The 72,089-nt window shown below is 39.8% G+C and overlaps 1 protein-coding gene across 1 annotated transcript; it reads right to left on the bottom strand.

The window, feature by feature from the left end:
- Positions 1–14,478: 14,478 nt before the first annotated feature.
- LOC124710846 (splicing factor 1-like) lies at positions 14,479–62,705 on the bottom strand. Its single transcript, XM_047240958.1, has 9 exons — positions 62,386–62,705; positions 57,334–57,465; positions 56,399–56,474; positions 35,289–35,441; positions 35,103–35,209; positions 34,856–35,022; positions 34,432–34,590; positions 31,752–31,892; positions 14,479–16,418 (listed from the first exon to the last, which is right to left on the bottom strand). Exons 1-9 carry the CDS (start codon positions 62,501–62,503, stop codon positions 15,597–15,599), a joined length of 1,875 nt encoding a protein of 624 aa, XP_047096914.1. The 5' UTR covers positions 62,504–62,705; the 3' UTR covers positions 14,479–15,596.
- Positions 62,706–72,089: the final 9,384 nt, after the last annotated feature.

The raw sequence follows: 72,089 nt of genomic DNA, 5'->3' as shown, positions 1-72,089 counted from the left end.
AGCTATCCAGTGATCGGATCTTTGTTGACCGAGTTATAGACTTATTTGTGGAAAGAAAAGACAGCAGCATTACACTTGTGTACAAGAAAATATAAGTGCTTCTTCTCTTGCTGCTGGAGTACTACAAATTTATCATCGTTTCTTGAACAAGTTAGTTATTATTATTATTATTATTATTATTATTATTATTATTATTATTATTGGATGGCAATCGTCATAAATCATTTAAAATCTTGTAGCCTTATGGACAAAATAACGCTCATGAGGGTTCAAATGAAAGAAAGCATTACAAATAATACAAAATTGAAGCAACATGAGGAATGGAAAAAATGAATGCAATAACGGGCGAAAATATAAAATGATATAACGGAAGAAATGAAAGCTCAGTTAATACGTGGAAATATTTAAAATCACATGGACAAAGATTTCAAATGAAAGACGAATGATACAAAGAAAAATAGGAGCAAATAACAAGCCATGATAATTAAAATGACAGTGAAGGATTAGAAATGAAAAAATGAAACCAGCTAATGGAAAGAAAATAATAATCAGGTATTGTAATTAATCTAGATCCATCAGCATATTAAAATTGTTACTGAAGCACATGTTATAATGTTACATTGGATAACATCAACTTTAGCATACCAAAGCAAAAATTTAAATACACTATGTAATGAAAGGTATCTGGACACCTGGCTGAAAATGACTTAAAAGTTCATGGCATCGTCCATTGGTAATGCTAGAATTCAGTATGGTGTTGGCCCACCCTTAGCCTTAATGATAGCTTCCTCTCTCGCAGGCAAATGTTCAATCAAGTGCTAGAAGGTTTCTTGGGGAAAGGCAGCCCATTATTCACAGAGTGCTGCACTGGGGTCAGTCGGTGAGACCTGGCATAAGTCAGTGTTCCAAAACATCCCAAAGGTGTTCTATAGGATTCAGGTCAGGACTCTCTGCAGGCCAGTCCATTACAGGGATGTTATTGTCGCGTAACCACATTGCCACAGGCTGCATTATGAGAAGGTGCTCAATCATGTTGAAAGATGCAATCACCATCCCCGAATTGCTCTTCAATAATGGGAAGCAATGTAGGCCTGTGCTGTGGTAGTGCCACACAAACCAACAAGGGGTGCAAGCACCATCCATGAGAAACAGGCCCACACAGTAACACCACAGCCTCTAAATTTTAACGTTGGCACCACACGCTGGCAGATAATGTTCACCAAACATTTGCCATACCCACACCCTGCCATTGGATCGTCACATTACAAATAGGAGCAAATAACAAGCCATGATGATTAAAATGACACAATGAAGGATTAGAAATGAAAAAAATGAAACCAGTTAATTGAAAGAAAATAATAATCAGATATTGTGATTAAGATCTAAAAATTAAAACTTTTAAGCACTTCACAAGACTCCAATCTAGGACCATCAGCATATTAAAATTGTTTCTGAAGCATTATGTTATAATGTTACATTGGATAGCATCACTACATGCAACGTTTTTCCACTGTTCATTCGTCCAATGTTTACGCTCCTTACTCCAAGCGAGGCGTCATTCGGCATTTACCAGAGGGATGCGTGGCTTATGAGCAGCCGCTCAGCCATGAAATCCAAGTTTTCTCACCTCCCGCGTAACTGTCATAGTACTTGCAGTGGATCCTGATGCAGTTTGGAATTCCTGTGTGATGGTCTGGATAGATGTATGCGTGTTACACATTATGACCCTCTTCAATGTCAAAGGTCTCTGTTAGTCAACAAACAAGGTCAGCCTGTACGCTTTGTGCTGCAAGTGTCCCTTCACATTTCCAATTCACTATCACATCGGAAATAGTGGGCCTAGGGATGTTTTGGAGTGTGGAAATCTCACGTACAGACGTGTGACACAAGTGACACCCAATCACCTGACCATGTTCGAAGTCCATGAGTTCTGTGGAGCTCCCCATTCTGCTCTCTCACGATGTCTAATGACTACTGAGGTTGCCGATATGGAGTACCTGGCAGCACAATGTACCTAATATTAAAAACGTATGTTTTAGGGCATGTCCAGATACTTTTGATCACATAGTGTACATGTCTCATTAGCTGTGCTTGCCACAATGATATAAATGTTTGTGTCAGTAATGTTCTGACATTACCAAGCGAAAACTGAAAACTGATGTCAATTCTAAAGAACAATGAGAACTCACTGGAATCAAGAACTTGTGGTTCTCGCTTTGCCCCTTATTGCCTCGCATATGTATCCATGTTGCATTGTGTTGCAAATTAATACATCCACTAATGAATTACAAGGCAGCTCCTGGCCCATCACAGCACCACATTTATTTTCCTCAAGTGGTAGTACAGTCAATCAAGGTCACTTTTTACCAGTCAGGGTATCTTATACTGTGTATTATTATTATTTCAAATGGTTGGTATTCCATGTACTGGCATTATTTTATTCTAGGAATAAAGCTATTACATTTCAAATAATATAAAGCCAGGACTTGGAACTCAACCCATCTGAAAGAAAAACACTAATTGGTACGATACCCTGACCAGTAAAAAGTTACCCTGATTGTATTTCATGGGCTGGAACCAGAAAAATAATAATGTCAATCAATGCTGCAAGCAGGAGAGTTTCTCTCTCTCAGTGATGAGACAAACAGTAATGCACATACGAACAAGCTATGTCAATGTGGGAAGGTAATCCTGAGAAATCGCTACCAACTCTGCCTGTCTTCCCTTTTCTCTGAATTACTGTACTCTAAAACGGCAATTTTGTCTGTGTGTAGAAGCATCGTTACTGATTGTATGAATTCCTGCCGCTCTTTCCCATACAAGCCGACTGAAGCGTATGCAGCTGTGTAGGTTAGGATCCCAGATATTATCACATCAAGCAATCGTTTACTGTGGTGGAGTCTTGTTTATGAGTAATCAATAAAAAAATAATTTTCTGTGGTCTATTACACGACTAAAGCCTCAAGAACAACGGCACTGATCAAAACCCCTCTGCAGCAGAATGTTCACTATCTACCCACTGGTAGGGAACCACCCACACTGAGTTATACACTATGTCGGCTCAATCTTGATTGATCAGAGATTCAGAGTATGGAGGTAAGGTTATTGCATCACTTCAACCAGCAAACAATTGTGCTATCAACAATGAGCTGTGTACCCAAATCAATATAACACATTTGTACAATGTTGCCAAAAAGTAAATCAGAACTGTGGATACAGTGTCAAAAGTTACGTTGCATATTCTTAAACAATGGAAAATCCAGGATGGAATGTAACAACACCAGAGAAGGAAAGTTGCTACTCACCATATAGCGGAGATGCTGAGTTGTGATAGGCACAATAAAAAGATTCACACACTCATAGCTTTCAGCCATTAAGCCTTTGTCAGCACTAGACACACATACACACACACACACACACACACACACACACACACACACACACACACACACACACACAACTTGCACACACGTCTGCAGACTCAGAGCTGAAACTACACTGCATATTCTTAATATTATGTGTGTTGTAGTGGTTAGTTGGTTGATTTGTGGGAGGGGACCAAACAGCAATGTCATTGGTCCCATAGGATTAGGGAAGGAAAGCGGCCATGCCCTTTCAAGGGAACCACCCCGGCATTTGCCTCAAGCAATTTAAGGAAATAATGGAAAACCTAAATCAGGATGGCCAGACACATGTGTTATAGTGGGGTGGGCTTTGAAAGCAGTGAAAAAAGATCAAGTCTGTGTAATACATATCTACATTCACTATTCCAGTCAAACACTCCACTGGTTTTGTACAACAGTGCAGACCAGACACAAATTACCAATCCAGTGCTGATACTGCAGAGCTTGTACAGGAGTTTCTATTCTACATCTCACTCCCAGTCTCATGAGACTACAGCATAAATAAATTAAGAATTTCATATGGACAATTTTGCATAGAAAATTTTTATGTAAACTTCGCTAAGGTCTAGTGAGAAGCCATAATTAAAAATGGAACTCGTCCCATTCACTTCTTAAAATCAAATGTACAGATAGCAACTCAGCATAATATACAAGAGCAATCTGTACAGAACACCTGGAAATAATCAGAGTCAATGTTGTTAAGTCAACGGAACTACTTTTCATAACAATGTTACTTTGCATCTCACTGCAATATGTATCCCAAAAAAACAACTACTTCAGGCATGTCTCCTAACAATACGGAACACAGACAATATCTGAGCCAATTTAAGATTTATATCAATGCCTACAGTTCCGTTTCTAACCCATGCAAGTACTTCTCTGTTGTTCTAGCGTGTATCAAAAATACAGGTGTCAGCATATTGACCAAATTTTTAAATTATCTTCCTACTCTTCATTCAGAACTACAGTGTTGCGGAAACTACTGTTTGAACTCTTAACAAAAATGGTGTTCAATTAACTAGAATGCTTCCTTTATCAGTCCCTGGTGTAGCCCCAATTAGAGAACATCACAATCTTATCTTTTGGCATCTAGTTCACAGAACATGAAATTGTAAAAATATGGTACTGCACAGTTACAGTCTGCAGTGGAGTAAAGCCTTCAACATTGATCAATGCTTTGCTCTTGGAAGAAGCTAAAATATCTCTGCATGTCCAGTGCCAGTACTGGTTGGACAAATTTATGATGCAAGAATCCAAATCTGGAGCCTACAATCACTCAAATTTCCAGGGTTACACAAGCCGCTTCAAACAAATTAACATCTATCTACTGAAACAAACGGCATGTTGCTAAATAGTAATCCCTATGTAACAGAAATACTTCCTTATTGCCCCTTTCATCGTGTGAACCAGCACTTCAAAACTGTTTTCTTTCTTCAGCAACTTCATTCCTGCAACATCCGTCTTCACTGCAAATATGAAACATTACACATATTCAAGATATTAAATCACCACATAGCCAGATGCAATCAAAATATTCACTGGTGGATCAAAAATACTGATCAGCCACATGTGTAAATTCCGCCTCCTTTTAGCCTGATCTCTAAGCACAATGATTGTACTACCTCCGTTATATTAATCACGAGAAGTTGCTTTTTGCAGTCACTAGCAGTAGGCTCAATCCTTTGCAGACAGTAATGGGTGATGCCTCAGCTAACGAAAATTCAAACTTATATGTATTGAAGCCGATGCTTCCTAGCACTCTCAATCACAAATTTGAGTAACAAAATGCCGAGGTAGCTATCTCACTCAGTCAGGCCTTAGACGTGCAAAACCTTTTGTTAAATACGAACATAAAAGCTGAAGACCAGATGTTGGACAAAATGTTGCTGGAAAATTACTAGACCCTAAGAAATTCAAATAGTAGGTTTGACAGTTTTAATGGGCAAGTGACGGGGTAGATGAGCAGACAGGTATCCTTGAAACGTTGGATAGATGGATATGCTAAGTTCAGGTTCAAATCTCTATGCAAACATTACAGATTATTACAGATTATGACTATGAAATCTAAGACTGAAGGAACATAGGAAAAGTTATAGTCGATCATAGGTTCTGTAGGAGAAGTTGTGAATGGAAAGGTCCAAAGCCATGTCAATCACTGAGTGAGGATTTACTCATTCGAAAGTGGTGAGGTGCAAAACTTGAATACAGCAATAAATAATAGGATCTACAGGCAAGAGAGCAAACTTTCATAACCACAAGAATCCAACTGCTGCCACTCCCCAGTATGAGGGCTATGCTGAAAGTTTTTAGCAGCCCGTAAACCGTAAGGCAGAGGCCAATGGGGTTGTTTTCATTCGAAAGAGCGATGTTTTTCGACCTTGGGATGTGCGCGCGCAGCCCTTGGCTAGTGGTGATCCCCCACAGCGCAGTAAGAAACCACAGGCAGTGCTGAGTCAGAGATGGTGCAGGATGGAGCTGTCATGCCGCAACTTTTGCGCCATGATTTTTTACGATTACAAAAAGGGTTTAAGTGCCGAAGAATGCCATTCTTCTCTGCTGCGTGTTTTTGGTGAAGCTTCCCCTTCTAGGGCCACATTTGGAAATTGGTTTCACGAGTTTTCGAGGGGTCGACAGTCAATTGAAGATGAACCTTGTTCCGGTCGGCCAGCAACAGCTGTGACTCCTGAAAACATTGATGCGGTGGGAAAATGATCAAAGAAGATCCACATTTTACATTTTGCAACATTGAAGGGACCCTAAATATTGGATCAACAGCAGCACAGACCATCGTTCATAGTCACTTAGGCCTTACTAAGAGATGTTCCCATTGGGTGCCACATTCCCTGACGCCAAAGGACGTGAGAGTGGACTGATGTCGTTTCTTGCTCGAAAAATTCAATGGAGGGAAGTCCCAAGACACCTACAATATTGTCACAGGTGATGAAACGTGGGTCTACCATTATGACTCTGAAACGAAGAGACAGTCTTCTGTGTGGTGCTTTCCAGGGGAGGAACCACCCACAAAAGTTTGACGAAGTCGGAGCTCTGGAGAAAAGATGGTGGCAACTTTTTTCACAAAGATCAGGCATCTCACCTCTGTGACCTTGGACACACGTCCTACAGTCAATGCTGAATGGTACGTGAACAATTGTCTTCCAAAAGTCATCGCCACATGGAAGTCACAGCATCCAAAGTCCAAGAGTGGGCACCTTCTGCTGCATCACGACAATGCGTCTGCGCACAGGGCTGCCAGAACGATGGACTTTCTGGAGAAGGAAAAAGTGCGAGTGTTACCCCATCCCCCCTATTCACCTGACCTGGCCCCCTGTGACTTCTTTCTGTTCCCTAAGACTAAGGAAAAATTTGAGGGCAGCAGTTTTCATCAGATGAAGAGGCTATTGCAGTGTACGAGAGTGCACTAAGTGACATCCCAAAAGAACCTTGGACTGACACATTTTCTAAATGGTTTCAGAGAACAGAAAAATGTATACATGCTAATGGAGAGTATTTTGAAAAGTTGTAAATGTTTTTTGCAAATAAATTTTTTTCATACATCCTGCTAAAAACTTTCGGCATAGCCCTCGTAACTTACAGAACCCAGACGAGCTCCAGTGCCACTTGGCTTAATATCGAACATTTTTAAAAGCTGAGAAAATGAGTTTGTATAAAATTTCTTTGTATTACAAAGTCATACTTGTTACTCACAGAAAGGTTTAAATGCCATTCTATCAGTGAACCACTATTAGATATAAATCACTTCGCTTTCTGTTCTACAAAGGTGAAAATCTTCACGTCTGCTTCTGGTAATTTCTAAGTGCTAAGGTTCTGCTCAAACATCTTGGAGGATGTTGGTTAATTTTAGAGACATAAGACTAAGTTACAATAAGCAGTAAGAAGGAAAGAAAGAAACAAAGAAGCAGTAGACCATCTCAAGTTCCAATAAGACTGGAGCTTATTCCTACTCTTACAATGTGTTTAAATACATTTTCTAAATGGTCCCAAACATCATATTTGTCAGTCACTTAATGTGACTAGAAATTCAATAGACAAGAATTCCTTGGAAGCTAGACTGTAGTATTTACTAGTGGCACAAGTGTATATTATTGTGTGAAACTAAGAGTGGTTATTTTATTTAGGTTATGAACAGTAAAATATCCTGCTCTTGAAGTGTTCATAAATCAGCCAGCAAGCCACCATTACCTGTGTTGGTTTGAGCTACATCACAATAGATTAAATAAAGACATTGGTCATTTCGGACTTGAGAGGAATGACAATGCTCGCCACTAACAGATTTTGAGCAAACTGAGGTGGCTCACTTCATCCAAGGCAGAGTTCTAGGACAGAATGCTTTTTGCCTGTCTGCCAAAAAGAAGAGGGTAGTCCTACAAGTGGAGAGCAAATCCATCTCAGTCTCTGAAAGGGGGACTACCTGCCACCACTGCCACCCTACATGATTGGCAAGCTCCCACGAGACAGCAGGGAGTGGTAAGACGTGAACAGCCCGATTGACACCCGCTATGCCTATTTCCATTTGTCGGCATAGTGCTGAGCCAGGCACGTATGTAAGCCACAGTACCCCATCTAAGCGAGCACAGAAAGTATTTTCCATTCCCCCCCCCACCCCACACACACACACACACACACACACACACACACACACACACACACACACACACACACACTCTTTCTTAATAATACTTTGAATTAATTCTTGTTGGAAATATTGTATATTGTAGAAGAAAATGTTTACTGTCTTTACACCGGGGTAGCCTTGAAACAGTATCTAATGATCGTTATCACCACCATCACCATGCTCTTGCCCACAAGCCCAAATAAAAAGGACTAATTTCTGATTCCTTGTCTATGCATGACCTTTTTTATAGTGGAAGAGATGAATTTAACTATAGTCAATGCACCTGTCTCAGACATTTTGAAAGTGCAGTTTTAACACATTATGAACACTCCTAAGATGACCACGTGCCGGGACACGTGACCATACAAGACGAAAAACAAAGGTTGAGTTGAATAGAAAAATAAGTAACAAATCACGTGGCATATTCAGGATCCTTTGATGAAACAACCCTCTGGTGTATTCATAATTTGCTTATCAATTTTATTTTGAAGTACTTAAAAAATGCAATCACAAATTAACTACTGAATAAATTTCAGAGAGGAAAGAAGCTTAATTATAATAATCCCCGACATACAGTGAAGCCAAAATCTGGAAAGAGATTTCGGCTGCCGTCGTTTTTAGGAATTTCTGACTTACAACAGTGTCAATTGCTAAAAATGATTCAAGTTTGAAAGTAGTGTCTTCTTACTCGTGAGATGCATAGGAATACATAAAAGTCCGCCATTCTGATAGTTGAGGCTGCATCAGGGTAGGGAACCATAAGGGCAAAACGGAAGTGGCTAGCTAGACAATCATACTGTTTTCCGACATTGTACGACCACAAATTATACATTCAAAACAAACGTTTGAGTTTTCATCCTTTGTGCTCACCCAGAAAAAGCAAAAATTGATTAACACATTGAATTAACACTTTCCACACCACTATGTATGCACCTCGACTGTGCAGGTGTACTGGCGATTTTCAAGCAACTTTAATGAGTAAGTGTACACAAACCAAGCGCCTCAAAGGCACATTTCTAGCATCATTTGAAACTCCATTGTAAGCTTTATATATAGGGAAACATTCCACGTGGGGAAAATATCTCTTTCCTGATGAAGCAACCGTGGGTTGCAAAAGCTTGAATATTTATGTGCGTGTTTTATTTTATTGTGTATATCAACATACCAGCGCTTTCTGGTTTGGTATATATATGTTTGCATCGGTAGAGGTGAACCAGCATTCCCAAAAATATGAAAAACCTTCACCCAGAAAAAATATTTACATTTCCTAACATGATTTTTACTTAATATTTTATGATATAAAATGATCACATATACTTTATACATAATTCACTTTCAAGTGGTAATCCTGGAAGCACTGAGGTAGGCAGAGCCCTACATTGCAGTCTTTGCACCACCATCTGTTTTCTTTCCTTATCCACTTGAGGGTCCCTTTGTCAGAGCAAACTTTGCAATAACGCATAGTATTTACTTCGTTGACAGTGGGAGGTACTTTTTCTGGAAAGCGACGACCAAAATTTCTGTCCAGGCTAGTGCCTCGTGTTGGTTCTGAAGATCGAAAGTCTCCTCCTGTTGCTACAAATTTCAAGCTAACATTTTCTTATGCAGTCCACAAGAGATTTCCATTTACTGACATCGCAGTACAAAATAAAACTGTTCATGACAGACATTGCAAAAACATGAAAGAAAAGTTTTTTCCCCCACTTCATTGTTTTTCATGCAAATAGATAGTAACTGTACAGCTGATCCACATCAGTCTTGTTCAAATTATAGTCAATCACAACGTCTGGTTTCATTACTGTTGTAATACCATCTTTTGAATGGACGGGAACGTCTTTGGTGGTAGCCTGGTGTTCTATTTCATTCTGCTCCAGTTTCTTTGTTTTGAAACTTCTCTGTTTTTCTTTACAGTTTAAACAGCTAATATATTTTTCTCCACCATCTCCAGTAGAGGAACACTAGTGTAATATCCGTCCATGTAAATACAGTGGTCTTTACCATAATATGGAGACGTCCGTCTATTAACACTGGAATACGGTTGTCCGTCCTCCCTGCTGATCCTGTGCGAACATCGCTGTTCACGATGTAGCCTGTTGCATCATCACAAAGCGCATAAAGCTTTATGCCACATTTGTCTCTTTTTTTTTTTCCCCCCCTTCATGTAAACCCTAAAGCCAACACGTCCATGAAACTGGCAAATATTTTTTCACCTGTAGTCAAATTTTCGTATGGCATGAAACGGGATCTACATTTGCTGACAAAAAAGTCCCACACAGATCCAATTTTATGAAGAGGATCGTCATTTTCCTCTCATTTTTTATGAACGTTATCATTGGCACGCAGCATGAACATAAAAATACAAAAAAGTTCATGTAGTTTTACTGGATCCATCTGTGCCACATAGAGTTCCTTTTTATTTCATTTCACTGTTTCATTGCTGCATATCTGTTTTGTCTCAGTCTTTATGTTTAGGATAACACCACCACTAAAAAAGTTCAAAGAATACTGGAAGCTGAGGCTGTGGTCCTACCGGTCGTCAGCACTGTGTTGAGTAAGGTCTACAGTCACATTTGCTGATTGTTGCAACTCCTCATTTAATGGAAAACCATAATTCAAATTAGTTACAAATTCTCTGTATCATTAGCAACAAAATTGAGAAAAAATAAAAACTATTAACTGATTCGTCACTTGGAACACTTTCTCACTCGTAATTACTGGTTGCCTATCTTTATAATCAATGTGCTATCACAAAACCATTTTTCTATTTTCATGTGACATCTCTGTCATAGCATATCATCTGCACGAAAAGCATATTTTCAGCACTTCACAAAATGCTTTCACCCCTATTGAAGGGCCACTACTCCTCTCCAGACACCCAAGAGGCGAGCTCATTTTACATGGGTTAGTGTGGTGTGGTGGCTACTGGGTGATTTGACAAGTCACCAACCAATAATAGTTCACTAGCTGGAAACGTGAGACATTTCCTCGATTATAACCGAGCACATTCTACGAGACTCAGTGTTTGAATTTAAAAGGTTAATGATTGGTATTGTTGCTGAATACAGTACATTGGATGAGACTGAGAAGTGCCACAAGAAAAGGGTGTGGTTGGGTCCCTTCGTCATGTACTGGTTCAGTTCGGAACACTTCACATCGACTGTCTTGTTTTCTCCATTACCGCTGCAACCTAGCAGTAGCTATGTAAAAACAAGTTGTGTTGGCAACACCAATCGTAGATTACTTTATTTCCTCTCTCTCGTCTCCCTCTCTACAATGGTGTAAAATATTCCCAAAACTCCACCACCACTCGTGGTGCAAACAATCTGTCTTGTGCCATATATAACTCATTCAGTCATATCAAATGTCAGAAAGAAGAAAGTCAAGTGGGATGTTGAGTGATACAGGTTTTTCACAGGAGCTACAAATTTGTGATTTAGAATTGCAACAACGTAAAATCTGAAAATGTAGAATCGAAGTTCCACAGTAAATAAATTATACGATTTATTTAAAAATCTACGTTAGCTTAGTCTGTTGTGATAATAGCAGAAGACACTCATTGACTGTAACCTCTGTCTTCAAAAAACTGATGAGTTGTAGTTAAGCAAACATTTTAAACTGAACAAATTACTACCCAAGTAGTTGCTTAAAAGATTTTAACGCGAAAATGCTGCATGGCTTTCTTCACTCTAGACGGTGAAATATACTTTGCATTCATCTGAAATTTACAACCAAAACTTTAAAAATGAGCTACGAGGCAATCCATCTTAAGTTTCTAATATCAATAAAGTTTTGTAGTTTAAAATGTATAAAGACATTCACCATATAGCGGAGATGCTGAGTCGCGATAGGTACAGCAAAGAGAGTCACACAATTATAGCTTTCAGCCATTAAGGCCTTTGTCAGCAGTAGAAACACACACGCACACACACACGCACGCACGCACGCACACACACGTCTGCAGTCTCAGAGAGCTGAAACCACACTGCGAGTAGCAGCATCAGTGCATGATAGTAGTGGCGATTGGGTGGGGGTAAGGAGGAGGCTGGGGCAGGGAGGGGGGAGGGGGGAGGGATAGTATGGTGGGAGTGGCGGAAGTGAAGTGTTGCTGTTTAGACGGAGGGCAGGAGAGAAGGTGCGGAGGGGGTAAGTAGCAGAAAGGAGAGAAATAAAAATAGAAGGAAATTAAAAGACTGGGTGTGGCGGTGAAATGATGGCTGTGTAGTGCTGGAATGAGAACAGGGAGGGGGCTGGATGTGTGAGGACAGTGACTAACGAAGGTTGAGGTCAGGAGGCTTATGGGAATGTAGGATGTATTGCAGGGAAACTTCTCACCTGCGCAATTCAGAAAAGCTGGTGTTGGTGGGAAGGATCGTATGGCACAGGCTGTGAAGCAGTCATTGAGGTGAGGGATATCATATGTTTGGCAGTGCATTCAGCAACAGGGTGGTCCACTTGTTATTTGGCCACAGTTTGTCGGTAGCCGTTCATGCGGACAGACAGCTCGTTGGTTGTCATGCCCACATAAAATGAAGCACAGTGGTTGCAGCTTAGCTTGTAAATCACGACTGGTTTCACAGGTAGCCCTGCCTTTGATGGGATAGGTGATGTTAGTGAGCAAACTGGAGTAGGTGGTGGTAGGAGGATGTATGGGACAGGTCATGCATCTAGGTCTATTACAGGGGTATGAGCCATGAGGTAAGGGATTGGGAGCGGGAGCTTTGTAAGGATGGACGAGTATATTGTGTAGGTTTGGTGGACAGCGGAATACCATGGTAGGAGGGGTGGGAAGGATAGTTGGCAGGACATTTCTCATTTCAGGGCACGGCAAGAGGTAATCGAAACCCTGGCGGAGAATGTAATTCAGTTGCTCCAGTTCCGGATGGTACTGAGTTACGAGGGGAATGCTCCTCTGTGGCCGGACTGTGAGACTTCGGGAGATGGTGGGAGACTGGAAAGATAAGGCACGGGAGATTTGTTTTTGTACAAGGATGGGAGGATAATTACGGCCAGTGAAAGCTTCAGTGAGATCCTCTGTTTATTTTGAGAGGGACTGCTTGTCACTGCAGATGCGACGACCATGGGCGGCTGGGCTGTACGGAAGAGACTTCTTGGTACGGAATGGGTGGCAGCTGTCGAAGTGGAGGTATTCCTGGTGGTTAGTAGGTTTGATATGGACAGAGGTACTGATGTAGCCATCTCCTTCCCACTAACACCAGCTTTTCTGAATTGCGCAGGTGGGAAGTTTCCCTGCAATACATCCTACATTCCCGTAACCCTCCTGACCTCAACCTTCATTAGTCACTGTCCTCACCCATCCAGCCCCCTCCCTGTTTCCATTCCAGCAATACACAGCCGTCATTTCACCGCCACACCCAGTCTTTTAATTTCTCTCCTTTCTACTGCTCACCACCTTCTCTCCTGCCCTCTGTCAAAACTGCAACACTTCACTGTCTGCCACTCCCACCATACTATCCCTCCCCCTCCCTGCCCCAGCCTCCTCTTTACCCCCATCCAGTCGCCACTCCCATCATGCACTGGTGCTGCTGCTCGCAGTGTGGTTTCAGCTCTCTGAGACTGCAGACATGTGTGCTAGATGAGTTAGAGTGTGTGTGTGTGTGGTTGTGTGTGTGTGTGTGTGTGTGTGTGTGTGTGTGTGTGTCTACTACTGACAAAGGCCTTAAATGGCCGAAAGCTATAACTGTGCGAATCTTTTTGTTGCGCCTGTCGCGACTCAGCATCTCCGCTATATGGGTGAATAGCAACTTCCCTCTCTGGTATTGTTACACTCCATCATGGATTTTCCGTTGTTTGAATAAAGACATTCCACATTCTAACACCCGAGTACATGTTTCATTACAAGAAGGGATACTTTCAAATTCAAATCATGCTGACTACATTGACGATTATGTTACTGTGATGATTTCATTTTGTATTATTAATCAGTCACCTAATTCATTGCAATAAAACATGTAAGATTTAAAAGAATGGGATTAAGGTCTGGTGCAGTTACCCAATTCCTTTCAACACAACCGGTTTGATTTAAAATATCATTAAACAATAGAAACTCCAAGTTGGAAAATCACCAATATTCAGAAAAGGATAGATTGCCACTAACTGTAAAGATGGCACACTGACTTGCAAACAGGCATAACAAAACAACTGTTAGACATTTAGCTTTCAGACAAAGCCTTCTTCAAAAGGTCCAGTCCCAGCTGCTTGAAATGGTGGTCCTCTGTGTGATATGTGCTTGCTTGTGTGAATGTATTCATATTTTATTTTCCGGAAAAAAAGGGGTCTTTGGGCGAAAGCTAAATTGTAACAGTGTTTTTGTTGTGCCTGTCTACAACTCAACATGTCATCTTTATGGTGAGTAGCATTCTATTGTTAGAACAACATCACACATTTAGATTATCACTAAGCAATTGCCTCACTGTGCATAGTGTCATTAGTAAGAAACTCCTTCAAAGACAATTATGGTGTTTGCAGTTAAGCGTAAACTTACAGAAAGCTAAATAGTCCACAACATAAAAAGTGCAATATAAAGTTAAATGACCCACTACAACAATAATACAGAATAGATTTTTACAGTTTATTGGCTATTTAAACCAATAGTTTCCAAAAACAAAACAAAAAATAATACAGGCCACAGTAAATACACATTCTTTGTACATCACTTGTAATAAAGAATATACACCACCTCAATGTTAGGTGAAATATTAAGACTTACTATCCAAATGATTTAGAATTATGTCACTCTAAAACATTATGAATGCTATTATATAAACATTTACAAGGCAGCATGATTTTCCACTAAACCAGTGGGCTATTCTTATTGAAGTATCATAGTTCACAATAAAAATATTCAATGCAAAAATTAACTTAATGGCAGGTGAGGTGCTGTTTGGTATTATAATGGTCATACCAATTACATGGTTCATTAAAAGTTCCCATTTGTTTCTATATAATCATTAAGATAAAAAATGGTGATTCAAGCAAACTATTCCACAGGATGGGGATTCTAGCACCCCATGTAGCCATCCTAAATAACCATCTACAAAATCTAGTGCTGAATGGCAATTTTGGCCAGTCCACTGAAGCATTTTGCCTCTACATGCTTTTCACACGACTCCAACATACTGCACTAAATGTACTACACTACAGAGATCATACGAGTTACAGAAAAGACAGAAAGAGTTATGTAAACTGTGTGAACATACACGAACTTGTGATACAATAGTGATATATCTAATCGAAGACCATGACATTTTGTTTACTCTATACACAAAGTACAAGAAAGTGACAATTGTCACTACAAGACACTTAAGTGGAAATTATTTTAAGGAAGGCTGCTGTCCGAAATATTCTCTCTACATTGCTGAAATGATTAGCTAGCACCCAGCAATACAGACAGCACAAAGTGTAAAGCAATATCATCTTCCTAACAAGATTCTTGTCCCCAGAGCAGAAAACTGCAAACAAAATAATGAATCAAATTCTTCGAAATCAGAATTTCTCAGTGGACTTCATTGTATGACATTTCATATAAATAAATCAATATGTTAACTTGGAGGTGGTGGAGGAGGAGCTGCCAATAAATTGGGAAGCCCTGCAATTGTATTGATATCGACACTGCCTTGTTGCTGCTGCTGTTGCTGCGGTTGCTGCTGCTGCGGTGGTGGCTGTGGCTGAGGTTGTGCTTGAGGTTGTGGCTGTGGCTGCTGCTGTGGTGGTGGAGGTGGTTGGACGGGCTGAGGTTGTGGCGGAGGAACACCAATATAACCCTGATGCCAGGGGAAAACAGCAGGTGGGGGAGGTGGAGGTGCACGTGCAGGAGGTGGTACTGGCCCTGGTGGCACAGCAGCAACAGGTGGTGGTGGTTGCTGCCAAGGTGGTAGACCAGGAGGTGGAACATTTGCTGGCGGAGGCTGAGCTCCTGGTGGTGGTGGTTGTGTCCATGGAGCTAAAGTGGCAATAGCAGAAGTGACAGGAGGAGGCTGGACAGCTGGTGGTGGAGGTGGAGGTACCTGAAGCATATTGGGTGGCGGTACTGCAGCAGCTTGCCATGGTGGTGGAATGGGAACTGCTGTGGAGACTGGTGGAGGAATGTGTGTCATAGGAGGCATTGCTTCTGGTTTCGTTGCTGGAGGTATGCCTGGTGTCCAGGGTGGCGGCGGTAATGTGTTAGGAATCAATTGAGGTGGTGTAGGCATTGCTGGTTGCTCTGCTCGTGGTGGTGGTGCCATTATTGCCCGTGGCGCCATCTGACGCTCAAATAAATTGTTTGTGGCACGGCGATTGTTATTGAAACGATTGTTGGCATTGTTGTCTCCATCTCGATTGGGAGGTGGACCTTCTCCCAATTCAGCCATCAGCGACATATACTGAAAGTAAGGAAATGTTTACAATAATAGTAAATTTTCACACACACAAATCCTACAAATTTTGTCACTATATATTTATGCACAAATAATAAACAGTACAAAAGCTGGCATTGGGTTAAATTTGAATTTACTGTCATGTTACACAGGAACAGTTGCATTACAGTGTGTAAAATACTGCTCATAAATGTTACAACTATAATTAGCATTCTGGCCTGAGCTGCCTGTCATGTGTGTGAGATGTGCTTGCTTGTGTGTGGGAATGGTGTGTATTTCTCTGTTTCTGTTACTCTTTTGCTGATTAAGGCTGTGACCAGAAACCCTGTGTCTTAATTGCGCCTGTTTGCAACTTAATGTGTCTTCTTTACAGTAAGTAGCAATCTATCTTTTCATGCATTGTAGGCTTGTAATAGTGATGTGGTGGTATGCCACGTAACGTGTAAAAATAATACTGAACTTCACAAATATAACAAAACTGACGTCGTAACCGAATGAATATTATCGCAGAAAAATCGAAAAGGTTATGTGATCATCTAATACGATCTGTGATTGTTATTGTAATCTCTTCTCCCTTTGATAAAGGATCACACACACTTCCCTTTTGTTTCTTCGTAGCGCAAGAAGCCATTTTGTGACAAGGCATGAAAACGTGTAACTTTCATGTGACATTTAGACTAATTATAATCAAACATTACTTAAAAGTGTCACTAATGTTTTACTGTAACACATCCTATATTCACGAAGTGAATGGCGTAAATAATTTAGGTAAATTTTAGAGAGGAACATTGGTGCAGAGATGAACGCCATTGTTCTGAATGATAACGGCCAGAGTCGTAATAAATATTTTAATATTTGCTAATTTTGGCAAAAAATTAAAAATAAATGTAAATGTAGGAAATTTCTCTTGATTGGCGGTTCTTCTTTTGAAACAGTAATACTAGTTTTTTCTAATATTGAACAATATTGATGTAACGTGATTTCAGTTAGCTTTTTGATACCCACTTAACGGATATTGCGAGAATCTCCTCACAAAAGTAAAAACAACAACTAACAAAAGTAAACTGCAGCTATATATCTGGAATATTGTGTTGGTGGTGACTTGATATAAAAACAGCTTGTTGGGCAAACAAACTGCGAGAAGTACTGTAACTTAGTCCATGGCATAAATAACTTTCCAGTTGTGAAGCAGGCAGAATAATACTAACTCCAACTTTACATAACAAACAAAAACCAACAATGGCGTTCACCTCTGCTCCAATGTTCCCCAATAAAATTTGCATAAAATTTTTACGTCATTCACTTCATGAATATAGGATGTGTTACAGTAAAACATTAGCGACACTTAAGTAATATTTGATTATATTCAGTTTAAATATTACATGAAACTTACATGTTTTCATGCCTCATCACAAAATGGCTTCTTACACTACGAAGAAACGAAAGGGAAGAGTGAGTGAGTGTGTTTGTTTGTGTGTGTGTGTGATCCTTTATCAAAGGGAACAGGGATTCCAATAACAACCACAGACCATATTAGTTGATCACATAGTCTTTTTGATTTTTCTGCAATAATATTCATTTGGTTGCGACGTCAGTTTTGAATATATTTGCGAAGTTCTTCAATATTACTTTTTCACGTTACGTGGTGTACCGCCACAGTGAGCGTAATAGAATTTATTCCTTGTTAGCATTCAGCACAAAGCACATATCATCTAAAAACACATGGAAATTTGCTCCATGCTATTGGCTCTGAGCACTATGGGACTCAACTTCTGAGGTCATTAGTCCCCTAGAACTTAGAACTAGTTAAACCTAACTAACCTAAGGACATCACAAACATCCATGCCCGAGGCAGGATTCGAACCTGCGACCGTAGCGGTCTTGCGGTTCCAGGCTGCAGCGCCTTTAACCGCACGGCCACTTCGGCCGGCGCTCCATGCTATTCCTACAGCTTATGAGGTGGGGGAAAAAAAACACTGAGTTGTGAGGTGGTGATCAAGTGCAGAAAAAACAGTGTAGATAATTATTGCAACACAGAATAGGGACTTCTTAGCTTGATGGTAGAGCTGACATTCTGATACGCAACTGCAAGGCAGCAGAATTTGGATCCCCAATTTTGGAAACTATTGTTTTGTTTTAGTGTGTCAATTTGTTTAATCTTATTCTGACTGTGACACTATTTTCAGAGTTTGGCACTACAAAGTTGGTGAAGGTCTTTCCCTATTGGCAGCATGGGCAGAGAGGATTTGTTGCCTCTGAGGGAGAGTGCATGTGCAGAGGTGAGAATAAGGAGTTGCTTGTGAGAGATTAGCCAGGAGAGATGTGGCCCGGCAATGTTGACGACTGGATACTGTAGCTATAGCATGGCCAGGAAACACAAGACAAATGCTCACCTTTGCTCTGTGTGGAACCCAAAGCAGTAAATATCATGGTAGCTTCTCAAGAATCGTTGGAACGGTCCTGTACCCTGTTTGAATGCAAGAACAAGAAAGGCGAACTGCCGAATTGAGATATAAGCAGCAGTTGTGAGACAGGTGCCTGGCTATTAGACTTGGCAACAAAAGAGAAATGGTAGTAAGCAATTAAAGTGCCTAGGTTGTTTAATAACTGTTCTAAAGTGTGTCAATGAATTGCTCAGTCTGAAATAACAGTTTGTGATAATTATCTTATTTGGAAGATCATTTTATTTGCTGATTTTAACACTGTTCTGGGATGCTCCAGTTAATGGTAATAACTTGCTTTCTTGAGCACAAATGTAGAATGTTATAAAGATGTGTAGTGAGAATGACCACACCATAAGGTACTTAAGAACGTCAGTGGTGTGAGGAACTATGAGTAAGTCATCAGAATGAATCCCACACAGAAATTCTGAACAACAGACACACCAACGTTTAGGCAAGAAAGTAAGATTTTTCTTTATCAAATGTTAATTTTAAGAGTCCAGTTTTGGCATATTAATCGTCAGGGGGAGACTAAGTATCAGTAACACTTTGCTACTATAGTAACGGTATGCAGTGAACTACGCAGTAAAACCCTATTTTTACATTCCCGCATTTACTGTTCATTTTTATCGGTCCCAACAGAAGTCCTATCCTCTCAATATAATGCCTCCCATCATTAACAATGCCATTTTACAACATCTCCTGCATTTTAAGTTTTCTTTGATGTTATCATGAGCTTAAACACTGATTTTCCTAATGATTTATGCAAAAAGTACATTCCATTCCAGCTCAAAGTCAGTCTTAGAACAAAGCAGAAAACACAGACTATACGCAAAGTTATTGATCATTTAATGTAGTATTAGTATGGTAAGCAAGATTTTCATTGTTGGCTTGTTGGGTCACAGCTGCCTCTATTACAGGTTTGCAGTGTCTGGAAGAATGGGAAAGTATGCTGATTCACTGCCTTAATGATAGTCACACTCACAATAGTGACTTGTAGCCACCTTTCTTTGCTCACTGTGTCTTATTCCAACACTAACTTAATTTCTCAGTCATTTATAGAAATAAACACTGCTTTTGAAGACAGCCATTTCTATAATGGGCTTTCAATTACTTCTGCATAAAACATACTAATTCATAGTAGGTGTGCAATCTCAGTAGACAACCTGATGTCAGACGTAAATATTCCTCCTCAAGATGCTCCATAACATACAGTAACAACAATTTCCACCCTCTTTCTCACCCATGACATTCCTGAACCAAGTGCTGACCTTGTTGTCAACAAACAGTAGATTTCGTGCCCATTGTTGTCTTTTTACAAAGGCTGCCAACTTTAGTGTTTTAACCAATATTGTAATATAAGTTTGATTTATCGTAATTTTATAATGATTATCATTAAAACGTCTCACTTAGAACACAAATATTTTTTAATATAGTTTCATGAAAGACTTTTGCTTCCACTGAACATGAATGGAACAAAGAGCGAAACCCACACTAACAACCTTGTGTGTCAGCACTCAGCCACTGCCTTTGTGATTCATGCTTTGTATACTATAAAGAGAGAAGTACGACTAATTGCTGTCAGAAAGAAAAACAATTATTTCACATTTTTTAAACAGGCAAAATTTAAATTTGTTTTATATTTTGAACAATAAAGAGAATGGTCAGTAATTCATTCATTTTAATTTTTTGTGTTTCCTATGCTTGCCTGTATTTTACACTTTCCTGCATTTTCCACTTCTTTAGGTCAGTGCATTCAAGAGCATAAACGGGTTTTTTTACTATATTTATAAGAGGGAACAAAGTACAATTATTATTCTGACAATGACATATAAATAGTTCAGTAGTTATATGATGTGTGCTAAAGATTTCTGTCACACTCTTCAGCCAGCATCAGGGTGCAATTCACATACACAATCTGTGCAAACCACGTTCTCAGTTTTCTGCAATGTTGTTGTTATTTGTGTCTGTGACATTGTTAATGGTTTTGCTGTATTTGTCAATTACTTAACCATAGCAGCATCCGAACATTTATTTAAATTAGATTAGCTACTCGCACTTCCATTTATAGTTACATAGACAGCTTGTTTCCATCTCTGAACAAATCCAATGTGCTACAAGAAATACTTCAATAGACTACATCAGCAAGACTAAGACCAGAACAAGTATGGAAGATTTCTTAAGTGTTGATTCACTAAGCTGACAAGCTCTACTGAATCATGGCTCAACTGAGAAATATTTATGGTGGTTTAGTACTATGTGGGATCTTGCCAGTTGTACTGTGGGTTGTCTTTATTCAGCTAAGTGTTACTTTATCACTGTCAAAGGATTAATTGATGAAACGATATTCTAAAGTATTGTCCAATTTAAAGGAGGGTGTTAAGGTATTGGTTCTGCTGAGTCAACTATGGCTAACACTGATTAACATATAATAGCCAAGGTTATTATTACCTTTCTTATAAAGTTAGTAGAATATTTTATTCTAGCATATCAGTTTTGAAATGTGCAAATATGCAGTAGTAGGTTACAATTGCACCATGCTCAAAAGAGGATTTTGTCATTGTGTGTTTACAAGTTCATTATCCGGGACTAGTGGTGTTACACACCAATGTCTAGTTCTCACACCTTATCTATACATCACTGTACAGTGCACTCAGGAACACCACACTGTGCCCCTGCCTATGATGCCACAAATTCCCTTCCTTCACAAGACCAGTGATGTGGTAATGAATAACCTGTTGACAATGAGGCGTGGTTCATATATAAAGTGACTGGACTCTAAGCAATATGATGGAGCTTTAATCGTGTACTGTCAGTGAACGAACTGTTTCCACATAAAATAATCAATGCAGCAGATTGCTGCCATCACATGTGGGGGTAACATCTAACGTGATTAATTACTCCACAATAACGTTCCCCTCAGAGAGATAAACATACAAGGCATGCCTTCGAAGACACACGTCAGAATGCTTCAATTCTGTCTGCGACTCCTTCAATGTCCAGTTTTCACAGCCATAAAGAGAAAGTCCACATGAAGGATTTTCTTTATTCCAACACCAATTGCTTTTCTTGAGCAATTTATCTTTTTTTTTCCTTGTCAAATTATCAGTCAGCACGCTCCCCAAATATCTACTATGCAACCTGTTTGATTTGATCTTATGTTGTTTTCCCCACATTTAAATCTTATTTTTCACATGTATAATTAAAAGCATTTAATAAAATTTATGTTTAACTTTACTCTGTGCAATAAAAACAAGAAAATATAACAACACATAGAAGAGAAATACAATCTGCATTCAGGCTGCCTCTTAGCATTGACTATTTATGCATAGACACATTTTAATGAACATAATTAAGGTTTCCCCTATGGTGATAATTCCTCCTCAGGGGACACCGCCTTACAGTAGCATTGCCTGTACGGGTGAGGAGGTTTCCAAGCTATGGATCCTGAGGGCTATGCCTGACACCAGCAGGGTCACCCATGCCGGATTGGCCGAGGGAAGGATGAAGTGTGTCAAACAACGGCCCACTGGTCCTTTTCACCTATCCCAAGCCTGTCCTTTTCCTGCCATCTCAAATCGTAATAAAGGGTAGGGGAGACTCTTAGCGAGGGGAAGCCAGCTGCCCTAGGGGAGTAAACCCTTAAAAGAAAATCGGGCAAGTCTGGAGGCTCTTAGGTGGCAGCCCCACCACCAGACTAGGGAGCTGTGGGCCAATCACTGGCACTCCCAAAAACAAATGATTAAAGAAACAGCAGAAAAGAACAGCCGGACAGACTCAAATATGACAACCTTTGGCATGAAAAGGACAACGAAAATAGGTTTCTAGAATATTAGAACACAGAGAAGCCAGCAGATTGAAACAGGTTACGAAGGAGATGACGAGTTACAGGTTGGACATTCTCAGACTTAGTGAGGTGAGATGGCTAGATTTTGGAGAAATCCAAACATAAGATGGATACACTTTCTTATACTCTGGACCCACTGGAGAGGATGCAGAGCACAGAAATGGAGTTGGACTTTTGTTAACCAAAGGAGCGAAAAAGAGCCTTATGGAATGGAAACCGGTTTCAGAAAGACTACTGACAGCACATTTTAAGACAAACATTCGAAATGTCAGTCGCCCAATGCTATGCTCCTACAGAAACCTCACGATAGTGAACAGAAAAAATGTGTTTTACCTCTCCTTAAGTGACACCATTAAAAGTACCAGTAAGAGAGACACCTTGATTATTATGGGAGACCTAAATGCCAAAGTTGGAAAGAACAATGAAGGCCTAAAGCACGTAAGGGGAGTCCATGGTATCGGAGAAATGAATGAAAATGGGCACATGTTTTCAACTTTCTATGCCAGTCACGACTTGGTGATTGGAGGTACATTATTCCCACACAAGAATTATCATGACATTACATGGGTATCCCCTGATCACAGAACGGAAAACCAAACTGATCGTATAGAAGGTCGCTGGTGAAAGTGAGAAACAAATGTGGGGCTGACGTTTGCAGTGATCACCACCTTATTGCTGCCAATTTTAGATTAAAAATCATGGCTACAAACAGAATGTTTGAACAATGGAACAAAAAATATTATGTGCGAAAACTTAGAATAACAGCAAAACAAGAAGCTTTCTGTATTTAGCTAAGGAACAACTACGAGGCACTCCAAGAAGCACAAGAAAATGATGAAAATAGTGTTGTTGATACATGGACTAAGGATAAGGATGTCTATTGCAATGTGAGCAAACAGGTCCTTGGCTTTAAAAACATTTTGAAGAAAGATTGGATGTCTGAGCGTACATGGAATTTGATCAGCTGTAGGAAGGAGATTAAGGCAAAATTAAATATGAGTAAAACAAGACAGCAGAAAACTAATGCAAGCTGAGTATGCAGCTACTGACTCAAAGAGGAGTGTGAGGAATGATGAGAGAAAGTGGATGGATGAGCAAGCTCTGAGAACAGAGACAGCTGCAACAAGGGGTGATGCAAAAGAACTGTACCGCATCACTAGAATGTAGTCCAAAAAAGGTTTCAACAAGAACAGACCTATGAAAAGCAAGGAGGGTCGACTGTTGACGACAGAAGACCAACTTAGAAGATGGAGAGAACATTTTTCTGAAGTCCAAACAGAGAGAAACCTGAAGAGAGGGAGTGGAAATGGAATTTTCCAGATGCCAGTGACAGAATCAAAGTAAACACACCAACTAAGACTGAAATTAAAATAGCTCTTAAACATATAAAGAACAGGAAGGCTTCAGGAATGGATAATACTGTACTTGAAGTGCTAAAAGCAGACACTGACACCACTGTAAATCTACTGCATACATTGTTTGAGAAGATATGATCAGTAGAGAAAATACCAAAGGATTGGAAAGAAGGGCCGATTATTAAGTTGCCAAAGAAAGGGGATACTACCAACTGTAATAACTAGTGAGGCATCACTCTTCTATCTGTACCAAGTAAAGTACTCTGTAGATAGATGCTAAATCGTATAAAGGATTCAGTTGAGGCACGACAGAGAAAAGAGCGAGCTGGGTTTAAAGAGCACAAAAGTTGTGTCAATCTCATCGACACACTGCGTATAATACTAGAGCAGAGTGCAGAATGGCAGAAACCCACTACCTTACATTTATTGATTTTGAAAAGGCATTTGACTCTTAATAGGAGAGTCATGTGGCACACCTTGGAAGAATATCAAATAATGTCAAAGATAATATATATTATTAAAGTCATGTATGATGGATATGAATGTAGGGTGCTACACAATGGGGAAATTTACTGAATGTATGCAAACAAATGCTGGGGTGGGGCAGGGATGTATTCTGTCACCTACCTTGTTCTTGTTGGTACTGGACAGATTAATGAAAAGAGTAGTTGATGGTAGGAGAAGAAGTATTCATTGGGGAATTCAAGGCAGGCTTGAAAACCTTGACTTTGCTGACGATATCTGTCTGCTCTCACAAAGATTGGGTGACATGGAAGAAAAGTTTGAAAGACAGAGAGGAAACAGAAATTCCAGGACTTAAATGTTCAGAAAACTAAGGAAATGAGAATGTGATTTGAAAAACAAGTGAAGCTAACAGTGTATGGAAAGGAATTGGAACAAGTAGACTCCTTTGTATATCTAGGAAGTACTGTCTGTAAAGATGGAGGGGCCAAGGAGGATGTAAAGAGTCTGATACGGAAGGCAAATGGAGCCTACGTACAACTGAACCTTTCTGGCATAATAAGAACATCTTGAGGCGAACCAAGCTGCACTTGTTCAATAGCAACATAAAGTCAGTCAGTCCTGTATAGTTGCAAAACATGGAAGGTAACAAACGTTATTGTAAACCAGCTGCAAGTCTTCATAAACCGGTGTCTTCGGCAAATTATAAATGTGAGGTGGCCAGATGTTATATCAAATGACAAATTGTGGGAGATGACCAACCAGCAACCAATCCGTGAACAAATAAAGGAAAGAAAATAGAGGTGGATTGGTCACACAATACACAAACAAGGAGCTGCTGAAAAGGCAGCACTCGATTGGAACCCACAAGGAACACAGACGTGGCCAGCTGAAAAAGACGTGGAACAGAACGGTGGAAGAAGCAGCTCTGAAAGCTGGTAAAACATGGAGTGACGTGAAATTTTTGGCTGCTAACAGAACCAGATGGAAGGTCTTTACTGCTGCCCTATGATCCAACAGGAAATAAGTAAGTCTCTGGTGATAATTAGGCAAAATAAATGCCCATGTGCCAAAGTATACCATTCAATATGCACAGTACTATGCTTTTATGACATTTACCACCCAATATTTTGTTGAGACAAAATTCAGGACAAGTTCATGCTGCTGCTATTGTGTAGATTGAGTAAATAGTTTATGGTCATTTTTGCCTTTCTGCTAGACAGTGATTAGTTTGATAATACTTATCACCACAAGTGATCTTTTATGGCTTAAAACCTAAAAATTGTCACATCTACTGCGGAAAATTAGCTGTGCGAAAGGGAGGTATTCCATCTAGTGTGTTTCACACACACACACACACACACACACACACACACACACACACTCTCTCTCTCTCTCTCTCTCTCTCTCTCTCTCTCTCTCTCTCTCTCAAAGCTCAAGTTACCCTGTAATGAGGTTAAAATATTCACAGGACCATTCTTGTGTATTATTTCATGGAATGTTGCAGTTTAATTCTAGCTGTGACACTCTGCTACTACCTTTTAAGCTGTCCAGTGTAAAATACAATTTATTTCCAGAAATGCACTGCATCTATAGCTGTAGATGTATTTTTGCAATTCGTTTCTGAGGTTTAAAGTAAAAAACTCTGATATCTACAAAACCAACATGGAAAATATTATCTCTTGTGTCATCTTTGCTTGGTTTAATACCAATGATTTTACCATCTGCAAAAAGCTTCAATTTGGTCTCGTTTCATATATAATGGCTACCAACACTGGTAGCCTCATGACCAAACTTAAATGGGCTACCCAAGCCCTCCCTAAGCAGATCATGTTGTATCCTACTGCGAATTGCTTAAGTTAATTTGCATATATCTCTACACTTTTCATTATGAAAACAGGGTGAAAAGCTCTGAAACGCAGTGAATATTTTAGGCAAAATGTGCCATTAATTTTTACAATCTCTTTTTAAAGCAGCACATTTAGTCTAATGACTGCCCAAGCATAAAATTCCATTCAAAAAGTATCATGATAAAAACTTTGTGAAAGAACCATCAATGTCTACCACAACAGTTTTGATGGAATCAAGTTTTATCACACATTTGTTTGGATGTGGGAACACAGAAATCGTAAGTGTTAAATCCAGCGAACACAATGGGTGATCACACTTATACCTGTCATTCTTCTCCCCCCCCCCCCCCAAATCTTTGACACTTATACACAATCCTCAAGAAACTTGATTCACTATTCTTTTCTTTTGAATTCCAGACTTTTTTCCAAACAATTTAAGCTTAGACCTAATTTCATCTTATATTTCAACATGCATTACTGAGCACTGCCCATACATAGCAATGTATCATTAAGCCACAGATACAGTAAATTCAGATTCGCACATGAAGTAACTGTGTTATTCCCGGTTGGAGGAAGTCTAGTCCAAAATTTAAAATGAAATAAATCCTCATGCTATACGCTCCTTTGTATTTCAACGCATTTTTGGCATTTATGTATGGTTAGGTGTTATTTATGGTGGTTCGATAGAGCCGTTTATTCAACTAATCCACATTCCAAATCTATCAAGGGAAGCTAATTTACCTAAAAAAGCAGGGAATTCTTGGAAGATGTACCACTGAACATCAGTCAATGTGGTTTCAGCACATTACAGTTCCCTTGTCAGATCATCTCAACAAAACATATAGGGAAAGTGAATAACTCACGATGGGCATCAACAAAAACTTTTTTTGGTGGGGCTGTACAATGTGCTTATGAGATCCTACTACACGGCTGTTGGTTGAAAGTTAAAGGCTAGAATCTAAATCAAGATCTTTGTAAATTGGGATCACATACAATCAACTGTAACCATTACTGATGATTTAAGTAAATATTACCACACATTCAGAACGATGTCGCTCGAACGCACTGCGTCCTGGGGAGGGTAACGTACTGATCTATGTAAAGGCCAAAGACCGCGACATCCCTTCTTCCTGTGTTCATGCAATCAAGTGTACATCATCCTATTTCTGTCCTTCCAGCAGCTACCTTATGCTCGAGTTATTCCCTGTTTGTTTTAATGCTCTTCACTATGTAATTACTGAAAGCTGTCATCAAGTGGAGTGTGGACTATTTTAGGACTTTCCACTGGCTGGAGCATTCCTGTCATGTTGTACATTCGATAACCACCTGTGAATCGTTCAGCATTTCTCTTAAATATATTTACAATATATAAGCAACACTTACTAAACTGAGAAGGGCAGCAGGTTCACACAATTCAATGTTAAGAGAATTAACGCATAATTGGTAAACAAACAAGTTACAAAGATTTGACAGTTTGCAATATGGGGCAACTTTTAATGACTTCATTCAACTTCTCAATGTCATGGATGTTATGCAGAAAAATCAGCAAAATTTATTTCAATAATTACAAAGAAAATTGTAACTTGTGACTTATGTATAATGATTATGAAAGACTATGTTGTATCAAAATATAACTATGTTCTTAGTCAATGACACGTAAACTACCAGATCCAACTTCACCAGATGAAAATTCAGGCTAAGTACAAAACAGAGATCAGGGCTCCAGCATATCAAACAGATCTTTAAGTAGTTTACAAAATTTTAATACCTGCATATGTGGATAAAACACTTGCAGATGTGGATGCAGATAAGGAACTAAAGTACATGGTGCATATAGCATTTCTGTTACTTAATTTTATTTTTTATTTAGCTCGTCAAGTTGTGTAGGACCAAATTGAGGAGGAAATCTCCAAGGTCATGGAATATGTCAGTACATGAAATTACAACATAAACATAATAACAGACAAGAATAAATGTTCATCAATCTTAAAAAAGTCAGTCCATAAGTTTAAGTAAATGCTATCAGCAATACAATAAAAATCAGCTAAATTTTTCAAGGAACTCCTCAACAGAATATGAGCGACCCATGAGGAGACTCCTCAGTTTCTATTTGAAATCACGTTGATTACTGCTAAGATTTTTGAATTTGAGTGGGAGCTTATTGAAAATGGATGCAGCAGTATACTACACATCTTTTTGCACAAGAGTTAAGGAAGTCTGATTCAAATGCAGGTTTGATTTCTGCCGAGTATTAACCGAGTGAAAGCTGCTTATTCTTGGGAATAAACTAATACTGGTAACAAAGAACAACAATAAGGAATATACATATTGAGAGGCCAATGTCAAAATACCCAGACTCGTGAACAGAGGTCGGCAAGAGGTTCGTGAACTACCACCACTTATTGACCGAACCGCCCATTTCTGAGCCAAAAATATCCTTTTAGAATGAGATGAGTTAACCTAAAATATAATACCATACAACAATAGCGAATGAAAATAAGCAAAGTAGACTAATTTTCGTGTCAAACAATCACTCACTTCTGATACTGTTCGAATAGTAAAAATGGCAGTATTAAGTCTGAACAAGATCCTGAATGTGGGCTTTCCACAACAGCTTACTATCTATTTCAACTGTTCAGTTTCACTAATCATATGCCAGTTCTGTGAAATTAAAATGTCAGGTTTTGTTGAATTGTGTGTTAGGAACTGTAAAAACTGAGTCTTACTGTGATTTAGCATCATTTTATTTTCTACAAACTATGAACTGAGGTCATATACTGCACTATTTGAAACCGAGCCAATGTTGCACACAACATCCTTTACTACCAAGCTAGTATCATCATCAGCAAACAGAAATATTTTAGTTACCCGTAATACTAGAGGGCATATCATTTATATAAAATAAGGAACAGGAGTGGCCCCAATGCTGATCCCTGGGGCACCCCCCCCCCCCCCACTTGACAGTACCCCTATCAGACCCCACATCACAACTGTTATCAACATTGTGAATAATGACCTTTTGCTGCCTGTTGTTAAAGTAAGAGGTGAACCAATTGTGAGCTACTCCCCGTATTCCGCAATGGTCCAACTTTTGGAGCAGTATTTTGTGATCAACACAATCAAATGCCTTAGTAAAACCAAAAAATATGCCAAGTGTTCAAAACCTTTTATTTAACCCATCCAGTACCTCAGAGGGAAAAGAAAATACAGCATTTTCAGTTGTTAAACGACTTCTAAAGCCGAACTGTACATTTGATAGCAATTCATGTAATATAAAATGATCAATTATCCTTACATACATAGACTTTTCAATAACTTTTACAAACACTGATGGCATAGAAATAGGTCTAAAATAATCTGCATAACCCTTTCTCCCTTTTTATAAAGTGGCTTAAGTACTGAGTGCTTTAATCACTCAGGAAACTGATCATGTCTAAAGGAAAAATTACAAATATGGCCAAATACAGGGCTAACATGTGCAGCACAATACTTTAATATTCTTCTACACACTCCATCATAACCATGAGTGTTCTTGGTGTTCAGTGATTTAATTATTGACTCAATCTCCCTCTTGTCTGTATCACAGAGAAGTATTTCAGACATCAATCTCTGAAAGGCATTTGCCAAGAAAGTTATACGATTTCCTGTAAAAACTAAATTTGTATTTAATTCACCAGCAATGCTCAGAAAATTATTGTTAAATACTGTACATGTATCTGATTTATCAGTAACAGAAATACTTTTACTGCGAACTGACTTTATATCATCAACGTTGTGCTGCTGACCAGACACTTCCTTCACAACTGACCATATGGTTTTAATTTTATCCTGTGAATTAGCTATTCTATTTGCATACCACACACTCTTTGCCTTCCTGATAATATTTTTAAGCACCTTACAGTACTGCATGTAATGGGCTACTGTAGCTTGATTGTGACTACTTCTAACATTTCGATATAACTCCCGCTTTGTTCTACACGATATGCTTATCCCACTAGTCAGCTACCTGGGCTGACCATTACTGCTAGTACCCCATTTAGAATGTTCTAATGGAAAGCAACTCTCAAAGAGCATGAGAAATGTGTCAATAACCACAATGGACCTTTTATGTTTGTGATATTACTATTATGTGCACAGACCTCTCTTTTTCATCTGTTGAACCGGGACTTCAACGGGGGACTTTACCTTTCACAAGCAAGAGCTCTACTGACACAGTTATTCAAACATGACACACACACACACACACACACACACACACACACACACACACACACACACACGTGTCCTAACAGCTATACATCTTCCAATATCCACTCTCCCAGGCAAAAGCACCATTTCAACATACAGTTTTACTTGCCACGAAGTTTCAACTTTTTCATTGTTCAAAGTTGTTTTGTGTATTCAAAGTTGTTTTATGGTATCCCAAGTTTCACCAGCCTTCCATACGATGACCACTACGCACCTTTTATGTTTGTGATATTACTATTATGAAAATCTTTCAACGTATATGCACACAGCAGTAGCTGTTTGTTGTAGTAAGAACACTTGTGCTTATAAAACATCAAAAACCAGCTCTGAGTAATTAATTTTTACTTTAGATACCCCAAATCTGAAAGACAACATAGTTAATGTATCTTATTTTTGCTTAATTTAAACCCATTTTTCCCTACTATCTTCTCCCTGGAGCACCATTTTCTGTGTGTTGCTTTTACTTTTTCTGCTGCCTACATCATGTTACCTGTAAAAAGGATTCCGAAGGTGTTTCTCCAGGTTCTTCACTCTTTCTGCCATATAATTTTTATAACCTAGAATCCTCCTCCAGTACCTATGTGTCTTCTCTTTGTTTTACGGCTATCATGCATGTTTTAAATAATAATAATAATAATAATAATAATAATAATATCAAAGAACCAACCTACCTAGTTTCTTTTAAGCCCATAAATACCCCCAATGAGGGAGAGGGAGATTAGATTAGTACTTGTTCCATAGATCATGAATACCACACTTTGTAATGATGAGGAACGTGTCAAGTTAATAAAAGGTGTCTATACAAGATATTACATTACACAAAATATTACATGACACTTAATATTTTTATTTTATTTTTGGTGGGTGTTGGGGAAACTACCCACTTACTATATCCAAAAATTCTTCTTCTGAGTAGAAGGAGATGCCATTAAGAATGGACCAAAAAGGGAGAGGGAGAAGTAATGATAGTAGGTGTAATCAAATGTAAAATTTACAAAGCATTTTAACTACAGAACATTGTTGATTAATACGAGAGCTGATGGATAGTATTTTATAAACTTCTCACATACTTCACAGTGCATTCAAATAAATTTTAAAAAATCATCACTGCTGCTTATAATGAAAAACAATGTTACCTCTTCATCAATCTTATTTTTATCTCCAGTGGTGGCTCCAGTTGCACCAGGTCTTTTCTGCCTGCAATCTCTTGCTATATGACCTGCTCCGCCACAGCTTGTGCACACAATGTTGTTTGTTACATTGGGTTTGTCTGGGCACTGTAAAAGGGAAATATATTTTACTCCACAATCCAGTCAACTTCACTCAAGCTTACAATGAATTCCTGATGTAATAATCATTTCAACAGCATGGTCACAACTGCTTGACAATTTCCTCATCTTGGAAAACAAGTTCCTCAACTAAATTTATAGACATCAATCAATATTATGTTACTACACATTGATATTACTGTAGAATTTAATAAGAGGAAGGTTTTCTTATGATCCCTTTATCCAATCTTTATGTCCAAGGATCAGGCCTGGCAGTCAAGACGTAAATCACTTGATGGAAAACCAAGATGGCACAGGATCATATCCCAGTCAGACACTGGATTTTTCAATCTGCAATTTACCCTAGCCTTCACCTTTCAACGATGCATGGAGATGCCAGAAATGACATGTGGTTCAGACTCCATGCTAAGCTGATGGTCCCCTTTCCCTGGTTGGATAACTGGGATAGGTTAAGGACATGCAAATCATGGAAGTGGTGTCCAATTGAAAGACTTGCACTAGACCAGTGAATCACACATAATAATAATAATAATAATAAGAAGAAGAAGAAGAAGAAGAAGGAGAAGAAGAACTGTGCTTTTTGCTTTTAAAACTGGTATTTTGTAACATTCTCCACCTTCCACCATCTGAACATTTCTGCAAAACCAAATTTTCTTCAAACCAGACATTTGTGTCCTCTGCAAGGAAACTCAAAAAGCTATCATACAGTCATACTGCAATTATACAGACTCAATTATTTACGCAGCTGACAAATTGATCTAACATGACTTTCTGGTTTTTAACTTTGTAACTGAACAAATAGCACTAGATAATATTTCTCATTCGTGCAAAAGCTTGTCAGTGGTGGAAGGACATATGAAACATTACAAAAAATTTTGTCGTAATTGGGTCACACACTTAAAGCAAGCCAGTAAATTTCGAAGTTACCCACGTATTCAAACAAATAAAAAGGAAACAAGTGTTAAAATTAAATACACCACAAACCACACAATCCAGTCATCACACTACTGTTTTTAACACCAATTAATGAGTAGAGAAATCAAATTTGGGACGAAATTATTTGATGAACATCTTCAGCGTAACAACTTATTTTTAAATTATTGCTTCCAATTACTATTCTTTGTGTATAAAGCTAGAAATATCATTAAAAACTGCTTATACAGTTTAAGTCTCAAATGAAAGCTACAAATAGCTGTAAAGAGTAATAAACACACAAAACGACCAAGTATATTATGGAAAGGGTAGACTGCTCCTCACCACTAAGCAGAGACACTGAGTCGCAGACAGGCAAAACGGAAAGACTGCTACACAGCCAAGCTTTTGGCCAAGAGCATGCATGTGCACACATACACACGATCGGTCTCCGGCCACCGTCTAGAAACAGTTATCTCTCCAGCATGTCTCTCCAGTCCCCAACCATCTCCCACATACCCACCATGACTCAGTATCACCCTGAGCTTGAGAAAATGTACTGCATTCAATGTCTGGGTTTCAAATAATTCCTTATCGTGACCTGCAGTGAGGAATATTCTACCCACTATCTTTCCCACCTGTCCCAGAATGACATTCTACTGCCTGCTGAAAATTTACAGTATTCTTGTCCAACCCTACTCCATCCCTGCTCCAAACTCCTTGCAACATGGCTCTTATCACTGTAATAGACCAAGATGCAAGACCTGTCCTATACATCCTCTTACACTATCTATTCCAACCTGGTCACAAGCATCTTTTATCCCATCAAAGACAGGGCTACCTGAGAAAGCAGTCATGTGATCTACCAAGTAAGTTGCAACCACTGAGCTGCTTCCTACTTGGGCATGACCACCAACATGCTGTCTGTCCACATGAATGGAAACTGGCAAACTGTGGCTGAGAGATAGCAGACCCACCCAGTTGCTGTATATGCTGACCAACACGATGTACATATCCCCTTCCCTGCCCTCACTCCAGCACCACACAGCCTTCTATTCAGCTACTACTCTTTTGCCCTTCTCTACTTATCTCCTCTTCTGCCCTCCTTTCACTCCCCACCCCTCAAAAAATTATCTAACTGCACCATGCCCCCCCCCCCCCCCCCCACCAGCGCGCGCACGCACGCACACACACTGCAGTACACTACAATCTATTATTTTCTTGATGTTATTTTTATTCCATCCTGGACTTTCCATTGTTCAAAATGACCAAGTGCTACATAATAGGTATGGCAGCAATGAATTTGCATTGCACAGAAATACATGCTAAACATCAACTATTTAGAACTAGACATGCTCCACTGTAAACTATGGAATGAGACAAGAAGCAAAATATTCAAATATTACTCGGCACTGTGTCTCTAACAGTTATCAGTGATTGTTCTCCCATTTCCAGTTTTTGAAATTTTTCTGCATCAGTCTCTCACTAATTTCCATGTGTCATTATTTCATCTGATGTGATCGTTTTAAGTGCAGTATAGAATAAAGCAGTTATTTTGGGAAATTACATCACAAGCAGAGATCACAGAAACTGAATTACAAATCAAAGTGCGTACCATCCATGATTTGTGGTCAGAAGCACCACAGTTGGTACACCTTGGCCCTTCATTCTCTCTCAGGGTACCATTCAGTAACGCTAGCTCACGGAGTTGCATTCTCCTTAAATCATTCTGTCCTTCAGGAACTTCTACTCCCTGTCTTATTATTTCTTTTATCTGCAAGCAAGAGCACAAGTTAGATTACAAGTAGCATCAGTAATAAGGGTGATAAAAACATGAGAACCAAACCTGTGCCAATTTTTTCACATGGGTAATACACAGAAACAATAGAACAATGTACAGATGTCAATACTGGCAATTTCTTATTCCTTGACATAGTCTACAGTGAACTATAACTAATTATCTTTTCTGTAGTTATAGATCTTTATTACACAATGTTTCCTGCCTACTTCAAAAGTAAAATTAGCCACAATGATATTACCTTGTCAACTGCTTTTTTGACAGCTTCTGGATTGTTAGCTGTGACATACGCATGTAATGGTTCATCTTCTCCCGGGAGAGGTTGGCCATCCTTCCGGCCAACTTTTCCCTCTTTTACAGAACCTTTGCCACGAATAATTATTTTTGCCCCCGTATCACGTTCCATGGCTGTAAGAAATATAATCCATCATTTTGCTGCAAAAAGCTACAATATATGGAGAATAATATACCTAATGAAACAAACTTACATTTTAGGGTGTTACCTCGTGGGCCAATTAATAAACCCACAAAATTGATGTCAGGATGGTCATCCTGAGGAATCATTACTTTGTCACTTACACGGATAATTGGTGGTCTATAAAAAATAAATTTTCATTGTTAATCACAAACATTCAATTTTAGAGATAAGTAACTACTATGAGAAATACACATACTTGTAATCCGCAGGCGGTTTGAAATCTGGATTGAGTGTCAGCATTTTTTGTATGAGATGATGCCTTTCCTCTTCCAATTTTTTCCTCGTCCTATACTCCCTTGTATTGAGTCTCTTGCCATCACTGCTGTAAATGGGTTCTGGAGATGGAGATCTGCAAACAAGTTGATGTAATTAGTTCTAATCTTCAGTAATATAAAAACACTATGTGAATATCAACATAAGCATGCATTAACTTAACAACCAGACATTCTGAATACAGAATATTCTCACCAAGTACAAAAGATTAAGCACCATATTTCTATACGCAAAGCACACTCTTAGTAAAAAACGGAATAGCAATATGACAAGAGGTGTAATTGAGAAGGCCAAAAACATCGATCACATTTAAGAAAATGAAAGTCGAGCAAACTTAGTATTGTGATTAAAACTTTCTGTTTGGGGTGGAAGAGTCTTGTTGTCCATATTTTGTAGACATGGTTCACACATCTCATTTTTCATGAACTAATATTTCATATTTCTCATCTCTTCCTAACTAACATTATACAGTACATAACTTCTAACATTTGCAAAATGTTTGAATCACAATTGTAACAAGACTAAACTGACAATTTTGAAGTAATGTTGTTAAAGACAATAGATGTTGAAACACGACGACTCAGTCATATTGCGATGTTTGTAGATGAGCTGCACTTTTTTATGAAAGGTATCTTTGAAATGGTACAACAATGATTTTTTGCAATGTGAGGAAGTGAAAGAGAAACAAAATTAATTGAAAACAATGAAATTCCTGTGATATTCTTAGCACAAGACAACTATTTATCTTTAAAGTGAAGAAGGGACAGAGGCACTTCATTCAGTGAGACCACAAAAATATTTAAAAAATATCTTTATGAAAGTTACAAAAAGCTCCGTATAATACTGCAAAACTTGACAGTCATCCTCCATTACAGAAGATATTTTATTGGTATGATAGCAAAAAAAAAGTAAGTGTCAGTACCCTAAGAAGACACGTTTTGAATAGAGAACAACTTGTTACAACCACATCAAAGGCTTGCCCTGCAGCTGTACAATGACTAGTAGGTTACTGATTCACAATTTATGTTTGAATTTTACAGCACCACTCCTGGAATACTGCATTCCTTTTCAGCTAGCAATCTGGTTGTTATCAGAAGAAGAAGAAGAAGAAGAAGAAACTCCTTTAATGACTACCACACCATTGCAGAACAAGCTTCATGAAAGTAAATGAAAAGTTTCCATAGAAAGAAAAAATATCAATTCATGTGACAATTCAGTCTAACCTTCATCACATCGAAGATAGATAAGGAAAAACTTTTTATTCAGGATTAGAAAAAATGGTTAGCAAAAACCTCCATACTATACTGACAACCGTGATGTAACGATTATTATGATCACTGTTTTCAAACCATAAACTAATGAGTCATCAATGCCCTTACACAAAATAGATTAAAAGAACAAAAGCTCTAAAGCCAACAAAGAATGATATATGAAAAAGAAAACAATTTAAAATACAACATCAATCCAACTGAGGTCACAAAGATAAAATAAGAGAAACACGGCAGTGTAACTGTCAATAACATCCATTACAAAATAGCAGGACAAAAACAGTTAACTTCCTACATTGCACAGAATATAATAAAAAACGTACAATACGGTACCTAATCCCTGTTGGTCCATTACGGCCAGAGGACATCGGCTGGTGGTACTTTTCAATTCAATAACTTCACCAAAAGTCGTACACTTTATAAGATATTTTATTTTATTCTGAAAGCAACCAGTTTCGGCAATTTATTTTGCCATCTTCAGGCCCCATACCCTTTTATTCAAATCAACAAACTTACCATAAAGTGCCGTAAAACTGGATATCTTGAATTCCAATCGTTGTGCAGCTGATTCATACTCAAGTTGGAATTCACGATATCCAGTTTTATGGCACTATATGATAAGTTCGTTGATTTGAAAAAAAGCATGTGGGGCCTGAAGATGGCAAAATGAACTGCTGAAACTGGTTGCCTTCAAAACAAAATAAAATATCTTAAAGTGTACGGTTGTTGGTAAGTTTATTGAATTGAAAAATACAGTACCTATGTCTGCCATTTCTCAGCTTTGTAAATGTATTCTGATGTTTGTCTTACATGTATTGTTTGTATCAAGGTACTCTATGATGCTTGCCCTATCACAAAATACCACAGATGGCAGCATCTGTTGCTCATATTGGTGAGAAAGGTAAGATCACATGCTGTGCAAACAATCTCTATTGTTGTCTGCTACATGCTTTATAGGCAACGTATTTTCAAGATGGCCTTGTGTGTTGAGCAGACAGTTTTTGTTAAGGACTAGTGGTTCAGTGCTTGATAAACAAATTTCTAATTTTGAAAGCAGTGATAAAAGCTATTTGTTTCAATACTTTTTGCTGTAAATGTACATACTGTCTATCGTACAAATGTAACTGTCAGAACAAACTAGGGAATGATAGAGATTAGACATAATTATGTTCAATTCTAATAAAAAAGGGCCATTACGGACACCAGCAACCAGTACTGGGCAATATCCGTTTTTGGAGAAAGCGAAGTGGTGGTAGAAAGTTTTTTTTATATTTTCATGATGACTGTAAATTCATAATTTTATACAAAAAGGTATGGGCCAACATTATGTTTAATTCATTATTGAATTGGAAGAGATTGGTGAACAAAGTGTGGCGAAACAAGCACTGTATCACTGTGTGAGGTACAGAGGTGAGCGAGTGTGCTGGGACTTAAACCAGTTCACTACTGTTAGTGCCACATCACCATAAAGTGCCTCTGCATAGCATACTAAGTATTGCACCATAATCTAAAAGTGAAATTAAAAATTAAAGTAACTTTTCCAAACTTTGTCAGTGTTTGCTTCAGTATATTAATGTTAAAACTGTTAAATCTCAGAAGATCAGATGAGTACGTTCTGGTAAATGAATTATTTTAAGAAAAAAGAAGTCGTGCTAAATAAAGAAGCCAGAAAAATAAAAATTGTTCAGAATGTGCAAATCTAAATTGTAATCAAAAGTTGTAAGTCTCAACTTGATTAAAGCAATGTTTTGGGCAAAACTGGCATTTTTTTGAAAATTTGAAGGCTTTGAATATTAACTCGGAAGAAAATTCATATGTAACCCCAGTCAAGCAAAAATCCTTACATGTGACACTCAGCTACCTCTATTAGTTTTCAAGTTATTTATTAAGAACTAAATTTGAAACATGGAGTACCTTATAAATAGTCTTCACAGGTTTGCTGCCAGATCACGTTGTGCAAATTCCACAATATTTCCTCAGAGCAACTGTCCGACATCTTCAGGTGGTTCAACCTTGCTGGTGGCTAGGTACGACTGACGGTATCTGCATGTCAACACCCCATTTCTAGAACACGTGCACGAAGAATGCGCAGGAGCGGAAATCGCTCACGCGCAATGATTTGCAGATAGATGGTGCCGTATTCAAACTCCCTCTGCCAAAAATCGCAGAGCGGCTCTCCTGTGCGTGCAGTGTATGCTGCATTTGCCAACAGTGCGGCTAGACATTACTCACCAATGGCCATACTAGACCAATGTTATGAGGGGCCTGTTATCAAAGAATCTGGATTTTTGCATCGTGATTTAATAGCAGCCAATGCAGGGTTCCAAGCTGTCCTCAGTTGAAATCCCGCATCCTTGTTGATGAGATTATCAGCTGTACGAATATGGATTGCTTCCTTAATGACGCAAAGATACATATGTGGTGTGGCCACATGGGCTTTATACACTACCTACGTTTCTTCAGCACCTGAATTCACTGCATCCAAATATAAACTTCAAAATGGAAGCGGAAAAAGATGGTACTTTACCTTTTCTTGATGTTTTGGTACAAAGGAAAGCAGATGGAACCTTGGGAAACAGCATCTACAGCAAGCCAACGCATACGGATCTATATCTACAGGCCACAAACTGCCATCACCCTACACAATGCGGTACTGCATTACATATGTTAGTTCATAGAGCATATGTGCTATCCGATCGTTAAAGCCTGTCGAGTGAGCTAAACATTTGAAAACAGTGTTCTGACAAAACGGTTATTCTGAAAGACAGATACGTAATGCATTCAGGCCCAGGCGAGTTCAATCTATGGAGCAGAATGAAGATACAAAGACACCGACCACTTTAGCCTTTTTGCCGTATTTTGGTGCCATGTCGTCAAGAATAGGAAGAGTCGTCTGAAGATATGGAATTAAGTGTCTTTTTCAACCATTTGCAAAACAGAGAAACCTGCTGGGTTCGGTTAAGAATGAACTTGGCCTGAAAAAGGGTGGTGTGTAAAAGATTCCTTGTCAATGTGGGGCAGCGTATATAGGCCAGACATGCCGCACAGTACAAGAACGCTGCGATGAACATCAGCGTCATACACACCTTAGTCAACCGGAAAAGTCTGCAATTGCGGAACACTGTCTGAATACAGGACATTGGATGATTTATGAAAAGACAGAAGTTTTATCCCCAGCATCATCTTTCTGGGATTGTGTCATTAAGCAAGCAATACATATTCGCACAGTCAATAATCTCATCAACAAGGATGTGGGATTCCACCTGAGCACAGCCTGGAACCCTGCACTGGCTGCTATTAAATGCGAAAATCCAGATTCTTCAATAACACACCCTTCATAACATTGGTCTAGTACAGCCATTGATGAGTAACGTCTAGCTGCACTGTTGGCAAACGCAGCATACAGCACATGCGCAGGAGAGCTGCTCTGCAATTTTCGGCACTATCTATCTGCAAATCACTGCGCATACGCAATTTCCGTGCCTGTGCATTCTTTGCGCGTGTATTCTAGAAACAGGGCATCGACATGCGGATACCGTCAGTTGTACCTAACCATCAGCAAATTTGAACCAACTGAAGATGTCTGACAGTTGCTCCGAGGAAATATTGCGGAATTTGCACAATGTGATCCGGCGGCAAACCTGTGAAGACTATTTGCAACACATCCACCAGGAAAGCTTGAAGAGTCACAAAGACTACCTTATTCATAAAATATTATGTATCATTTGTACTTGTTATAGAAAGTTCTAATTACAGCACTTGATTAAACTGATGAAATAATAAAGCTGTACCAAGTTTCAAGATTTTAGTGCAAGTCATTACAAGCAATCTAAAAGAGGCAGTTCACATCACTTTCCACTGTTGGTTCCGTTCTAAAAATTCTAGCTGACAAAAATTGAATGCAGTCGAGCTAAAATTTACTAAACCAAGTTTAACTCCATTCATATAAAAATTAAGAAAACTGAACTATTAAATGCCAGAGATATTAATGTATATAAAAAAAAGGGAACATTTATTTGCTGCTACATGTACCTAGAGCTGTTGGTAGCATATGTTTCGTTTGGTGGTGCACTGTGCCCATATATAAATACAGCCAGAGGCAGTAAGAAGAGAGACTTCACACCAAAATATGAACCTGTCAGCATCAGTCAAATGCCTGCATATGCTGTGTCTCTGATGACATGACAGCTAGATAGCTACCAAAAGCATTTTCGGTAAACATAGGAAGTCAACTAATGAAGACCGTACACCATCCTGGACTGCCCAGTTTTCATGGAAGTAACTGAGTGTACTGCCCCACAATATTAACAAAACCACATGGCAAGTGGTGAGATCATTTTTCGCCTTTAAGGCGAGCAATTGACATTGACGATGAGAAGTAGGGGTAACAGAACATTTTACGTGGAACTTACTCTAGAGGTCATCTCTGAACTGCTAATAGTGCTGTTTCCAATAGGGACATCATGAATAATGATATGTTTGTGTGTGTGAATTTTTACTAAATATATTAATCAGTTTAATGAGTTACAGTTCGAAACCTATTTATAGTTTTAGTTCCTGATTCCGCCGAGTAAAATAGCGAGTAGGAACGTTTTCTCTCAGTGAATCCAATGTGTAATATGGCCTTGCAGACTGGCAATTATGGTCAGTATGTTCTCCATCGCTTTCTGGCTGACCGCAAGAATTCTTTTCACACTCTTGTAAACAGCAAAGTTTTATACACTAAATTCATCTGCTGCCCACATAAGAAAGCCTGGTTGTATCAACCAACTCAAAATGGCTCAGTGAAGGACACTTCCCTAAATCGATTCCATCTCCAGAAGTGTCAAAATCGCATTGGAGAAAATGCAAGGTTTGTGCATGATGAAGCAAGTCAAGGTCTGAGAAAGTGGCAAGAAAAGATACCCAGCAATGTGTACCCCTGCTTCAAAATGTTTCATATGAAGGCAAATGTAAGAAATTAATTTTCAGTAAGTAACCACATTTCAAACAATTTTATTTTTAGTACCAATATCTTCTAATTCTACCTCCATTTAGGAAATTAAAGGCAAAAAATATTTCTTCTTGTAGTGAAAACAGAACGTATTTGTTTCAATGTTAAAATGCCATGTTTCTTTGCGGTACTTTGTAGAAAAAGACCGCTCTTTCAAATGCAATGCAATTAATTGACTTAAGTTCTGTGCAGCAGAACCTGCAACATGAACTCCAGAAAAACTGGGGAAAAAAACCCAGCATCTACCAGTTGAACGATACCCTAGCTACCCAGTCTGCACTGTTATGATAGCTGGTGGACTAATAATAATAGATAACCCAGCCATGCTGTTACAAGCTTAGTGTCATGAAGGCCAAATGTGCAGAACCTTAAAACTTATACTACATTTTACACATTATTATTTACAGCAGGGGGTGGGTGGGTCGTATGGGAGAGACCACCCCTCACGTCAGCAAAAAAAATTTTACTCAAAATTTGAGGCATCGACACCTGTGTGGATCCTCTCATTGTAAGAGAAATATATGTTCATGCTAAAATGCCTGAATCGTTTATATAATGGCTAAACTGTTGTGAGCAACATGAGGTAAGCCATGGTCGCACTGTAGATTTCACTATCTGTGGCTTATTGCCCCTCATGTCCTGCCAATGAGCCCCTCACCAACAAATGGCCCACCATGTCATGTACCAGCTGGCTAAACAGAGTAGGTCAGAGACAGTGGAGGTAACATTAACAAGTTCTTTTCCTTAGATTTCCACATGTCCTGGTACCCAGCAATAAGTTTCTTCTGCCTCTGAAAGAGAACATGATAATGGATTATGATGTTAGAATTTTTAGGCACATCACACTGAAGTCACAGATCCTATTCTTAAGTTTGGGAAGATAAACTTAAAAGAACAAGACCGCCCTGGACCATCCAGTTCAGTGCTGACAGAACAGCAAATATAATTTTGTATATTAGAAAGAAAACTGCTCTGGAAGCACTATCATGAGAGTATTATCAAGAAAGCACATTTAGGCAACATGACTGAGCAGTTGACAGAAGTTGTCATGTTTGGACACATCAGTGTCAACCGTAAAAAAAGTTTCCATGTGTCAATTTTGAACTCACAAAATTTAAATAATGTAATGCGCATAAAGGCCTTCCCACTTCAATTGTAAAATTAATTTGGGCCACTTTACTAAGCATAGAGATGCTATACTCCAATCTTTGCTTTGGGTCTTAATTCCATCAAGTGGTAGGATTCTGAACAACTTTTACACACTGATCCCAAATGGCCTCATGGCCCATGGACTATTGTTGAACAAACATTCCATAGGTTGTAGCATAATGTAGATAGATACTAGCAATTTTGGGTATTCTATGAAGCTACATTAAACTAAAAGTGTGTGAATGTGTACATTTTTTTTTTTTTTGTCATAGAAAGAAACCATTATTAATCAAATGGATTAGATTTATATATGAGAGTCACTTCGTACACTACAAAACTGAAGAATGATAATCCTGTCACAAAAGTATTTATTTTTTTCTAAAAACATACCACTATTCCTTGATAAGTTTTTACTGTTTATATGCTGCCATCAACTATGTAAGGTATGCAGCAATACTACCACCATTACAATACATCAAACATCAGTTAACAAAAACATACCCAAGATGAACTGCGCAAAAATGTCTTACTGGCCTTCAAAATCATTTAGCAAGTATTGGTTGTCAAGTTTTAAGAATCGTTTGGTCATTCCAATAAAATATTTATCAAATACTGTGTTTTGTGCACTGATAGTTTCATATGGCGCCTGACTGGAAATGTCTTCTACTCAGAATTTATGCAAGTATTTTAACCACTGACTCAACAGTTTCATCTGCAAAGGAGAAGTATAGCACACCTGAGACATAATGGAAATGCAGGAGGTGGACCAAAAATTCCTTTGCTACAAAAAGTTACACAGAGCATTTTCGTCACTCCCTAAGTAATAAGATGAATGCCAAAACTTACTCTCCCTAATTTTTTTTTGTCTCTAATGTAGCCATCATCTCTCTTCTTTTTAAAATAATTTTTAAGGATTAAATGAAATTAATCCAATAATCAATACATGCATTCTCGGCAATCAATCCTAAATAAAAGTGAAGCATATGTAGAAAATTTGTACAGAAGTGACTTATCCTATGAGTTTCATCAACAGGGACTGCATGCTTAAAAATCAATCTCTAATGGTGGACACACTAATATAAATTAACCACAAAAATGTATCTATTAGTTTTATTTCTGCCAGTATAAACTGAAATTTTCAAACACTTCCTACCATTTCATTTCCTTATGTTTTTACATCTCACAAACAGCAATATGTTAGAAGTTTGATGATGTGGCAGTGAACTTCATCAACTTTTCCTCTGCATATTTGCCATGGGGGGATTTGTGGTAAATCACAGAAGAATTAAGAAGAATACAAAGAGATTCAAGTGAGGAATACAAGCCAACAACTTTCCAATGGACAAAATTATACAGTAATGACATCTGATTTTTTATTCATTTGCTCAATTTTATGTGAAGTAAGGGAGACACTACTGCAATATGTAATAGTTTCAATGTAACTATAGGAAAAAGAAGTCAGCAAGGTTTGTGTTGATGAGGATATTGTGTTGTGCAATGAGATGTATAGTTTTTAAAACATGTTATAATGAGCAGTTTCATACAATCCTGAGCACACTGGTGACAACACGACCACAAAACAGATCATAACTTATAGGTAAAATAAAGTAAGTAAAGGCTATAGTGTTGCTTGTACCTTGATTACCTAAGTTACTAGTTAATGAAAGAAGATTTCTGTGCAACTTTATTACATTGCTTCAAATTACAAGAGGTTGTTTACTTATAACATGGATGTTCCGAATAAAGTTGTGTATCTTTACATGGTTACCTATCAGTTTATGTTATAATTACAAAAACCCTTCTCGCCATCTCATTCAATGATGCACTGAACTTAAGGAGATGGAAGTGACTTACGGAAATGTGATTAATGATGATAATATCTTAGAAATAATGCAGGCCCTTCATACTAAAATATTAAAAGGATCTGAAAACTGGCTACAAGACGAAAATCAATAAAAGCAAATTACCAGCAGTGGAGAGTAATCTAATTGTGAGAGGGAGGAAACAGATCAGGAAATGAAATTCTAAACACAGTAGATGACTGTTGCTAGTTGGACTGCAAAATAACTGATGATAGCAGAAATAATGAAGATTTAACACACAGACTGGTAACATCAAGAAAAGCTCTTCTGAAGAGATCTGTGAACATCCAATGCAAATTAAAGTGTTACAAATATTTTCTGAAAGGTTTTTTCAAGGGTATAGGTATATGTGGGAGCAAAACACTGACAATAATCAGTACAGACAACAAGAGAAGCTTCTGAAAAGTGGTACTACAGAAGAATGCTGAAGACAGTGTGTAGTTCAGGTCACTAATGAAGAAGTCCTGCACTGAATAGGGGTGGTGGTTACTGCTGAAACAACCAGTTTTCAGTTATCAGGTTTTTTCAACACCACTTTAACCTGGCTGTTAAAACTGCTCAAAATAACCACTTTCTGAAATAACCTAACTTTTTTTAATTCCCATTATTTCCTGTAATAAATGCAGAAACCTAATATTGTGACTTCCTCGGTTTCAAGATGCACAGAATCAAAATATTAAATCAAATAGTCAAATAAAAGAAAACATAGTCCAGCCACTGTTGCTTTTCTTGAAAGGGACAAGTGGTGGAATACTAAAATCACTGGTATTATTCTAGTTATTCTAATTTTTTGAAACGTTGCTAAAAATCATGTTCTAATCAAAGTTTATAATACCACTATTTGGGCATTACACACAGTCAGAGCTCAATGATGAAAACTGAGGCTGAAGAACTCTACTGTTAACTTGTCACTTTCCATTGCCACAAATGGATAAAAGCATATGTAGACACACACACAGTAGATCAGCCACATTTCATAAAATACTTCCAGACTACGGAAGATGCCATTCTGTAATACAACTAGTATATTACGGAGGCTGGAGGGGGGAGGCGGGAGCGAGCCCGAGGGGGGGTGAGGGGGGGGGGGATGGGGCGAGGCGTGGGCGAGCCGGGGTGGGGGGGGGATGGGACGAGGCGTGGGCGAGCCGGGGTGGGGGGGGGGGATTGGGCGAGGCGTGGGCGAGCCGGGGTGGGGGGGGGGGGGGATTGGGCGAGGCGTGGGCGAGCCGGGGTGGGGGGGGGGGAATTGGGCGAGGCGTGGGCGAGCCGGGGTGGGGGGGGGGGGATTGGGCGAGGCGTGGGCGAGCCGGGGTGGGGGGGGGGGGGAATTGGGCGAGGCGTGGGCGAGCCGGGGTGGGGGGGGGGGGGAATTGGGCGAGGCGTGGGCGAGCCGGGGTGGGGGGGGGGGGAATTGGGCGAGGCGTGGGCGAGCCGGGGTGGGGGGGGGGGATTGGGCGAGGCGTGGGCGAGCCGGGGTGGGGGGGGGGGGGGGATTGGGCGAGGCGTGGGCGAGCCGGGGTGGGGGGGGGGGGGGATTGGGCGAGGCGTGGGCGAGCCGGGGTGGGGATGGGGCGAGGCGGGGAGCGAGCCGGGATGGGGGGGCGGTTGGGGCGAGGCGGGAGCGAACCGGGATGGGGGGGCGGTTGGGGCGAGGCGGGGAGCGAGCCGGGATGGGGGGGCGGTTGGGGCGAGGCGGGAGCGAGCCGGGATGGGGGGGCGGTTGGGGCGAGGCGGGGAGCGAGCCGGGATGGGGGGGCGGTTGGGGCGAGGCGGGAGCGAGCCGGGATGGGGGGGCGGTTGGGGCGAGGCGGGAGCGAGCCGGGATGGGGGGGGCGGTTGGGGCGAGGCGGGAGCGAGCCGGGATGGGGGGGCGGTTGGGGCGAGGCGGGAGCGAGCCGGGATGGGGGGGCGGTTCGGGCGAGGCGGGAGCGAGCCGGGATGGGGGGGAGGTTGGGGCGAGGCGGGAGCGAGCCGGGATGGGGGGGCGGTTGGGGCGAGGCGGGAGCGAGCCGGGATGGGGGGGGGCGGTTGGGGCGAGGTAGGGAGCAGGCCGGGGTCCGAGGGGGGAGGGGTTGGGGCGATGAGGCAGAGGAGGCAGAGGAGGGGCGAGGAGGCAGAGGAGGCAGAGGAGGGGCGAGGAGGCAGAGGAGGCAGAGGAGGGGCGAGGAGGCAGAGGAGGCAGAGGAGGGGCGAGGAGGCAGAGGAGGCAGAGGAGGGGCGAGGAGGCAGAGGAGGCAGAGGAGGGGCGAGGAGGCAGAGGAGGGGAGAGGGGCGAGGAGGCAGAGGAGGGGAGAGGGGCGAGGAGGCAGAGGAGGGGAGAGGGGCGAGGAGGCAGAGGAGGGGAGAGGGGCGAGGTGGCAGAGGAGGGGAGAGGGGCGAGGTGGCAGAGGAGGGGAGAGGGGCGAGGTGGCAGAGGAGGGGAGAGGGGCGAGGTGGCAGAGGAGGGGAGAGGGGCGAGGTGGCAGAGGAGGGGAGAGGGGCGAGGTGGCAGAGGAGGGGAGAGGGGCGAGGTGGCAGAGGAGGGGAGAGGGGCGAGGTGGCAGAGGAGGGGAGAGGGGCGAGGTGGCAGAGGAGGGGAGAGGGGCGAGGTGGCAGAGGAGGGGAGAGGGGCGAGGTGGCAGAGGAGGGGAGAGGGGCGAGGTGGCAGAGGAGGGGAGAGGGGCGAGGTGGCAGAGGAGGGGAGAGGGGCGAGGTGGCAGAGGAGGGGAGAGGGGCGAGGTGGCAGAGGAGGGGAGAGGGGCGAGGTGGCAGAGGAGGGGAGAGGGGCGAGGTGGCAGAGGAGGGGAGAGGGGCGAGGTGGCAGAGGAGGGGAGAGGGGCGAGGTGGCAGAGGAGGGGAGAGGGGCGAGGTGGCAGAGGAGGGGAGAGGGGCGAGGTGGCAGAGGAGGGGAGAGGGGCGAGGTGGCAGAGGAGGGGAGAGGGGCGAGGTGGCAGAGGAGGGGAGAGGGGCGAGGTGGCAGAGGGGGGGAGAGGGGCGAGGTGGCAGAGGGGGGGAGAGGGGCGAGGTGGCAGAGGAGGGGGGAGGGGCGAGGTGGCAGAGGAGGGGGGAGGGGCGAGGTGGCAGAGGAGGGGGGAGGGGCGAGGTGGCAGAGGAGGGGGGAGGGGCGAGGTGGCAGAGGAGGGGGGAGGGGCGAGGTGGCAGAGGAGGGGGGAGGGGCGAGGTGGCAGAGGAGGGGGGAGGGGCGAGGTGGCAGAGGAGGGGGGAGGGGCGAGGTGGCAGAGGAGGGGAGAGGGGCGAGGTGGCAGAGGAGGGGAGAGGGGCGAGGTGGCAGAGGAGGGGAGAGGGGCGAGGTGGCAGAGGAGGGGGGAGGGGCGAGGTGTCAGAGGAGGGGGGAGGGGCGAGGTGGCAGAGGAGGGGGGAGGGGCGAGGTGGCAGAGGAGGGGGGAGGGGCGAGGTGGCAGAGGAGGGGGGAGGGGCGAGGTGGCAGAGGAGGGGGGAGGGGCGAGGTGGCAGAGGAGGGGGGGGGGCGAGGTGGCAGAGGAGGGGGGGGCGAGGTGGCAGAGGAGGGGGGGCGAGGTGGCAGAGGAGGGGGGAGGGGTGAGGTGGCAGAGGAGGGGGGAGGGGTGAGGTGGCAGAGGAGGGGGGGGGGGTGAGGTGGCAGAGGAGGGGGGAGGGGTGAGGTGGCAGAGGAGGGGGGAGGGGTGAGGTGGCAGAGGAGGGGGGAGGGGTGAGGTGGCAGAGGAGGGGGGAGGGGTGAGGTGGCAGAGGAGGGGGGAGGGGTGAGGTGGCAGAGGAGGGGGGAGGGGTGAGGAGGCAGAGGAGGGGGGAGGGGTGAGGAGGCAGAGGAGGGGGGAGGGGTGAGGAGGCAGAGGAGGGGGGAGGGGTGAGGAGGCAGAGGAGGGGGGAGGGGTGAGGAGGCAGAGGAGGGGGGAGGGGTGAGGAGGCAGAGGAGGGGGGAGGGGTGAGGAGGCAGAGGAGGGGGGAGGGGTGAGGAGGCAGAGGAGGGGGGAGGGGTGAGGAGGCAGAGGAGGGGGGAGGGGTGAGGAGGCAGAGGAGGGGGGAGGGGTGAGGAGGCAGAGGAGGGGGGAGGGGTGAGGAGCTAGCAGACAGACAGATTCCTCATTTCTAGATTTCCAAAATGAATTAAACACAGTGCCTTCATGTTTTCCACTGTAGAAGAGCAATTCGAGTATGGTGATTGCATCAACATGATCAAGCACCTGTTCATAATGCACGGCCTGCGGAGGAGTGGATGCACGACAGTAACATCCCTGTAATGGACTGGCCTGCACAGAGTCCTGACCTGAATCCTATAGAACACCTCCGGAATGTTTTAGCGTGCTCGGCAATTTTCGATTATTATAAAAAATAAAACAACGAATTTTTTTCAAATTGTGTGTGAGAAATGGAATCACATGGTCTAAAACACTTGAAATGTTGACAGTGGCATAGAGTGAGTCTGCTCTCAGTAAAAAAAAAAAAAATATGTTTACAAGTCGTACAAACTCTTCCAAGGTGGCCGAGAAGATGACAATGACGAACCTCACTCTGGGTGCCCCAGCACATCAACAACAGATGATAACATCTAAGCTGCTGTTAAGAAAATTGTTTTGGAAAAGTTGGTTCCAAAACTTTGCAATTTTGATCAGGAGTGCAGTCACGTGAGCGTCGCTCAGGACTTCTTGAAAGACGTCAATGATGAACCTGATTTGCTCAAAAGGATCATAACTGGTTACAAAACATGGGTTGACTGTTATGACATCGAAACCAAAGCCCAATTGTCCCAATGGAAGCATCCTAGGGAGCCAAGACTGAAAAAAGCATACCAAGTTCGATCAAATGTCAAAGTTTTGGTCACTGTTTTTTTTTCCAATTACCATGGTGTAGAACATCATGAATTTTTGCCTTGATGTTGTACGGTCAATAAGGAGTATTACCTTGACATTATGAACCGTTTGCAATAAGCAATATGCAAAAAAAGTCCGAAATCATGGAAAAACAATTCACGGCTTTTACATCATGACAATGCACAAGCTCATTCATCATTGCTTGTGAGAGATTTTTGGCCAAAAAACAACATGACAATCATTCCACAGCCACCATATTCACAGGATTTGGCCCCCTGCTACTTTTTCCTGTTCCGAAAACTGAAGACACCTATGAAAGGACAGAGATTTTCAATGACTGAGGAAATAAAAACTGCATCACTGGATGTACTGAAGGATGTACCAAGAAGTGCTTACGAGAAGTGCTTCGAGGATTGGAAGAAGTGTTGGCACAAATGTATTGTATCTGAGGGGAATTACTTTGAAGGAGACAACAAGAATAATCAATAAATATTTTTTTCATGAAAACATAAAACCACCTCACTTTTTGAACGTACCTTGTATAGTAGTAGAAGCATTTATAATTCTGTGGTTGATGTCATCTATTTTGTAAAACCTTGTGCAGCAAGGTACAGGGAGAGGTGGGTGTACCATATGGTCTGAAGTCATTACCAGAGTTCCTTACTCCCAATATTCTTTCATGCAGGTCAGAATAACAAAGCCTCACAAACTCACAAGCATCAGTTGTGCCTCTCTATCCTCTGTACATTAAACCAGACTTTCAGATACAGACAATTCTGGGAGAGCACATTAACAGTCACCGGCCTTGGCATGGTTATCCTCACAGCAATCTCTGACCAGACTCCCAAATGCTTTTGAATTTCAGAGCCTAGGGTCAACACAACCAGTTGCTCGTTGATTATGTGGTGGCATAGTCCTATAGTTGATATGATTTAGAAATTAGACACACTTCAAGTCATTTGTAACACATTTAATCAAGAGGGGTAGCAGATTGATTCACTACACTCACTGCAGTGTGCATTGGCAAGAAGCCCATTCATAATGGTTCCCCAGAAAGTGAAATGTCAAGAAAGGTACCTTATAATTAATTGTAGTAGCATGGTGTGAATTTGTGGAATGGACAATGAGATTTACTCTGGTTGGTTCAATTAATCCTCTATTCTCCTTAAGCATCCTTTGCAGTAAAGAGAGAACCTAAATGTATTTAACAGGCTGCAGTGGAATAAATCACAAAAAATAACTCAAGTGAAGCAGCAATAACACTTGTTCATAGTTGCTGAAATGTCAAATATGATTAAACAGATTTAGGAAGAAAACTCACGGCACTGAACTCAATAGCACACTAATGGGAGACTTGAATACTGAAATTAATGAATATGCATTTTATCACATACAATGAAAAAATGTTTTGCTTTCATTATATTTCATTCTTTGTGCTTTCACGTCACAATCCTACACTGCATATTAAAATCCAGTTTGTGCTTGTATTTAATGCTTTCCCCCTTACTATGGAACTCAAATTAATGAAAATAGCTTTAATGTCTTTACATTTTATGATTCTGTAGTAGCTTCAGCTCAGCCAAAGTTCTGGCTTACTGCATCTCAATACTTGCAGACAGTACAATGTGCACAGTCACATTACCAGTTTACCAAATACTGGAAAACTGTAGTGCAGGGCCCTGTGAAATGAGTGCTAGTGAAGCACTTCACTCCACCTCCCAACATCACCCCTCTCTGGCTCTGAGCTAGGAACACTCACAGGGAGAAAGTAATAAAATTATATTTTCACATCTATGAACTCCATTCAGGGTCATCATGCACAGAATTTGTTCTTCAGGCAGAAAGCAAATGCTAGAAAGCAGGTAGATGTGACAAAATTACTTAAAAGAACATTTAAAGAAAGATGCAAAAGCAAAAATAAATTACAAAAACCACATATGGAAATGGCTAATCAAATAACTTTATAAGATACAAAAGGAGCAAGAAATTATTTTACACAAAATAAGAGAATACCTGACTATTTATATGAGTGATGGTATGAAAACCAAATTTGAAAATGAAATTTGAGTTGGGTTTCCAGTCACCCTATCCATTTAAAACCCCTACTGATAATAATGAAGTTTTGGTTTATTGAGGACATTTCCAGCATCCTTAACCTGTCAAATCAGGAAAATTACTGCCTAAATTAACAAGCTGGTTGTAAAGAAATGAAAAAAAATTGTAACACATGGTATCTGAAAGCTAGATGGAAACGTAAATCTAAAAACAAAACCACTCTTGATTAAAAGGGAGTGACTTCCTGAAAGAAAGTATCATCGATTTACTAAAATATTATTGCTTAAATAAAAAGCTGCAAAAGAAAAGTGGAAATATTATGAAGAATTTACTTTCCCTCATTAATTCACTTTTGCCTGAAGTTACTGATTTGCTATTCAGTCACCAATTTAATCACAAATGCAAATGCAGTAAGAACGGTCATACTTTCTTACTGCATCGCAGAAGTAAAAATCATTTTCAATTTCATTGATAAAGCACAATTTGTGACCACATTATTAGTTAATTACAATGTCCGGACCATACAAAGATGAACCATACAAATGGATGCTATGGAGCCTACTGATATCAGAAAATCAGTAAGTGAGGTATTTCAATGTGTTTGAAGACTAATTTTGGCACCACAGGTTCTGCAGTCTGAAATGAAAACTGATTAAAGCAACCTTCTATTCTTTAGGTCAGCAGTTATGAAATGTGAAGCTCCCATCCATCTTACTTTAAGATAGTGGTTATTAAGCCTAGAATGCCCTTGCCAAAAATGGCCTGTGCTACCATCATCTGTAAGAATGTAGAGAAAGTTATCAGTTTGTGCTCTTAAGTTTTTTAAAATAAAAAACATGAATACACTAAAAATAAAAACAGTATTCAGATACCTACACTACTATGGTAAGACATTTTTCCAAATCTGATGCCCCACACAAATTACAAGGGCAAAATTAATAAACCATGTAACCCATACTTTCCTGACTGTGAGGAGAAAACAACAATGGTAGCCCTAACACACTGATTGTGTTCTACTCCACACTTTATCATCATCTTTTCATGTGGGTGGCCTATCATGTGTGTGTCTTTAAAAGAGACATACATCTTGGATGCCACTCTTCCCCAGTACATTTCTTATTAGAAAACTATACAAACTGACAAATGTAGTGACAAAGAATATTTCAGAGAATCCTAAGTGCAATGTAACTAGTCAAGCTCTTTGAAAATGTTCTTGGAGCAATCTGCATTTAAAACCACATCAAACAGGAGTAACGCAAGCAACAGCCAAGTATTCCTCAATCTGCTGAATTAAAATCCATTCAGCATTCTCAAATGCCTTGTGACAATTTCAACAAATTCAAATAAGAAAAATTCTCACAGGAAGATGCTTTCATATGTGTTTTGCTACATTTCAGTGAAAGACAAAAATTCTGGCAAAAAGTCTGATACTACATGTCACACACTATATGTGTAAAGAAACTAGGACAAAGTAGTTTAACAAATATTTTGGGTATTATCATTATGCCCTAAAAACTGCAACAATCTCTCTTGCATGGCATTATGTAAATACTAGAACTTGCTACTTAGTTATTAGAACAAAAAGTGCATGGCAACCAAGTTGGGCAATGTTGTCACTCAATTTTCTCTTTATTTTCCAACCTACAAAGAGTTGCTTCAAAACCAAATGTATGCCTTTCACCAAATAAAAAAACAAACATGAATCAGGATTTTCGTGTAGCAGCTACTGTCAGTAGTTGTTCTTCAAAAGCACTAAGCAAGGAATTAATTTTACAAACGTATCCAACTTCAAAATACGAAATTTAGTAAAGAAATGTCTATTAAATCAATCAGATTTCTTTCCTTTCCCTTGTGTATACCATTTATCAACAGAACACCAACCAAGGCGATGCAACAGAGAAATCTTCCAAGATACTTTGACAGTACAAATCAGTTAACTTTAAAATTATGCTGTTGAAAGTTAAGAAATTGCAACATATTACTGAACTACAATAGAATTAAAAGAACTGCATGACATACATGTAACTGCATTTATGCAACACAGCAAAAACATTGGTGTCTGAATTGCAGGATTAATATAATGATGAACTCTTTGTAATGAACTATAACCAAGCAATACTGAAAATTATGTTCACTACTACACTACACAAATTTAAATTAACTATGTTTATTATTGTTCCACTGGCGTACTAGTTTTCAAGGCTGTAGCCAGTGTCTCTGGAAATTATGAACAATGGGTGCCCATAGAGCAGCTACTTTGATTTAAACTTCACCATCTGTTGATTCATTCCAGAATGCAGAAATTATCAACAGTAACTACTTCGGGGTAGAACTTTAATATTTTCATTCTTGTTGATGCCACATTTGCATTATACAGGGTGATTCAAAAAGAATACCACAACTTTAGAAATTTAAAACTCTGCAACGACAAAAGGCAGAGCTAAGCACTATCTGTCGGCGAATTAAGGGAGCTATAAAGTTTCATTTAGTTTTACATTTGTTTGCTTGAGGCGCTATTGACTAGGCGTCAGCGTCAGTTGATGCTAAGATGGCGACCGCTCACCGCTCAACAAAGCTTTTTGTGTTATTGAGTACGGCAGAAGTGAATCGACGACAGTTGTTCAGCGTGCATTTCGAACGAAGTATGGTGTTAAACCTCCTGATAGGTGGTGTATTAAACGTTGGTATAAACAGTTTACAGAGAATGGGTGTTTGTGCAAAGGGAAAAGTTCTGGACGGCCGAGAACGAGTGATGAAAATGTAGCACGCATCCAGCAAGCATTTGTTCGCAGCCCAGGAAAATCGACTCGCAGAGCTAGCAGACAGCTGCAAATTCCACAATCAACTGTATGGAGAGTCCTACGAAAAAGGTTAGTTGCGAAACCTTATCGTCTGAAATTGGTTCAAGCACTGTCTGCAGCTGATAAGATTAAAAGAATCGATTTCTGTGATTTTATCCTTGCTCAAATGGAAACAGATGAATCTTTCGTTTCAAAGATTGTGTTTAGTGATGAAGCAACTTTCCACACTAACGGGAAAGTCAACCGTCACAATGTCTGTATATGGGGCACTGAGAATCCGCGGGAAACAACTCAGTATGAACGTGACTCGCCTAAGGTGAACGTTTTCTGTGCCATTTCAGCCAATAATGTTTTTGGTCCTTTTTTCTTCGAAGGTGCTACTGTAACTGGACTACAGTATCTGGAGATGTTAGAGAATTGGCTGTTCCCTCAGCTCGAACAAGCAGCACAACAATTCATATTTCAACAGGATGGAGCGCCACCACATTGGCACTTATCTGTCCGTAACTACCTGAACGTCAACTACCCGAGGCGATGGATCGGCCGCCAGGCAGCCCGTGACAGAGCACTTCATCACTGGCCTCCAAGAAGCCCTGATCTTACCCCCTGTGATTTTTTCTTATGGGGGTATGTTAAGGATATGGTGTTTCGGCCACCTCTCCCAGCCACCATTGATGATTTGAAACGAGAAATAACAGCAGCTATCCAAACTGTTACGCCTGATATGCTACAGAGAGTGTGGAACGAGTTGGAGTATCGGGTTGATATTGCTCGTGTGTATTGAACATCTCTGAACTTGTTTTTGAGTGATAAAAAACTTTTTAAATGCTCTTTGTAATGATGTATAACAGAAGGTTACATTATGTTTCGTTCATTAAATACACATTTTTAAAGTTGTGGTAGTCTTTTTGAATCACCCTGTATTTATAAATTGAGAATATATTTGCCTGACAATTTTAAGAGATTCCAGGACCAAAACTTACATTATGTCTCTTAATGTCATTCAGCTAAAATGTTTTTTCATAAATCTCCAGTGACTGCAGATAAGTCTTATTTCAAGTTCTATTGAGCACATACCAGTGCAAGGAGACAGTATCAAAATATTCTCCGTATCAACACAATCTTCTTGCAAGAACTGGATACCTTAGACAAAGGGAGGTTGTGCGCGAAAACACATACTGCTGTGGAAGATTCTCAATAAACTTATGTTAAGCCTAAATACCTAAAATGATTTTTTGCATTTACCTCCAGTAAACCCTGCTTGTAGGCTGACAGATTAATTCTTGTTATAATGAAAGTTGTGTTTAAGGATAACTTTAACAAATTATCACATCACTGTTCACACCCAGGACAAAAGTATTAAAAATTTCTGCAGGAAATGCAGTGGCTAATGGTAGGTTACTTAAACGAGACTTGTATGGACTATCAAATGACAGTGAAATAATAAAAAAAAAGGAAAATTTGAACAATTGGATCATTTGTCTATAGTAAGTCAAACATCCAAAGCATGCAAATTACAGGTTACATCAGTAAGTGTAAAGTGCTATGCCTACATTTCTTGCTATGGTAGTGTTTACAGCAAATACTTGGAATGAATGTCATATCCCAAAACAAAAAAAGTTCAAGTTACAAACACGTTGTAGGTGTAGTGCAGTGGAAGCTGAAGAAGTGTTCCACTTATTGGCATTCATTGGTTGTAAAAAATAGCAAACTCAGAAATAAACAGAAGCCACTGCAAAGTCTGCATGAAATTTGTTTAATATGACTACTTTCAAGTCACAATTTCAGATGTGACTTATGCCTCAACTGGACACAACAAAATTAATATGAATATAAATATTTCAGAACAATGATCTACATTCAATTTTTTTACTTCTTAGTATCCTGCAATTCAAACTAAGACCTGATAACTGATTAAACTCTCAATAAAATTTAAGCTAGTTATCAGCTGTTTCAAACCGTAGTCATCCAACCTGAAATGTCCATCCTTGTAAAAAAAATATTTAAGTTTCCAAACCAATACAAAGCCCATGATAGAAGTAATGATAGGATGGCAGATAAGACTTCTTCAAGATGATGCTAAGCTGAATAGAAGTGGTTATTTTTCATGAAGCACACCTTTCTTCTGGGTTAACTGGTATCCCTAAATCGCCAGTGCGCAGTTTCCTGCTGATTTCTTCAATCTGGAGCTGAACTGAAATTTAATGGGTTAGAAAAGGGCACAAAGCCCAAAAATTAGAAAGTTACAGTAAATACTTGATAAGAATGAAAAAATTTGGTATATATCACCTTCTAAGACTAGTCTGATAAGTCAACTACAGACAGCTTTCATACGGAATGCATAAAAGAAATTAGTCATAACAAATAGAAAACACATAAACTTTTATCTTAAACTAGAAATAATTAACAATTTTTACATTTGAAGTATATAAAGTGATGTTTCTCAGATACAAAAAATGAAATATTTTCATCGATGAAACAACAGGAATAAATAATGGGCCACTACCCAATTAAAAATGTGATTACTCCAAGAAAATCATCCCCCCTCCCAATTACAGGGTCGGTATGTGACCCTACATATACATAAACTGTGCAGTGTGAAAATAAGAGTGATGATGCTTGCAATAATTTATTGTCATACAGCAATTTAATCTTCACCAGTGAGCAATTTGGTTTATGAACAGGCTCAATAAAACTGCAAAAAATAATTATAATGTTAGAACATACTGAATTTGGTATTACAATGAACACTGCAAAGTATTATACGTCCAACCTCACTTGGTCAAAGATATTGGAGAAAATTATGACATCAAATCCTGATCCCTTTCTAGTTACCTATGGAATCAAGAAAAAAAAATTACAAAGATCAATCACCCATAGTATGAACCCATTTACCTGTAAGAATATATGAATATTCAGTAACACAGAAAAATACATAATCAAATCACCTATCATATTTTTTCACTGGTATCACACGTAGCCAAAATTGTTAATATATAAACCTGTATCAGAACAACAATTAATTAACCCATAATGTTTTATACAAAACTCACCTAAATATGCCTGTTCCTGCTGCTTACTCAGGTTTGTGGGAAGAACAGTTGGCATTCCCGGAATAAACGTCTTCTCTTTCTCATCACCTCCCCATCTGGACCTGCGCCTCTTTCGCCGCTCTTCCTTTTCAGCTACAAAGAAATATCTGTTTTGTAATGGTTTTCACTATCAGCTTCTGAAACTTCACATGCTACAAAACTTGCTGAATGGTATCAATTAATTACAAAATGCATAATTGGAACAAATCCTTTTTGCAAAAAACAAAAGGTACTCAAAGTGCACGTATCACATACACCATGTTTAAGGAATCACAATTACTCACTCTTTATACTGATGTTCCTCTTGTTAAGAATATATGAAATTATTATTCATACATTATTTTCACTAAATACTTATGTTAGAAACCAAGCATCTCTCTCTTCTCATTTGTTAAAGATGTCCAATACTAGTTGCTGGTGTTAACCACCAAGTATATCTGATGTTTTATCAGCAGATCACTTCACTTCATGATTACGAGTGAAATGGATAACATCAATTTCAAAATGTCTAATGCCTAACAGATTATACACATTTTTTTAACATAAATATAAAATCTGCAGTAAAAAGCAACTACACATGAAGAAGAAAAAAAAAGTATATAGCAAAACTAAGGTTAACAGTAAGATCAATCAACACACTAAGATTTGTTTGCACAAATCGCATATAAGCAAAAAAATCTTTGTGGGTAGACCACAAATCCGTGCAGACCTGGGGTTAGCACAGAGCCTGAACAAAACTGCTCACATATATGGTGGTAACTCCATGTCAGTTCGATGCAACACTCAACCCAACCCACTCGGATCTCTCTAAAATTTGGAGTATCCAATGATCCAAATAAGACACAAAACTACCAATCTGGAGGAGAGGTATATGACAACTGTGAAGAAAGTTACAGGTCTACGAAGTTTGGGGATTGTGTGAAATTTACGTGCATGTCTCAACATAAATGGCTATAATTTTGGTTCTAATCTGAATATAGCAATGGAAATTTTTACACTGAAAAGTTAACAAGTAAAGCTTTACACTGATATGCAACATGGCAGGTTTCTAAGAATTTTACATTCAGGTCATTGACCTTAACCTTTGACATTTATACCTCAAAACAATGCAGATTTTTTTAATATACTGTGTTGGGGCAGTATGCTACTTGCTAATTGTTTCGTGCATCATGTTGTCGATTGACACCATCATGTTTCCAGAGTGGAAAAACAGAATGTGTGCATTTTGTCATGCTGGTGGTGGATGACAACAATCTAGTAAAGCGTGTGCCACATGGAGCACTTTCGTCTGCTTTGAATAGGGAAGTCAACAGTCGAACGTTTGTTGTGCTGTTACATGTGCTGTGGTGTGTGGAATGTACTTGACACCATTTCCTTTCTGTTTCGAACCTGTCAAAAATTTATAGAAGACAAAGTTGTTACAAGTTTGTTAAAGGTATGGTTACTGTGTGTGTATTATTTTGGTGAACTTTTTTGTTACATTGTTAGTGACATTTTTACAAATCTGGTTGTCACTTGACATCACTGTGGCGTTGCGCGTTCATGCTGCATGGACATTCTCATTTTTGTAGATACCATTTTTTGTGTTCAGTTGAATTTATTTTGGAATCTTATTCTTAATTTATCTGATGGATATTCCAATTATTTTCATGCATCACATAGCTCATTTCAATAAATACTTCTGTTTTTCAGACTAATATGGTGAAACTTTCCATCAAGGAAACCGAGAAGATTCTATAAGAACTCAATGACAGTGAGCTTTCAGAGCTCTCAGACAGTGAAGAAAGGACATGAAACTGTTGGAGATACAGCAGAGACTAGGAATGAAGAAGCACAATGGGAGTGCCAGACCTCACAACATGAAAGAAACACTCTAGAAGCTGAAAAAGAAGTTTCACCAAGCAGAAAATGAACAGCTGCAAGGTAACTTCAAATGGCAAAAAAAGCCTTTCAGGTGCCTTGACACTACTTTCAGTGATCCAGAGAAGGGGAGAGAGTGGGGGATATGCATTTCAGAAACTGTAAGATGGTTACCATCCAGTATAAGCATAAGGCATGGCAGCAAGCAGATAAAAAGCATGAGCATTCTGGAGATTATGATTTTCATAAGTGTGAACCATAAACTGATGAAACGTACAAATCATCTGTGACCGAAGTGGGAAGAAGCCATACGGAGCAGATTAAATTCCATTTGAATTATTGAGATTCTGCTAGACTATTCCATGGCAAAACTGCTATGCAACATATATGAAAAATTTTAAGTGATATTACACTTCAAGGAGAATGCAACAATTCCAATTCAAAAGAAGTCAAGGTGTGGTGATATGAATGTGACAGACCCATCAGTTTCATAAGTCATAACGACATGAAATATTTACACAATAATGGAAAAAAACTGATAGAAGATGATCCTGAAAAAGATGTATTAGGAACCCAATAAAATTTAGCAACACTCACAGCAATATTGTCTAATGATGCATCTTAGATGAGATATGAGGATAGGAAAAATCTACATTTATAGCACTTGCATATTTATAGAAAGCTTTTTGCTATGTTGACTGGAATACTCTCTTTGAAGCTAAAGGCTAAAAGACAGAGCAACAGGTTACTCTTAGCCATAATTTACACACAAACTAGACGGCAGTTATAAGAACAAAATGATCTGAAAGGAAAGCAGAAGTTGAGAAGTAATTGAGACAAGCCTGTAGCACATCCACAATGTTATCTACCTGCAAGCAGAAAAGGATCCCAACCAGCAATTTTGAAATGGAACTAAAGTTCAAGGAGATAAATTCTGATGTTTGCAGATACTGTATTTATGCCAGAGACAGAACATGAAATATCAGTTGAATGGGACATATAGTGTCTTCAAAAGTTATTTGACGATTGTCAAAAAATGAAAAGTGCAATGGAAGTATGGTAGCCTCATTAAATAAGACTACTTGGCGGGTAGAACAATAGACAATGGTGAAAGCAGACATTATATAAGATGCACAAAACTGGCACTAGCAGGAAAAAGTGTTTCTGAAAGAGAAATTTTGTTAGCATCAAATATAAATTTCAAAAATGTTAAGATGTCTATTCTGAAAGTATTTTTCAGGAGAGCAGCCTTGTATGGAAGTGAAACGTGGGTGTAGTACAGAAGAGAGAGCAGAATGCTGAGAATTAGATTGGTGTATCAGATAACATAGGCTAAAAGTGAGATCGATTTCTTAAGGGTAAAGGGGTTTCCTAAAGTATTTTTGGATGCTAATTTCGTGTAAAGTAATTAGAACGTGCATATTCTGACAAATTTAGAATGTCTGTGAGCTATGCAAATTATAGCTTTTTAATCTTTATAATAATGCCAGCATTGGTCTGTGAAGGTTTGCAATGCAACCTGCAACAAATAGATGTTTAACTATATAGCCCACAATACACTGATGATACCGTAATGTTTGGATCTACATGTTTTAAATATTGTTTTTCACACAACTTCAGAAACAAGTACCAAACTGACTGATGCCAACTTTTGTGAATTTCTTACCTTCCGGAAGTTATATTAATGCTCCTGACCAATTCAGATACATTTGTGCCAACATATTGAAAAGGCAGCAAAGCTTTGTCAAAGAAGTATATTTTGGGTACTTTCACATCAAGGTTGGGGATCAGGACACATCATGAGTCTTACATCAAACATGTAAGGAAGGTCCCCTACTACCTACGCATATAGGCCAGTCATGCGAAAGACGTGCTGGTATCAAAACTATATAGCCAATTAGAGCACCAAAAGTTGTTGGAAGATCATACCATTCGAGCCAAAGGTGGATGCAAACAACCTCTGCCTCCACTTCACATAAAATCTTACATTGTTACACAAGGCGAAAGTTCAGCTCCGAAATTTAAAAACTAACAAAAGGTGAAATATATTAAGACAGACTGAAACAAATTTAAAGACCTTTGATAGCCTTTAAACAAGTTGTGAAGTTTCTCGGCAACTCACAATGATTCGTAAGAAATATGCTGGATAATTTCAAAGTATTGAATGTCTCAATGAGCATGAAGCTGTACTTTCTGGACTCCCTAGAAAATCTAAGTCGGTGAGGGAGGGACTGGGAGAAAGATTCCATGAAAAATTAAACAAATGGAATGAGGATAGGTACAGACTATCAGGACCAATAATTTTGCAGCTTGATAGCTGACTACAGCCAGATGTTACACATGGAGTGTCCACATTCACTGCACAGAAGAAAATGTAACATTTGCTGGGTGGTTTGGGCGGAAAGACATTAATATTATGGCTTTCATCTTCGGTATGACGAACATAATACTTCACTATAATGTTAGGAGTGTTCTATTTTTTTATTTTAAAAAAAAGTGTGGGTATCAGTGTTTTGTTTGAATTCTGTGGGCCATCATCATTACTTTGCGAAAATACGCCATGCGATAATATATCAACATTAGTACCACAAAATTATGAAACAATTTCATCTGTACACCTACATAACTAGTGAAGTACTTAAAAGTAGAGAGGCACACCTGAATATTTACATGCAACAAAAAACGTTGACAACAGGAAATACCCTAACCAGAGGGGCAAAACGTAATGTTACCACTGTTTACGGAACGTTTAGAAAACCTTTACTGTGTACAAGACTGACAGATAAATGTAATGAATAAAATAATTCAGTGTAGATCAACGCATCACAGCTAAGACTTCACGCAATCTGTCAATGAGTACACATTCTACTTTACTACCTCATCTAAGATGCATCTTTAATCCTGAAGGGTTACTTTATGTGACATGAAGACGTGCGAGTCGTGCAATGAAATGTTTAAAACTGTAAACATAACCTAATTTGAAGAACTGACTATTTCTCTCTCAAACCAACTTACGAGTCGATATCTTCCAACGTCACAGATGCCAATAAAATTCATCAAAACCTCATTACAAGTATATATTACACCAAACCGGCAGTAAAAAACTAACAATACTTCGGCTTCACAATCCAAATTTTCATTAATTAAACTAACCTTCGGTCTCCCGTTTTTTCGAGTCCTTCCCAGTGGGTGAATGGTTAGAATGGGAAGAACTTCTACCGCTCGAACCATACAGAACTATTTGGGTCTCACTAGTCCCATTAGAGCTCATTTTTTTTCTATTGTTGACACCCAGAGTTAGGGATGAATCACTATAACACGATTTTCCTTTAAAATATATACATATGCTGCACCTCCGCTAAAAACAAAATGGCGACCTAGAAAATGCCACACAAGCTTCAACTCACTACTGATCTTTGCTTTGCAGATCTTTGCTCGGGTACCCTCGAAACGTTCATTTCGATATCAACAAATTGCTTTTAATTAGTTAACAGCACTTAACGCCCATCTACACGAAAGCGACCTGCCTATACAGATATACACCCAAATCTCTATGCATGCAATAGATCACTGTAAATGTGCTGACTGTTGTGTTTATTGAGGGACAAACCGCAACCTAAGAACTGCAAGTTATCGATTCTAACGAGTTCTTGCTGTTCTCGAGATCCGATGTCGGTTCTCGGCTTTCGATTCTCGCTTTGTGGTGTCAGAAAATTCTGGACACAAACGTTTCTATTCCTATCAATAGCGGAATCACTGGCAACGTAACACTTAATTACATTTCGCATCCGTACTGTAATGTTGATACTGTTGTCCAAAGTAGTTGTATACTAGTGCAGCGCTTTAATAACAGCACTGGAACAATCGCTATAAGTCTTGGGTTCTAAGCTCACGAAACAATTATAAATTTATATTTTTAAATCTTAATTGAGATAAAATTATTAGTTTTATTGAATTAATTGATTTAAATGTATATTGTTTCATTTCTACTCCGTCACTGCATCATTCTCATCGTTGCAATTTCGTATTTATCTGCTGATACCGGGCAACCGACTTCAAGTACAAAGTCTGACCTGTACGGGAATATACACAATGGATGTACGAGTTCAGGTCGTAGACGCATGGTTGACGACATATGAAAGTTTGGGTCTGGGTGTCAGCCGTGCACAGACAGCCAAATGATACGGCAGCCGCTTGCGATTAGTGGGAAACCCGAGTTCGTGTCCCGGTCTGCCACAAATTTTCATTGACATCATTTCCATCTATAGCTGATGGCAGTCCTTACACACAATTGTGAATTCATTTGACATGTTTCGTATTTCCTGTGGTCGCCACAGTGCTTGTTCCTTTGCAGATGTATGGGGTCAACAGAAACCTCCGATCTTACTCGTCTGCTTTGACCCGTGACGTAAACAGAAACCTCCGATCTTACTCGTCTGCTTTGACCCGTGACGTAAGCGTGTTGTGGTGTGTGACGTCATTACGGCGCGGAGTTTAGTCTTGTTTTTGTTTGTGGTGCTCTCTGGTGGTGTGTTCATGGTTTTCGTTTGTTTTAATTTAATGCTCATTGCTGTATGTCGGGTGAGGTTGTTATTGAGTGTATTTGGTTGTGGTTTTTTGTTTAGGAATGGATATGAAAGACCGCCTTAATAGTGTTCGGTTGAGGGCGATGATGGGCGAGACAGCGTTAGAACTTATCAAGTTCTTACAACTATTCGGTTTAATCGCCGAAGTTGTTAAGTGTTCTCTTTGCCTTGAGGCGATGAAATTGGTTAAAGTTCCGGCCTCTCGGACCAGCGATGGATACATGTGGTGTTGCCGGAAAGATGGCGTATGGCGTTCTATAAGGCGTGGTACCTGGTTCGAGAAGTCTAGATTGGGCATGCGTGAGATTGTGCTTATTACATATTATTTTTGTTATAGATGCCCACAGAGTTTTTGCGCGTTTGAGACGGGTGTGAGTGAGAGGACTGTTTTAGACTGGTATTCCTTTTGTCGTGAAGTGTGTTCGGAATTTATTAAGTACAGGGGTAAGTTGGGTGGGCATGGGGTGCTTGTGGAGGTGGACGAGTCGCAGTTTGGTAAAAGGAGGTATGAGAGGGGGAAGTCTGTGGCTGGTCTTTGGGTGTGGGGGGCTGTTGTTCACGGGGGTGGGGGTACTGAATGTGTTTTTAGGGTTGTGGAGGGGAGGTCGAAGGCTGAATTAGTGGGGTTAATTGAGGAGTATGTAGAGCCCGGGTCCACAATAGTTTCTGATGCTTTTTCTTCTTATAGGGGGTTGGGTGACAGGGGATTTAATCATTTAGTAGTGAACCACAGTCTAGAATTTAAGAATTATGATACTGGGGCTTGCACTAACACAATTGAGGGGATGTGGGGGGCGGTTAAGTCAGTTCTTGGGAGGGGGAAGAGGCGCTCTTCCAACCTTCAGTCTCATTTAGATGAGTACTGTTGGCGGAAGAGTGTCCCAGAGGCCTATTGCATTTTTCGGGTTTTTTTAAGGGCTGTGGGTAAAATGTATAGGCCGAAAGTGGTTAGTTAGGGTGCATTTGTGTGTGATTGTGGTGGCCAATCTAGTTTGTGGGGCTGGAACTTTTTTGAGGTAAGTTCCGTTTTTTTTTTGTTTTTGATGTGTGTTTTGTGTCAACAGAAACATCCGATCTCACGCGTCGGCTTTGACCCGTGACGTTAGGGACCTACACATTGATCTGTAGCGTAGCCCTGAATACGAGGTTAGGTTGGGAGGTTTTTTTTTTGGCGGGGGGGGGGGGGTCAGGGGGGGGCTGCGCCCCCCCCCTGCCTGGCCTCGAGTACCACTTGTTTATTATTATCTTTGTTCGATCGTAATTTATGTGATTGGGAGCTGTTGTAGATGTATGTAGGTGTAAGGGAAGTGTTAGATTTTTAGGTTGGTGTTGGGGGATGTGATCGGTAGGTTCTGTTGAGGTATATAGGTCAACGGAAGTGTTCGATCGTAATTTATGTGATTGGGAGCTGTTGTAGATGTATGTAGGTGTAAGGGAAGTGTTCTTTTTTTTTTTTTGTATTGGAGGATGTGATCGGTAGGTTCTGTTGAGCTACATAGGTCAAGGGAAGTGTCCGATTCTGGATAGGAATGTGTTTTTTGGTATTTGGTCAGTTTTGTGATGTTGATTTATTTCGTTGTTTTGCGTGGTTTTGTATGGCGGTCGGTGGCTACATTTGTGTATATTTAGTTTGTCCCCACCCAAAAACCCCCAATTTCCCACGCTTGTCCCGTTAGAGTCATGAGGCTTTTTGTGAAACTTGTGTATTTCAGTGTTTATAATACATATGCGATGTTTTTATATCCGCCATATTGGATAATACGTATGCAATGTTTTTATATCCGCCATATTGGAATTGACGTTTATAGTCGTTTCCGCTACATTTGTGACGTCATGGGTCAAAGCCGACGGGTAAGATCGGACGCTTCTGTATTTCCGATGTATGTATATCCAAAGGAACTTTGCATCATAATCAGAATAACACAGGCACTGCAATATCATATTAAAAGTGTAACTTGCAAGGCCAGTAGTATCATACATAGATATTGCTGCCTCAACTGGGAATAATATAGAGTTTCGAGCACCACAGCAAAGGTACAACATGCAGAAAACATAAACACTATCAACACTATCTGCATTTTGGCAATGGACAACAGGGATGCCAAGGCTGTGAGGGAAAGACTTACCAAATCAATTAACTATGTGAAGGACATTCTCAAAATTAAAGCCATTACATTGACACAATAAAAGGATAATCTTAGAACCCGTAAACAAAGCAGACTGGAAAAAAATTATCGATTAAGTTAAAACAATGGCGAATATTAAATTCGAACTACCTAAAAAGAAAAGGCCTCTACATTCAATATATGACATACCGAAAGAAATGAGTGACGAAGAAATATTAGAGAGGCTCTATGTATTAAATGCAAAATACCAAGTACAGAAATCTGATTTCTTGGAACAGAGAAAACTCTGCTTCGAACTGGGATGCCAACTGAGAAACACATTTCGTCAGACCATTGAACTAACTCCATGGCTCTGGAACATACTACTGGAAAGAGGAAAGGTGTACAAAGGATTCTAGGAACTTAATATTAAAAATCACAATTCATTTCCGAGATGTTTTAAATGCCATCATTTTAACCACACAACGAAACATTGTAACACTCAACATATATTGGTCACCTGACTAATGAATGCAAAAACGAGTCAGATGGATCCATACTATGCCATTATCTCAAGAGAAAGTGCAACAAAAGCAGCAAAGTCAACCTATTTAATGTTTTTGCAATGACAAATTGCTAGGAAACACTATGGAGAGTAAATACGACTTCATAAAGCTAGAATCCAGTGCAACCACTTAAAGTAAACTAAAATCATAATTCACATCATGCGCAGTCAAAGCGAACAAAAAAGTTGGGTTGTTTTGAAAATCAGCCTTATGAAAACACAATTTGTTTACTTTTGTATTTACCATGACATGTTTTGACAACCATGTGTCATCTTCTGTGTGTCAAATTTTATTTCTTAAAATTACATCAATAAATGAACAGCATTATTATACACTGGCTTTTTGTGCTCCTTTTGTCGTTTTTTTGACAAGATGTCATCTGCAAAAATTTTTATTCTGTTGCATGTCTGTCTGGCATCTCAATCAACGGCTATTCAGTGTACTGTCTGCATACAGTTTTTCTCGCAATTTTTGCTCGCTGGTTCACTTCACATGGACTTACACAAAATGTGGCGAAACATGATCTGGGCAGACACTTCTGACTCCATTCTCAGTGAGAGGTGAGATCTGATATAGAATTAACAAAATAAGAAACAGAATTAGAAAACATGATCACAGAGACAGAATACATAATACAGTATGAAGAGAAGTTGGACAACCCAAATTTCAATGCCAACTTGAAAATGGTACTTTTGGCAGAAGAGAAGGGTACAACATGGCACATACTACATACAGCAAAAAAAGGTCCACAGGATGGAAAACATACTGAAGAAACAAGGCCCACAAATATCATTTTGCACAAATAACATAGTACAGAAAAATCTAAGCACTAAGCACAAATGACCAATTCTTCAAACACATCATCAAGGAGGACAGGACACACACCATCTCAAAAACAACAGAGCAAAATATATCCACAAATTAAACAAAAAACTCCAAGAACACAATGCAATCATCACCACAGCAGACAAAGGGAATACATGTGTACTTATGAATGAGGCAGAGTACATAAGGAAAACAAAAGAATATATAGAACAGAACAACATCGTCAAATTAATCAATGATCCCACCATGAGGTACCAAAGAAACATACAAAAACTCTTAAAAACTTTCAAAGTCACTGTCATGGAAATTCAAGCCAAATACATGACACAAAAGAATCCCAAAGCATCCACCCTCAATAGCTTACCAAAGATAAGTAACAATAACTGTCTGATGGGCCCATAATCAGTTTGAAAAATGTACTGTCTTACCATCTAGCTATACACCTACATATATTACTAAAGAAGTTATACGCTTTCACAAATAACAAAAACCTAAAAAATATCAGTGAACTGATAGTAAAGATAAAAGATATAACCATACCATCAACAGCAACCCTGGTATCTTTTGACATCTCATCCATATACACAAATCGACGGTTCAATCCCGTCTCCGGCCATCCTGATTTAGGTTTTCCGTGATTTCCCTAAATCGCTTCAGGCAAATGCCGGGATGGTTCCTTTGAAAGGGCACGGCCGATTTCCTTCCCCATCCTTCCCTCACCCGAACTTGTGCTCTGTCTCTAATGACCTCGTTGTCAACGGGACGTTAAACCCTAATCTCCTCCTCCTCCATATACACAAATGCACCAGTAGAAGAAACATTCAACATTGTTAAAAAACAACTCCAGTATCAAGGAGACATAACAAGTACACCCATAGATGAAATAAAAGCCACCTTAAATATTATAACAGAACAGAACGACTTCAGTTCCAAGAAGGAGTTCTATCTACAAAAAGATGGCCTACCAATGGGCTCACCCATCAGCAGTCTACTTTCAAACATATTTCTAAACCACACTGAAAACTAAATATTTATTGAAATCATATATACAAAACAGTACAAGTTTATATACTAGTACCGGTATGTGGATGACATCATTTGCTTGACTGATGAGGCAGACACCCGAATAAAATAATTACACGGTGACATAAATACAGTTCAACCAAAAATAAAATTCACCATTGAGACGGGAAAGGAAATGAAACTTAATTTCTTAGACATCACCATACACAGAATCAACAACAAACATAATTTTGGAATTTTCAGGAAACCTACAGCCACAAGTACAAATATTTACATCAACTCCAACCACCGCCAAGCACACAAACTCTCAAGTTTCCGGCACATTCTATACAGGATCAACAGAACTCTACTGGACAAACTTAACTACACATAGGAACTAAACACAATACACCACATAGCCAAAGAGAATGGATGCAACACACAAATGACAAACAAAAGTAAATAACAAAATTTTAAAAAAATTTAAAAGAGAACAAACCAAGAACAAATCACCAGCCATGACAGAGAACCAAGAACACAAACTACAGACAAATACAGAGTGTGGCGCAGTGGTTAGACACTGGACTCGCATTCGGGAGGACGACAGTTCAATCCCGCGTCCGGCCATCCTGATTTAGGTTTTCCGTGATTTCCCTAAATCACTCCAGGCAAATGCCGGGATGGTTCCTCTGAAAGGGCACGGCCGACTTCCTTCCCCATCCTTCCCTAATCCGATGAGACCGATGACCACGCTGTCTGGTCTCCTTCCCCAAACCAACCAACCAACAAATACAGAGTACCAGGAATACTCTACAGAGGGCACAGCATGGCACATACTACATACAGCAACAAAAATGTCCACAGGGTGGGAAACATACTGAAGAAACAAGGCCCACAAATATCATTTCGCACAAATAACACAGTACAGAAAAATCTAAGCACTAAGGACAAATACTCCAAAGCCAGAATATATCAGTTAACCTGCAGTTCATGCCAGTCGGTCTACATAGGCCAAACATGCAGAAATTTCAAAATGAGGTACTCTGAACACCTCAGAGCCCTAATAAACGATAGTACACACTCCAGTTTATCAGATCATTTACTACAAGAAAACCACCACACTAATAACATGGAGACTGATCTTAAGATCCTCAGAGGTAGCAACAGTGTCTATCAAAAACTCACAATAGACGAGAACTACCATATACAAGAAGCAATAACACAAGGAAAGAGAGTCCTAAATGAAAATACAACACTGTGCAACAAAACATTGTTTGGAACACTCAGTTACGTATACAAAGGCACCTCCCAACATAAAACATAACACTCAACAGCCTCAAAAAAAGAGAAACCTTCTGATTTTCTCATTTCCTCCCCACCTTTTTACCAACTCTCTCTCTCTCTAATTCCACACACACACACACACACACACACACACACAAATATACACATTACATACATTTAACTCTCTCCCAGCAGCCAAGCACACCAGTTCTGGCGAACATTCAAAATTAGAGCCGCAACAAACACAAGACCAACGATGAACAAGGGAGCAGCGGCAATAACATAATACCTCTCACTGAGAATGGAGTCAGAAGAGTCTGCTTAGGTCATGTTTTGCCACATTTTGTGAAAGTGCATGTGAAGTGAATCAGTGAGCAAAAATTGTGTGAAAAACCGTGTTGAAACAGTACACTGAATAACCATTGATCGAGACACCAACCAGACACGCAACAGGACGAAAAAATGTAAGTACAGAAACGCACATAACGTCTATCCACGAAACATTTCTTGATAAAAACGCATTAATTTTCTTCGTGGCTAGTTTGCAGATGACATGCTGTCAAAAAACGACTAAAAAGAGCACAAAAAACCAGTGTATAATAATGCAGTTCATGTAGCGATGTAATTTTAAGGTGAGCGTCTAAACAAAACAAAGCAAATTGCATATATTGCAATTCTTAGGCCTATAACAGCTAAATTATTATATATTTCATATTACACTTTGCAGAAATAAAATTTGACACACAGGTGTCGAAACCTGTCTGAGTATATATATATGGTTGCATAAGGGTGATTTTCAAAACCACCCAATTTGCAATGAATGAAATGGATAGTGTTAAATGTCTTTCCTCTCTGAACTACCTTTTTCTTAAATCAGTGCCGCTTTCTTAAATCTGTCGGAATACGTCAGCATTTCGTTATTGCATTGGCATTTGCCATAGGGGAACTAGCCACCGAAATCAGGGCACAGATATTTCAAAGTGCGACTCTACACACCCAATTCTCAGATAGAACAACAAGAAGATGAAGTATTGAACAGTAACCGACAAACAGATCACAGTATGCAACAGGGCATACAAAACACCATGGAGATAACTGATATGAACACAGATCGAGAATCAGCCCTTCCACAATCCCTTAAAATTACAAGGACAAAAAATATGATAGGAAAGAAATATAACATATCTATTGCAGTAAATACTTACAAAGCTAGCTAGTGTGACAAATATATTATAAAGCAGTGAAGTGCGATGCAGGAGGAATATCTTACAGTAACAGTGTACAAGCCGCATGTACTACAGAGCAGACTCATCAAGCAGGCAATCTACTGTTTAGAACTATGGATGGAAACGACAACAAAATGAACAAGGGCAAAAGTGAAGTTGTCAAATACATGTAGCAACGTCACCAAATCAACTATTACAGGCACTAGACACTGTTTAGATACAGTAGATATGACTCAGATTTATAAGCACATTGACATAAACGCGGAACTGAATAAACTAGAGGACAAAAGAATCATACACATCATCCTCTGATACATAACAAGAAAAGGACATGAAAAGGGAAATCAGTCACCTTCCCCAAGGCCAAGGCAGCAGATAGATTAATGCTGAAGACAGATAATCTGCTCATAGATTTTAAAGAATTAAGTACCCTACTATAGAGACCTCATACAATACTAGGCACAAACTGCAGTCTATTCCCGACTCTCTTTCCCTCACCCAGTGCAACATCCAAATACAAGTACCATAATAGCCTTAAAAATTTTACAGACAATTGCAAGGAGAAGCTCCTTTGTAATGGCCCAACTTAGAAAAATGCAGAAGAAATGGGAGCTGATTGGTTGTATATTCATGAGCCATATCTGAAAAATAGGAAACTAACAGATTTCCAACTTGCCATCAGCTATGTCTTTGACCAGTAAAGCAGTTATTGTACTTACAGACAAAGAGTATTACAATCAATAAAATGTCGGAAATATGTAGCATTCGGCTTTTATTGCATTTCGACACCAAAACAGTGAATGGATCCTCACAAATACACATGCATTGTACTCTGATCACATAGAATCATATATTGAATTAATTAGGGAAATGATTAACTATGCACATGCGAAAAAAACTTGTTGATAACTGCAGATATAAATGCAAAAGTAACCTCTGGTTTAGTAGACACACAGATGATAGAGGCCAGGAGCTTTAAGACATCATTCAAGAACTTCGCCATTGGACACGAATCGTCTGGGACAACCTGAGATATACCACAACAAAGCTGTCGCAGCTACTAATATAAACATTACACCAACAAACAGAAGAACTGTAAATAAAATTTCCTAGAGGATAATCCATTGTAGATTGACTGGCAGTGGTCACAATATAATTACAATCACGATTAATGATAGCCTAGAAATAATACAGATCAAAACCCAATGATGGCAGAAAGATTTAACCTATGAAATCAAACTGGAGCAAGCTAAGTGTAATGGT

The sequence above is a fragment of the Schistocerca piceifrons genome, chromosome 1 (genome assembly GCF_021461385.2).
Source record: "Schistocerca piceifrons isolate TAMUIC-IGC-003096 chromosome 1, iqSchPice1.1, whole genome shotgun sequence".
NCBI lineage: Eukaryota > Metazoa > Arthropoda > Insecta > Orthoptera > Acrididae > Schistocerca > Schistocerca piceifrons.
This window is presented reverse-complemented; position numbering and strand designations above follow the sequence as displayed.

Excerpts from the sequence above, each read along its gene's own strand:
- LOC124710846 (XM_047240958.1), bottom strand. The coding sequence starts at position 62,503 with ATGAGCTCTAATGGGACTAGTGAGACCCAAATAGTTCTGTATGGTTCG. Across the intron at positions 56,475-57,333 it reads GCAGGAACAGGCATATTTAG|TTCAGCTCCAGATTGAAGAA; the intron begins GTGAGTTTTGTA and ends ATTAAATTTCAG. Across the intron at positions 34,591-34,855 it reads TCAAAAAAGCAGTTGACAAG|ATAAAAGAAATAATAAGACA; the intron begins GTAATATCATTG and ends TCTTGCTTGCAG.